General features: G+C 42.6%; 1 protein-coding gene across 1 annotated transcript; it reads left to right on the top strand.

The window, feature by feature from the left end:
* Positions 1 to 3489: 3489 nt before the first annotated feature.
* On the top strand, positions 3490 to 51156 carry LOC140465533 (nuclear factor 7, brain-like). The gene is made up of 6 exons (XM_072561072.1): positions 3490 to 4002; positions 30263 to 30496; positions 35566 to 35588; positions 35677 to 35798; positions 47148 to 47198; positions 50642 to 51156. Exons 1-6 carry the CDS (start codon positions 3490 to 3492, stop codon positions 51154 to 51156), a joined length of 1458 nt encoding a protein of 485 aa, XP_072417173.1.
* Positions 51157 to 62175: the final 11019 nt, after the last annotated feature.

The raw sequence follows: 62175 nt of genomic DNA, 5'->3' as shown, positions 1-62175 counted from the left end.
GTTTCCTTTTCCATCCCAATTTTCAGCTTCTGTCATCCTTCTACTATACTGCAGAGTTTCCCTCTTTCCAGCACACAGCAGCTCAAAAGGCCAATGTCCGGTTTGTCCTGTCCAGAACCAGGCAATCCTGCAGCTCCAGATCCTCTGAAGCAGCAACTGAAGTGCTGGGGAGAAGCAGCCCCCAAGATTGAGAGTCACCATTGCTCCCTCAGCCCATGGTTGACCTTTCACCCAAACAATATTGCAGCAGATGGTCAAGCTCCATTCAGCAATGGCAAAACTCCTGATGTGGTGCATGTTGTTTCTTATCTGGTTGTAAGCTCCATTAAATGTAGATCTGGTATAAATTGAGTCTATTTTTTGTCAATTCCTACAAAGGGTTATTTGACTTGAAACATTAATTTCGCTTTTCTCTCTCAGATAATTCTAGACCAGCTGAGTTTCTCCAGTACTTTCTACTTTATTTCATACTCCCAGCTCTGGAAATCATTAGTTTATTAAATACCTGAGGCCACATATACAGCATAGTCACTGGAACACTCTTGTCTATGATATAGAGACATCTAACCATAACAACTGGCTCGCTCCTTCCAGGGACAACCTTTATCCCCGATAGGTGGAGCTTATCGCGTGATGTCAGTTAACTCTTTCAGATAGAACTATCTTGTACAACACGGAGCAACCAGGAAATGTGGGAGACATGCAGAAGATGAAAAGAACAGACAAATGCACAGGGAGAAATGGAGAGAGGGACAAATGACCAGCAATCAAAACGTAAGAATGGAGACACAATTAGAGGAGTTGATAAGAGTAGTTTGTTTGCAGGCAAAGGGACCCCTGGCAAATGGGAGGCCTTTAAAAGTGAAATTGCTAGAGTTCAAGGTCCACATGTACCTGTGACAGGTGAAGGGCAAGATTGGCAGGAATAGGGAACCCTGGATGACAAGAGATATTGAGGCTCTGATCAGAAAAAAGAAGGAGATGTGGCTCAGGTACAGTCAACTGGGAATAAGGGAATCCCTGCAGGTATATAGGGAATACAAGTGTTTACTGAAGGAGGAAATCAGGTGGGTGAAAACAGGTCACAAGGTAGCCTTGGGTGAGAAGATTAGGATGAATCCAAAGAGTAATTTAAATATATATTAAAAGAAAAAGAATATCCAGAAAGAATAGAGTCCCTCAAGATCCAAAGTGGACATGTATGTGTCGAACCACTGGAGATGGGCAAGGTTCTCAATGAATATTTCTGGGAAGTTTGTGATGATATCTTGGGGACAGTCCATATCACAGTAGAGGAGGTGTTGAATGTCGTAGAGTGTACAAAGGTGGATAAATCTCCTGGTTCTGATCAGATACATCTAAGGGCACTGCGAGAGGCTAGACATGAAATCGCTGGGGTCCTGGCTGATATTTTTGCATCATTGTTAGCCACGGATGAAGTCCTGGGAGATTGGAAGGTAGCAAATGCTGTGTCATTATTCAAGAGGGCAGCTAAGAGAAGCCTGGGAACTAGAGACCAGTAAGTTTAACATTTTGAAAAGATTCTGAGGGATAAGATATACATGCATTTGGAAAGAGAGAGTTTGATTAGAAGTAGTTAACATGACTTTGTTAGTGGGAGATCATGCCTCACAAATTTGTTCTTTGTTGAAGTGACCAGGAAGGTTGACGAGGACAGGGCGGTAAAGGTAGTCTATATGGATTTCAGTAAGGCCTTTGATAAGGTTCCATATGGCAAGCTGCTCTGGAAGGTTAGATTGCATAGAATCCAGGGCGAGTTGGCAAATTGGATACAAAATTGGCTTGATAGCAGAAAGCAGAGGGTAATAGTGGAAGGCTGTTTGTCAGACTGGAGGCTAGTGACTAGTGGAGTGTCTCAGGGGTCAGTGCTGGGGCCCATTACTGTTTGTTATCTATATCAATGATTGGGATGAGAATGTACAAGGCATGATTATTAAGTTTGCAGATGACACTAAAATTGGTGATATCGTGGACAGTGAGAAAAGTTATCAGAAATTGCAGCAGGATCTTGATCAGTTTGGGAAGTGGATCGAAAAATGGCAAATGGAGTTTTATATAGATAAGTGTGAGATCTTGCATTTTGGAAAGTCAAATCAAGATAGGAGTTTCATGGTGAAGGTGAGGGCCTTAAGGATCATAGTAGAACAGAGGGATCTTGGAGTTCAGGTGCATCATTCTCTGAAAGTGGAGCGACAAGTAGACAGGGCAGTGAAGAAGGCTTTTGGCACACTGACCTTCATCAGTCAGAGTGTTGGGAAGTATAGAAGTTGGGAAGTTATCTTGCAGTTGTACAGGACATTGGCGAGACCACACTTGGAGTATTGTGTTCAGTTTTGGTCACCCTGTTACAGAAAGGATATTAGTAAACTGGAAAGAGTGCAGAAGAAATTTACAAAGATGTTTCGAGGGCTCAAGGGTCTGAGTTATAGGGAGAAGTTGAACAAGCTCGGACATTTTTCTCTCGAGTGTGGGAGACTGAGGGGAAGTCTTATAGAGGTGTATAAGATCATGAGGGGTATGGATAGGGTGAATGCACTAAGTATTTTTCCCAGAGTTGGGGAATCGGAGATGAGAGGGCATCAGATTAAAGTTAGAGGGGAAGAAATAAAAACAAACCTGAGGGACAACCTTTTTGCACAGAGGACGATATGTCCATGCAATGGAAGTGGAAGTGGCTGAGGCGGGTACATTAACAACATTTAAAAGCACAAATACATGGATAGGAAATGTTGAGAAGGATATGGGCCAAATGCAGGGAAACGAGGTTAGTGTGGGCAGATATTTTGGTGCCATGAACTAGTCTAGACCAGAGGGCCTGTCTCCATGCTGTAGGACTCTATGACTCCATGATTCTAGAGGAAATGTGAGACAGCTAGCAAGCGTAGGGTGAAGGGTAAGAGTCAATCCTTCTGGTTGTCTGTTTGGTCGTTGGATACATGTAAGTCAGAGGATCAGCCGTAAGACACAATGTGTTCAGTGACATCAATTGTGGGAATTCCAAAAATTAGTGAAGTTTTTTTAAACTGCACCCCAGTTTCACTTATTTCATTTTCTGGAAGGGCCACTTGTTTAACTTCTTCAAGTTCCCACCATCTCACAGAACCCTATCAGGGAAAGAATATGCCCCCAAAAAATTCTCGTTTCCCATTTTCATAATGAAAGGCCAGTTTGGAAACACACTTTTCCAGGAAGAGAAGGTGTTTTTTAATTTCAAAGATTTTTTTAAGCCATTCAGCATGAGGACATTTACATACAGTTTGATAGTTAGTGAATTGAAACTTGACTGTGGAGTCCTGGCTAAGTCTAGATGGGCATCAGTACAATTTGGAGTTTGTGTGTGTGTGTGTGTGTGTGTAAGCATGTCCACACAATGAGACCATCTCATGTTTCCTTGTACACAGGGATTGAAGGTTTCTCTGTATTGGAAGCAGGACAATCAAGACTTCACCAAGCTGCCAAACTGGAACCATGTCTGTAGAAGACGACATCAGGAGCCAGTTCTCATGCTCGATATGTCTGGATACATTTAAAGATCCAGTCACCACAGAATGTGAACATGACTTCTGCAGACCCTGTATAACAGAGTATTGGGACAGGGAGGAAACATCTATCTGCCCATTGTGTCGACAGTATTCCTCCGGCATTTTGAGAACTAATCGAACGCTAGCTTGTGTGGTCGAGATACTACAGTCAAAGAAAGGGAACAGTTCAGAAGAAACTGAGTCAAGTGGTGACAATAATTTTGGATTCCTGCTCCTCGTCATTCTCATCTTCGTGATTGTGCTCCTTTGGTCACTGAGCCCAGATGCCTCTTCTCTCGGGTTCTACCCTAAGGATTATGACATGTGTCCTCAGCACAAGGAGAAACTGAAGCTTTTTTGTGAAGATGACCAAGAGTTAATTTGTCTAATTTGCAGAGACTCCAACAAACACAAGAACCATCGAGTTTATCCCATCAATGAAGCCGCTCGATACTATAAGGTAATTTAGAAGTGCAGAATGGTGGGACAATAGGAAAGAGAGTTCTGTATTTGTATAGTGCTGAACTTGGGGTGACCACACCATTTGAAGAGCAGCCCTTGCTCAGTACAGCTCTCAGGTACCAAAGGGGGTTAAACTCTTGAGTCAGACTTGAACCCACAACCTCTTGACTCAGACATGATAGCGCTATTGTTGACATAATAATAAAACAGGAAAATCTGGGATAATAAAAATACTTCAGTGCATAATCCGTACAAACAGATATTATAACCATTTATTAATATAACAGCCTTAACAGCCTTAGCAACACAGACATCATTCATTCAAATCCCACCCATGCTGTAATAATCTGAAATGGCCATTTGTGGTAGGTGCTAGAGTACAACCATTAAAACAGTTGGATTGTTGGGAAAAACCCAAATTATTTCCTGTTGTCTTCACAATGGCAGCATTCTCCATTTACCTGGTCTGATCTACACATGACTCCAGTCTCATAGTAACTGATCAACTCTGCTATTTCTTTCAGGACATTTAGTAAACAATAGTCACAGCCTGTCTGATGCTGCCTCCATCAAAAATACAAAAATGGCAGAATGTGTCACCCAACATAAAGAAAACAATCTTTGGGCTCTTCTTTCAGTCATAGAGTAATGGAGTCATACAGCACAGAAACAGGCCCTTTGGCACGTCCTATCTATTCCAACCCACAAACACCAAACTATACTAATCCTATTTACCTGCACTTGGTGCATAACCTACCATGCCCTAGCATTTTAAAAGTATGCCCAGATGCTTCTTACATGTTATGAGAGTACACACCTCTGCAACCTTCTCAGGTGGCGCACTCTATATTTCTACCACCCTCTGAGTAAAAGCATTTTTCCTCAGTTCTTCTCTGAGCCAATTACTCTTCACCTTAAACTTATGCGCTCAGGTCTTAGACATGGGAAAAAGGTTCTTATGATCTACTCTGTCTATGCCTCTCATAATTTTGTACACTTCAATCTGATCCCCTTTTAGCCTCCTCCGCTCTACGGAAAACAAACCCAGCTTATCCAATCTCTCCTCAAACTAAGACTTTTCATCCCAAGCAGCATTCTGATGAATCTTCTCTTCAGTGCAGGTACATTCTTCCAATAGTGGTATGTCCAAAGCTACACACAATATTCCATCTGTGGCCAAACCAAAGTTTTATTAAGTTGTAACAGGTTGTCCCTGCCTCTATATTCTATGCCCTGGATAGTAAATGCGTGAATTCTGTATGCCTTCTCACCAATCTGTCTACCTGCCTTGACACTTTCAGGGATCAAAACACTTAATTACCAAAGACCCTTTGTTCTTCAACACTCTGTAGGGACATACAATTCATTATATATAACCTTCCCTTATCAGGCCTGCCACGCTGCATTCCCTCATACTTATCAGGATTAAATTCCATTGCTCTGCCCAATTTATCAGCTCATCAATATCAGACTGCAGCCTGAGACCATCCTCCTCACTATCAACAACACCCCCAATTTTGGGATGGGAACTGGAGCTACAGATCAGAGGGTGGGGTAGCTGGTGAGCAAGCAAGTATAGCGTGCAGAGAGTCAGTGAGGAAGGATAGACAGTTGATAGGGCAAAGTTGCAGTCAGTGTGATAGGTTGAAGTCTGTCTATTTTAATGCAACAAATGTCAGGATTAAGGGTGATGTACTATAAGTATAAAGTTAAAAATTACACAACACCAGGTTATAGTCCAACAGGTTTAATTGGAAGCACTAGCTTACAGAGCACTGCTCCTTCATCAGGTGGATGAAGGAATCACCTGATGAAGGAGCAAAACTCCGAAAGCTAGTGCTTCCAATTAAACCTGTTGGACTATAACCTGGTGTTGTGTGATTTTTAACTTTGTATGCCCCAGTCCAACACTGGCATCTCCAAATCATACGTAAAGTATGGATACGTATTTGGAACCAAGATGTTGTGGCCGTTACAGAGACTTGGATATCACAGGGGCAGGAATGGTTGTTGGATATTCCCGGGTTTTGATATTTCAAAAGGAATAAGGAGAGAGGTAAACGAGGCGGGGGAGTGGCATTGCTAATCAGAGATAGTATAACAGCTGCAGAAAGAGAGGTCATTGAGGACAGTTTGTCTACTGAGCCATTCTGGTGGAAGTCAGAAACAGGAACGAAGCAGTCACTTTATTGGGAACTTTCCATAGAACCCCTAATAGCAACAGAGACACAGAGGAACAGATTGGGAGACAGATTTTGGAAAGGTGCAGAAATAAAAGGGTTGTTGTCATGGATGACTTCAACTTCCCAGTATTGATTGGAACCTCCTTCGTGTAAATATTTTGGATGGAACAGATTTTGTCAGGTGTGTCCAGGAAGGATTCCTGACTCCATATGTAGATAGGGGAGGCCATATTAGATTTGGTGTTTGGCAAAGAAACAGATCAGGTATCAGATCTCAGTGGGATAACATTTCAGTGATAGTGATCACAGCTCCCTGACCTTTTCTATGGTTATGGGGAGAGATAGGAGCAGACTGTATGGGAATATATTTAATTGAAGGAGGTGGGATTACAATGCTGCTAAGCAGGAATTGTATGGTGTAAATTGGGAACAGATGTTTTCAGGGAAATGCACAACAGAAATGTGGAGGTTGTTTAGGTAGCACTTACTCCGAATGTTGGATAGGTTTGTTCCACTAAGGGAAGGAAGAGATGGTTGGGTGAAGACAAGTGATGTGGAAAATCTAGTCAAGAGTAGGAAGGAAACTTACTTGAAGTTGAGGAAGCAACAATTAGATGGGGCTCTAGAGGATTCCAATGTAGCCAAGGAAATGAAGAATGGACTTAGCCGAGCTAGAAGTGGGTAGGTTTAAAGGAAATCCCAAGGTGTTCTATGCTTATGTGAGGAACAAGAGAATGGCCAGAATGAGGGTAGGGCTGAACTGGCATAGTGGAGATAACTTGTGCCTGGAGTTGGATGAGGTAGGGGCGGTCCTGAGTGAATACTTTCCTTCAGTATTCACTAGTGAGAGGGACTTTGTTGTTTGTGAGGACAGCGTGAAACACACTGAAATGCTCCAACAGGCTAATGTTAAGAAGGAGGATGTGCTGGAAGTTTTGAAAAACATGAGGATAGATCAGTCTACTGAGCCAGAATGGATATACCCTGGGTTACTATGGGGAGCAAGAGAAGAGATTGTTGCATTTTTGGCAAAGATCATTGCATCCTCACTGTCCACTGGAGTAGTGCCAGATGATTGGAGGGTTGCAAATGTTATTCCCTTGTTCAAGAAAGGGTATGGGTATAACCCTGGGAATTACAGACCAATCAGTATTATGTCAGTGGTGGGAAAATTACTGGAGAGGATTCTGAGACACAGAATTTATGATTTGTTTGGAAAAGTATAGTTTGATTAGAAATATTCAGCATGGCTTTGTGAGGGGCAGGTTATGCCTCACAAGCCTTACTGAATTCTTTGAGGATGTGACAAAACATATCGATGAAGGTAGAGCAGTGGTTGTGGTGTATATGGATTTGAGCAAGGTGTTTGATAAGGTTCCGTATGGTAAGCTCATTAAGAATGTAAAGAGTTATGGGAGACCGGGAAATTTGGATGTCTGGATGCAGATTTGGCTGGCCCATAGAAGACAGAGGGTGGCAGTAGATGGAAAGTATTCAGCTTGGAACTCAATGACCAGTAGTGTTCCACAGGAATCTGTTCTGGAAACTGTGTTCTTTTTGATTTTCATAAATGACTTGGATGAAGGAGTAGAAAGGTGGGTTAGTAAGTTTGCTGATGACACAAAGGTTGGTGAAGTTGTGAAAAGTGTGAAGGACTGTTGTGGTTTACAATAGGACTTTGACAGGATGCAGAGCTCATTCCTGATGAAGGGCTTATGCCCAAAACATCGACCCTCCTGCTCCTCGGATGTTGCCTGACTGACTGTGTTTTTCCAGCACCACACTCTTTGACTCTGATCTCCAGCATCTGCAGTCCTCACTTTCTCCAGGATGCAGAGCTGGACTGAGAAGTGACAGATAGAGTTCAACCTGGAAAATTGTGAAGTGGTTGATTTTGGAAGGTTGAATTTGAATTCAGATTACAGGGTTAAAGGCAGGATGCTTGACAGTGTGGAGGAACAGAGGGATCTTGGGGTCCACATCCTTCGAGCCCTCAAAGTTGCCACACAAGCTGATAGGGTGTTAAGAAGGCATACGGAGTGTTGGCTTACACTAGCAGGGGGATTAAGTTTAAGAGCTGTGAGGTTATGCTGCAGCTCTATAAAACCCTGTTTAGATCACACTTGGAATATTGTGTTCAGTTCTGGTCACCTCATTATAGCAAGGATGTGGAAGCTTTAGAGCGGATGCAGAGGAGGTTTACCAGGTTACTGCCTGAACTGGACAGCATGTCTCGTGAAGAAAGGTTGAGGGAGCTAGGGCTTTTCTTATTGGAGCGAAGAAAGATGAGAGGTGACTTGATCGAAGTGCACAAGATAAGAAGAGGCATTGATAGAATGGATAGCCAGAGGCCTTTTCCCGCGGCAGAATTGGCTATCACGAGGGGGCATAATTTTAAGATGATTGGAGAAAGACTTAGGGAAGATGTCAGAGGTAGGTCCTTTACACAGAAAGTGGGGAGTGCGTGAAATGGACTATCAGCAGTAATAGTACAGTCAGATACATGAGGAACATTTAAACAACTTTTGGATATGCACTTGGATGATAGTAAAATGAAGGTTCTGTAGGTTAGTTTGACCTTAGAGTAGGATAAAAGGTCGGCATAGCATTGAGGGCCAAAGGGCCTGTATTGCGCTGTATTGTTCTATTTTCTATGTTCTATGCAAACTTACAAATTATATCTTCTATATTCACATTCAAGTTGCTAACCTACATAACAAACAGCGAGGGCCCTAGCACTGATGCCTGTGGTTCACCACTGATCACAAGCTTCCAAACACAAAAGCAGTCCTCTGCCGTAATACCTTGCCACCTATTTGTAAGCCATCATAGTCTCCAAGTATCTATTCAATGATTGCAGTTTCTTCCTTCATTGCCCAATTATTCCAATAATTACTGCACGGAACCATTGGTTTTGGATTGGAATGAAGTGATTCTGAAGGTTGAAGCCATTTTTGCCAACAATGTTTGCTCCAGCATGGGGAACACTCTATATGTACTTGAGGATGCTGATTACCAGTGAGTTTGTTGACTTACCATCTTAACTCAAATTATAAAATTTAATTCATCAGATATAAAGAAAAGATTTTAGATGGTAGATAACAGAGACATGGATCTCACAAGGGCATGAATAGTTGTTGGATGTTCCAGGGTTTAGATCTTTTAAAAAATAACAGAAAGGGGGTAAAAGAGGAGGAGGAGTAGCACTGTTAATTTGAGAGTGCATCACAGCTGCAGAAAGGGAGGTCATCGAGGAAGGCTTGTCTATTGAGTCAGTATGTGTGGATGTCAGTAACAAGAAAGGAGCAGTCACTTTATTGGCTGTTTTCTATAGACCCCTCCAAGAGCAGCAGATTGGAAGAACAGATTGGACGGCAGATCTTGAAAAGGTGCAGATGTAACAGAGTTGTTGCTATGGTGACTTCAATTTTCCTAATATTGATCGGAAGCTCCTCAGTCCAAATGGTCTGGATGGAGCCGATATTGTCAGGTGTATCCACGAAGGATTCCTGATTCAATATGTAGAAAGGCCAACTAGACGGGAGGCCATATTGGATTTGGTGCTAGGCAACGAGCCAGGCCAAGTGTCAGATCTCTCAGTGGGAGAGCATTTCGGTGATAGTGACCACAACTGCCTCACCTTTACCATAACCATGGAGAGGGATAGTAACAGACAGCATGGGAAGGTATTTAATGGGATGAAGGGGAATTATACTGTTATTAGACAGGATCTGTGGAGTATAATTTGGGAACAATTGTTCTACAGGAAATGCACTACGGGGAATGTGGAGGCTGTTTAAGGAGTACTTGTTGCCAATGTTGGATAACCTTGCCTCACTGAGACAGGCAAGGAAAGGTAAGGTGAGGAAGCTTTGGATAACAAGAGAAGAGGAGCTTCTTGTTAAGAGGAAGAAGGAAGCTTACTTAAGGTTGAGGAAGAAAGGATCTAGTTCAGCTTAAGAGAAATACATGGTGGCTATGAAAGAACTCAAAAATGGACCGAGGCGAGCTAGGATGGGGCACGAGAAAGTCTTCATGGGAAGAATTAGGGAAAACCTAAGGGTGTTCTACACTTATTTGAGGAATAAGAGGATGATCAGAGAGAGTGTAGGGCTGATCAGGGATTGTGGACGGAATTTGTGTCTGGAGTTTGAAGAGGTAGGAGAGACCCTAAATGAATTTTTTGCTTCAATATTCACTAGACAGATGGACTTTGATGATAGTGAGAACACCATAGACCAGGTTCATAGGCTTGCACAGATTGATATTAAGAAGGTGAATGTGCTGGAAATTTTAGGAAACATCAGGATAAATAAGTCCCCATGTCCAGACCAGATATATCCAAGGTTATTACAGGAAGCAAGAAATGAGATTGATGCGCACTGTGATTGCCCGTAGTGTTGGGTGAAGGGGTAAATGTAGGAGAATGGGTCTGGGTGGGTTACGCTTCGGCGGGTCGGTGTGGACTTGTTGGGCCGCAGGGCCTGTTTCCACACTGTAAGTAATCTAATCTAATCTATTCTAATATGAGGAATAAGAGAATGATCAGAGAGAAGGTAGGGCCGATCAGGGATAATGTAGGGAACTTGTACATGGAGTCTGAGCAGATAAAGGAAGCCCTAAATGAGTTTTCTGCATCAGTTTTCATGCAGGAAAGGGACCTTGTTGTGAATGAGAACATTGAGGAGTGGGGAAGCAGGCTTGAACAGATCGAGATTGAGGAAGTTGAGTGCAGGACATTTGGGAAAACATTAAGATTGAAAAGTCCCCAGAGCCAGACCAGATTTATCTTAGGTTGTTCTGGGAAGCGAGAAAAGAGGTTTCTTAGCTATTGGCGAAGATCTATGCTTCCTCACTCTCCACGGGAGTTATATTGGAGGATTGGAGGGAGTCGAATGTTGTTCCTCTTTTCAAGAAGGGGAATGGGAAATCCCTGGCAATTACAGACCAGTCAGTCTTACGTCTATGGTCAGCAAAGCTTTGGAAAGAATTCTGAGGAATAGGATTTATGACTATTTGGAAAAACAAAGGTAATTAAAAGCAGTCAGCATGGCTTTGTGAGGAGCAGGTCATGCCTCACAAATCTTATTGAGTCCTTTGAAGAGATGACGAGATAGGTTGATGAAGGTTGAGCAATGGATGTGGTGTACATGGACTTCAGCAAGCATTTGATTAGGTTCCACATGGTACGCTCATTCATAAAGTCAGGAGGTATGGGATACAGGGAGATTTGTCTGCCTGGATTCAGAATTGATTGGCTGACAGAAGGCAGAGAGTGGTTGTAGATAGACTATATTCTGCATGGAGTTCGGTGGTGGCTGGCGTCCCACAGGGCTCTGTTCTTGGGCCACTGCCCTTTGTAGTTTTTATAAATGACTTGGATGAAGAGGTTGAGGGGTGGATTAGTAAGTTTGCCAATGACACAAAGATTGGAGGTGGCATTCATTGTATTGAGGGCTATTGTAGGCTGCAGCACAACATTGACAGGATGCAGAGCTGGGCTGAGAAATGGCAGAGGGAGTTCAACCTGGATAAATGTGAAGTGATGCATTTGAAAGGTTGAACTTGAATGCTGAATATAGACTTAAAGACAGGTTTCTTGACATTGTGGAGGAACAGTGGGATCTGGTGTTCAAGTGCATAGATCCCACAGTGGCACAGTGGTTAGCACTGCTGCCTCGCAGCGCTGGAGACCCGGGTTCAATTCCCGCCTCAGGCGACTGACTGTGTGGAGTTTGCACGTTCTCCCCGTGTCTGCGTGGGTTTCCTCCGGGTGCTCCGGTTTCCTCCCACAGTCCAAAGATGTGCAGGCCAGGTGAATTGGCCATGCTAAATTGCCCATAGTGTTAGGTAAGGGGTAGATGTAGATGTAGATGTAGGGGTATGGGTGGGTTACGCTTCGGCGGGGCGGTGTGGACTTGTTGGGCCGGAGGGCCTGTTTCCACACTGTAAGTAATCTAATCTAATCTAATCCCTCGAAGTTGCCACCCAAGTGGATAGGGTTGTTAAGAAAGAATATGATGTTTTGGCTTTTATTAACAGAGGGATCGAGTTTAAGAGCCATGAGGTTTTGCTGCAGCGCTACAAAACCCTGGTGAGACCACATTTGGAATATTGTGTCCAGTTCTGGTCGACCTGATATAGGAGGCTTTGGAGAGGATGCAAAGGAGGTTTACCAGGCTGCTGCCTGGACTGGAGGGCTTGTCTTGGAGGAGAGGTTGACTGAGCTCGGACCTCTCTCTCTGGAGAGAAGGAGGAAGAGAGGTGACCTCATCGAGGTGTACAAGGTAATGAGAGGCACGGAGAGAGTTGTGAGTGCATGGAATGCGTTGTCTGCGGTAGTGGTGGAAGCAGAGTCACTAGGGGCTGCTGGGCATGCAGATGGACAGCAGTGAATTGAGGGGAGTGTAGGTTAGGTTATTTTATTTTAGATTAGGATTAATCCTCGGCACAATATCATGGGCCGAAGGGCCTGAATTCTGCTGTACCTTTCTCTGTTCTATGTTCTAATTCCTATACCTGTGGAGGTTACCATGAAAGACTCTCCTTCTCAACCTTTCCCCTCGCTTGTGGTGTGGTGACTTCAGGTTTAACCATCACCAATTAGTCATCACTAGCTAGTGAGAGAACAGCCCTATGGTGATTTTATCTCTTAACTATAAATCTGACACCCACTGACCTCCAGACCTCCCCTTATCTGACTTGAACCCTGTCAACTTAATCTTCACTGACTCAAATCCCCTGGCCTGCCCCTGCCTGATCCATTACATCCCCATCAACCTATGAGCCCCTTTGTCCTGATTCTCCCTCCCTGATCTTACCAGTGGTTCCCTTCCCCTGCCTCACCACTTACCTGCCACACCATTCCTTTATCCACTTGCCTTCCCATCCCCTTATCCAGTTACCCACTCATTCACCTGTCACTGGACCCTGTCAGATATTAGTCAGTCATGATCATCCACCTGCCACTCTACCCTATCAAGTTTTCAAAGAACCTTTTAAATCTTTAAACTTGTTGACTTGCCAAAATATGCCACAGATGTTGTAAAACTGGGATAGGGCTTGGATTCCTCTGATAATCCTACAGTATGAGAATACAGCTTACAGTTGGAGCAATACTGCAAACACCTGAAGCCTCTGGCATTGGGACTTGGGGCCAGAAATGCAGAGCTTGGACACAGGGTAAGAGACTAGGTCTGAGAGCAGAAATCCAACAGTGGTAGCAGCTCTCAGAAGATTCAGACTGACCAAAAGTGGAAAATTGCTGGATTGTTGCTGGGCCAAATGATGTTCACAATTAACATTAATATTTAGAACTTTAAAATCAAATTCACTATTTCTAAATGTTCAAAGTAAACATGCTGTGAGGACAATCAATACTGAGGAGGAGTGCTACAAATTATAAAAATATATTAATCAACTTGCAGAATTGGTATATAGTTAGCAGATTAATTTGAACGTAGATTATTGTGAATTACATAGTTTAGCACAGGTTAACAAAATCTTTCTAAAACCAAAAAACCAAAAGCTAAGGCAAAGAATAACTAAAAGTAAACTAAAGGCAAACTAAAACATAGGAGAAAGAAGATCTCAAACAGAAACAGAAATTGCTGGAGAAACTCAGCAGGTCTGTGGAGAGAAAGCAGTGTTCTGAAGAAGAGTCACTGGACTTGAAAGGTTAACTCTGTTTCTCTCTCCACAGATACTGCCAGACTTGTTGAGTTTCTCCAGCACATAGAACAGTACAGCACATTACAGACCCTTCAACCCTCGATGTTGTGCTGACCATTTATCCTACTCTAAGATCTAAATAACATACACACCCTACATTTTACTATCATGCATGTGCCTATTCAGGAGCTATTTAATGTCATTAATGTATCTGACTCTACTACCACTGCTGGCAGTGCATTCCATGTACCTGCCACTCTCTGTGTCAAGAATCTACCACTGATTTCCATTTTTTTTCAAAGACTGAGGTTTATTTAGAAGGGGTAGAATTGAGAACCAGAGAAATTTTGTTGTGTCTGTTCACCGAGCTGGGAGTTTGTGTTGCAAACGTTTCGTCCCCTGTCTAGGTGACATCCTCAGTGCTTGGGAGCCTCCTGTGAAGCGCTTCTGTGATGTTTCCTCCGGCATTTATAGTGGTTTGAATCTTCTGCTTCCGGCAGAAACATCACAGAAGCGCTTCACAGGAGGTTCCCAAGCACTGAGGATGTCACCAGGTTATAGTCCAACAGGTTTATTTGGAAGCACTAGTTTTTGGAGCGCTGCTCCTTCATCAGGAGGTTTTGGAGAATAAGATTGTAAGACACAGGATTTATAGCAGAAATTTACAGTGTGATGTAACTGAAATTATATATTGAAAAAGACCTGGATTGTTTGTTAAGTCTGTCATCTTTTAGAATGACCATGTTGGTTTCAGTTCTTTCATATGTAAATAGCAAAACTTTTTTAAAAAGTTACATTCTCAAGTGAACTTTAACAACTGGGGTGGCACAGTGGCTCAGTGGTTAATACTGCTGCTTCACAGCGCTAGAGACCCGGGTTCAATTCCTGCCTCAGGCAACTGTCTGTGTGGAGTTTGCACATTCTCCAAGTGCTCCGGTTTCCTCCCACAGTCCAAAGATGTGCAGGTTAGGTGAATTGGCCATGCTAAATTGCCCATAGTGTTAGGTGGATTAGTCAGGGGTAAATATAGTGGGGCGGGTTTCTCTTCGGAGGGTCAGTGTGGACTTGTTGGGCCAAGGGGCCTGTTTCCATGCTGTAGGTAATCTAATTGGTGTCATAGAACATAGAACATAGAACATAGAACAATACAGCGCAGTACAGGCCCTTCGGCCCTCGATGTTGCGCCGATCAAAGCCCACCTAACCTACACTAACCCACTATCCTCCATATACCTATCCAATGCCCGCTTAAATACCCATAAAGAGGGAGAGTCCACCACTGCTACTGGCAGGGCATTCCATGAACTTACGACTCGCTGAGTGAAGAACCTACCCCTAACATCAGTCCTATATCTACCCCCCCTTAATTTAAAGCTATGCCCCCTTGTAATAGCTGACTCCATACGTGGAAAAAGGTTCTCACTGTCAACCCTATCTAACCCCCTAATCATCTTGTACACCTCTATCAAATCACCCCTAAACCTTCTTTTCTCCAAAGAAAACAACCCCAAGTGCCTCAGCCTTTCCTCATAGGATCTTCCTACCATACCAGGCAACATCCTGGTAAACTTCCTCTGCACCCGTTCCAGTGCCTCCACATCCTTCCTATAGTATGGCGACCAAAACTGCCCACAATATTCCAGATGCGGCCGCACCAGAGTCTTATACAACTGCAGCATGACCTCAGGACTCCGGAACTCAATTCCTCTACCAATAAAAGCCAGTACGCCATATGCCTTCTTCACTGCACTATTTACCTGGGTGGCAACTTTCAGAGATCTGTGTACATGGACACCAAGATCCCTCTGCTCTTCCACACTACCAAGTAGTCTACCATTAGCCCAGTAATCCATCTTTTTATTACTCTTACCAAAGTGAATCACTTCACACTTAGCTACATTGAACTCCATTTGCCACCTTTCTGCCCAGCTCTGCAGCTTCTCTATATCCCGCTGTAACCTGCCATATCCTTCCTCACTGTCTACAACTCCTCCGACTTTCGTATCATCTGCAAACTTGCTCACCCAACCTTCTAACCCTTCCTCCAGGTCATTTATAAAAATGACAAACAGCAATGGTCCCAAAACAGATCCTTGCCGAACATCGCTAGTGACGGCACTCCAAGATTAACCTTTGCCATCAACTACTACCCTCTGTCTTCTTCCAGAGAGCCAATTCCTAATCCAAACCTCCAACTCACCCTCAATGCCATATCTCTGTATTTTCTGCAGTAGCCTACCATGGGGGACCTTATCAAACGCCTTACTAAAATCCATATATACCACATCTACCGCTTTCCCCTCATCTACCTCCTTCATCACGTTCTCAGAGAATTCAATAAGGTTTGTGAGGCACGACCTGCCCTTCACAAAACCATGCTGACTATCCTTGATCACATCATTCTTATCCAGATGTGCATAAATCCTATCCCTTACAATTCTCTCTAAGACTTTGCCCACAACAGAAGTGAGACTCACTGGCCTATAGTTACTAGGATTATCCCTACTCCCCTTCTTGAACAAGGGAACCACGTTTGCTAGCCTCCAGTCCTCTGGCACTACTCCTGTCGACAAAGAGGACACAAAAATCAAGGCCAATGGCTCAGCAATCTCCTCCCTTGCTTCCCAGAGAATCCTAGGATAAATGCCATCAGGCCCAGGGGACTTATCTATTTTCACCCTTGCCAGAATTTCCAACACCTCTTCTCTACATATCTCAAAGCCATCCATTCTACTTATTCGTGCCTCAGTATTCATATCGACAACAATGTCCTGTTCCTGAGTGAATACTGACGAAAAGTATTCATTCAGCGCCTCCCCAATCTCTTCAGCCTCCACACGCAACTTCCCATTACTATCCTTGATTGGACCTATTCCTTCCCTAGTCATTCTTTTATTCCTAACATACCTATAGAAAGCCTTAGGGTTTTCCCTAATCCTACCAACTAAGGACCTTTCATGTCCCCTCCTTGCTGCTCTTAGCTCTCTCTTCAGGTCCTTCCGGGCTACCTTATAACTCTCAATCGCCCCTATTGAACCTTCACGCCTCATCTTTACAAAGGCCGCCCTCTTCCATTTAACAAGGGATTCCAACTCCTTATTAAACCACGGCTCCCTCACACGACCCTTTCCTCCCTGCCTGATAGGTACGTACTTATCAAGGACACTCAATAGTTGCTCCTTGAACAAGTTCCACATATCAATTACGCTCTTGCCTTGGAATCTACTTTTCCAATCCACACATCCTAAGTCATGCCTCAACGCATCATAATTTCCCTGCCCCCAGCTATAACTCTTGCCCTGTAGTACACACTTATCCCTCTCCATCACTAGACTAAAAATCACCGAATTGTGGTCACTGTCCCCAAAGTGCTCACCTACCTCTAGTTCTAATACCTGGCCTGGTTCGTTACCCAGAACCAAATCCAGTATGGCCTCACCTCTTGTTGGCTTATCTACATATTGTGTCAGGAAACTCTCCTGCACACATTGCACAAACACTGACCCATCTCACGAACTTGAGCTATAGCTTTCCCAATCAATATCAGGAAAGTTAAAGTCTCCCATAACAATCACCCTATTACTGTCACTCTTCTCCTGAATCATCTTCGCAATCCTTTCTTCAACGATTCTAGGACTATTAGGAGGCCTGTAAAAGACTCCTAACAGGGTGACCTCACCTCTCCTATTCCTAACCTCAACCCAAACTACCTCAGATGGCAAATCTTCATCCATCTTCCTTTCCACCGCTGTAATACTATCTTTGACAAGCAAAGCCACACCCCCCCCTCTTTTACCCCCACCTCTGACCCTACTAAAACATTTAAACCCTGGAACCTGCAACAGCCAATCCTGTCCCTGATCATGTCTCCGTAATAGCCACAACATCGAAGTCCCAGGTACCAACCCACGCTGCGAGTTCACCTACCTTATTTCGTATACTTCTGGCATTAAAGTATACACACTTCAAGCCACTCTTCTGTTTACAGGCACCCTCCTTTAAGATTGATGCCATATTCCTAACCTCCCTACACTCCAGGTCCTGCACCCTAAAGCTACATGTTGGCTCAGATAATTTATTGAAGGTGTTCGCTTCTCTCTGTGAGGCTGTCTGTGCCACAATGGTCAGACTGATTCTAATCTAAAAAATGGATTTACAGAATCTTACATGGATTCATGCAGTAAACCTTTTCCATAAATTCTGTGTCTTACAATGTTATTTTCCACAATCACCAGATGAAGGAGAAGCGCTTCAAAAGCTAGTGCTTCCAAATAAACCTGTTGGACTATAGCCTGTTGTGTTGTGATTTTTAACCAATTGGTTTATTAGGGAAGGAAATCTTATGCCTGACCTATTTGTGAATCCAGACCAACAGCAATGTGTCATTGACTTTTAACAGTCCTCAGGGCGATTTTGGCATAGCCAGTAATGCCCACATCCCATGAATGAATTAAAAAGCAGAAAAAGCTTAGGTGAAGCATAAAATAAGGATAGAAATGGTCTGCTGATTGGCCTGTTTCATTTTGTATGATTGTAGACTACTTTGATGAGACTCCACTGGAATACTATGTATATCTCCACTCTCCTTAGCTGAGGAAGACTTTGCCTTCCTACAGTGAGTTCAACAATGGTTCATCAGGTTTATAGCTGTTAGGAGAAGGCTATCCATGAGGAGAATGGACATATAAACTCTGGAATTTAGAAGAGCAGTGATCTCACCTCATCGAAATAGATGACATTCATAGAAAATTTGACAGGATAGATATTGAGAAGCTGTTTCCCATACCTTAAGAGTCCAAACTTAGGGGCACAGTCTCCAGATAAGGAGTGGCCATTTAGAACTGAAAGGGGGAGAGTTTGGTTCATGAAGAGGATTGTATATCTTTCAGGAGTACGTTACCAGGGTAGAAAGAGAATTTGATACGGGGTATTACACCAGGGCAAGAAGATAATTTAATGTGGGGTATGGCACCAGGGCAAGAAGAGGATTTGATGTAATGGTTCAGCCCTGAACAGGCATGCTTCCTGACTCTATTTTGCCATTCTGTAATATGATCATCGATTTGTAACAAAACCCCATTGCATGGTAGCTCCGTCAGGCCTTCAGTTAACTTCATCAGTCCCTGATGTAAGGCTTATGCCTAAAACATTGATTCTTCTGCTCCTCTGACCTGCTGCCTGACCTGCTGTGCTTTTCCAGCAACACACTTTTGACTCTGATCTCCAGCATCTGTAGTCCTCACTTTCTTCAATTACCAAAGACATCCTTCCCATTCCTGTAGAAGGCAGGAGTTGGCAGGCAGAAGGTGCATAACATGTGAGGAAAGGTAGAGGATACCATGTACAAAACATGCTCTCTGTTAGTCTTATCCTGACAGGTAGGTGTTGAGTATCCATCCAGCCTTGGACCAGTTGAGGTACTTCAACAGCTCTCTCCATCACTGTTACCTTGTTAAGCTGCATCTGGGCTTGAGATGGGATCCAGCTTGTTCATGTCTCCTGTGCCCCAGAGTGAGCAGCCCCAACCTCCCCTCCCCCATCCCTGTCCCAAGCCATCTCCAGTTAGACTCACCTGCCTGAGTGGTGCCAGCAAGGTGCTTCCACTTTGCTTGAATGCCAGATTTGCCCATTCAATTGCTCAGGTCGGGCTTGACTTTGAACCCAGAAGTGGCCATCAATCCTGATGGTTCAGACTGGGACTACAGAGTTACCAGGTGGATATCTTCCCTCACAACTTCAGATAAGTCATTGTCTGAACCACACACAATTGTGTTGTGACTTCACAGAGATAAAGTCAGGACTGAGTCTCAAGTCAATAGACAGAAGCACAATATCCAGTTTAAAATCTCACAATGCTCTGATTTGTTTGTGATGTCTGAGCTTGATATTTTAATTATCAATGACTCCCATTTCTCTAGATTCTGAGTTTTCGCCATTTAGAACATACTCTGACTATCTTCGTTAAGTCAAAAGGAGATGTTTGAACCCTTTCCATTGTGCACAGTTTCTCCCATTCATCTAACTTATCAATCTTTCTTCAAAATTTTCATTCAATTCAGACTAAGATCATTGTAGTACACCAACAGTCTCATGCTGTCAATTAGAGAACTTGCCTATTTTCCCTACTCTCTGTCTCCTACTGCAGAGCTAATTTCTGAACCATGTCGACCAAAATGTCCATCAAAGCTAACCTCACTTCCCTGCACTTGGCCCATATTTTTCTAAACATTTCTTATCTATGTATTTGTTCAAATGCCTTTTAGATGTTGTTAATGTTGTACCCGCCTCTACTATTTCTGCTGGCAGCTAATTCCATATGCATTCCACCCTCTGTGTAAAACAGATGCCCCTCAGGTTCTCTTTTATTTTTTCCCCTCTTATCTTAAACTGCTGCCCTCTGATCCATGATTCCCCGACCCTAGGAAAAAGACTGAGTACATTCATCCTATCCATACCTCTCATGATCGTATATCCTTCTATAAGATCCTCCCTTGGTCTCCTGTGCTCTAAAGAAAAAAGACCTAGCTTGTTCAACCTCTCCCTATAACTCAGACCCTTGAGCCCTGGCAACATTCTTGTATTTTTTTTTCTGCATTATTACCTGTTGATTTCCTATAGCCAGATGACCAAAACTGAACACGATACTCCAATTGCAGCCTCACCAATGTTCTGTACAACTGCAACAAAACTTCCCAACTTCTATACTCAGTGCCCTAACTGATGAAGGCCAGTTACGTGCCGCAGTATTCCTAGCCTCAGGCCTGCTCTTATAGCCATTGTGTTTATGTGGTGAGTCCAATTGAAGTTCTGGTCAATAGTATCCATCAGGTTGTTGATAGTGGGGGATTCAGTGATGGTAACACTATTGAATGTTAAGGGGCAGTGGTCAGATAGTCTCTTACTGGTAATGGTCATAACCTGGCATTTATGTGACATGAATGTAATTTGCCACTTGTTAGCCCATGTTGGATATTGTCCAGATTTTGTTGCATTTGAATATAAAATGCTTCAGTATCTGAGGAGTTGTGACTGGTGCTGAACATTGTATAATCATTAGCAAATGTCTCCACTTCTGACCTTATGATGGAGGGAAGGTCATTGATAAAGCAGCTGAACATTGTTGAGCCTAGAACATTACCTGAGGAGCTCCTGCAGAGAGATGTCTTGGAGCTGAAGTGACTGATTTCCAACATCCACAACTATTTTCCAATCTGCCAGGTTTAATTCTAACCTGAGGAGAGTTTGCCCCCATTAATTCCAGTTTTGCTAGGGCTCCTTGATGCCATACTCGGTCGAATGCAGCCTTGATGTCAAAAGCTGTCACTTTTATTCATCTGTGGAAATCAACTCTTTTTTTTCCATGTTCGAACCAAGGCTGTAATGAGGTCAGGAGCTGATAGGGTCAAAAATCAATGTTGAACACACCCAAATGTATGCTGGTGGGCCACCAACTCTGCTGAGTCTGTTGTGCTGGTGGAATAGGACATACCAGGGATGATGTTGGTGCTGTCAGGGGCATTGTCTTTAAGTATGATTATGCCAAGCTATTGACTGAGTAGTCTGTGAGACAGATCTCCTAATTCTGGTATTATCCCCCAAATGTTGTTAAGAGTACTTTGCAGGGTTGACAGAGCTGTTTCTGTCGTGTCATTTCTGTTAGGAGAACGTGAGGACTGCAGATGCTGGAGATCAGAGTTGTGAGTGTGGTACCACACTCTTGTGTCTTTTCTGTTGTCTAGGTCAATGCTGGGTGACCCATTCAGTTTCATTTTTTTGAGGCATCGTCATGATTGATACAACTGAATGATCATTTCAGAGGGCAATTGAGAGTCAACCACATAGCTTTCGAGCCGGAGTCACATGTCGGTGAGGATGGTGATTTCCATCCCCAAGGCACATTAGTGAACCAGATGGGTTTTTCGACAATCACCAATGGTTTCCTAGTCAGCAGAAGATTCTTAATTCCACATTTTCTTTATTGAATTCAAATTCCACCATCAACCATAGTGGGATTTGAACCCAGGTCCCCAAAACATTTTTTTTTAGATTACTTCAGCCCAGAATTGAAAACAGAGATGTCGAGGAAGGGAAGGGAAGAGTCAGAGATGGGGCAGGTGAAGGTGTGAATGAGGTGGAATTTGGAAACAAAATCGATAAACTTTTCCAATTCAGGACAAGAAAGGGAAGCAGTGCTAGGAGTAGAGAGGTTTCCTCTGATTCCTTAAGTTCCCCGTTTTGATACTGCAGTCACCTTCCCTACCTTCCCTTCCCCTCTGGAGTTCAGCTGTTTGGTCTATATTTGGTCAAGAATTGTATCAACACCAGGAGTTGAGTAGCACTGTCGTTCCCGAGTTGACCATCAATGAACAGGTTATTATTGACTAAGTGCTGCTTGATAGCACTGTTGACGACACCTGCATCCCTTTGCTGACAAGTGGGAGTAGACTAATGGAACTGGAATTGGCCTTGCTGGATTTGTCCTGCTTATTTTGTGGACAGGATATAATTGGATAAGACTGAATTACTATGTCGATACCAGTGCTATCTTTGTACTGGAACAGGTGGTGAAAGGGCACAGCATTTAGAGCACACTTCTTTTGTACTGTTGTCAGAATGTTGTCAGATCCTATTGCTTCTTTTTTCTTTCAAATGGGCTTTATTATTTGGGGTGGTCAGTCTTCTCTCTCTACCTCTCAATCTCTCAACAGTTGATGTCAGACTCTGTCCTGGGATTACTTATGCTGTCCCATTTGTGATTGAGTTTGCAGCAGCCATATATGGGAGGTTGGGGGGGAGGGGGCTCTTCGCAATAGATGTGATGCTGTTGCTCACCGTGCCTCATAGTACACCCCTCCCCCCAGTCATCGGTCTTGCCCTCAAGTTTGATGTGCTGTGCTTCACTCTCACTGCCCACCTTGCTGAGCTCACACTTCACCTCCTCATCCAAATGCATCTTCTGCAGAACCTTGGAGAAGAGGTGATTGATAGTACTGCTCTGGCTGATTTATTCTGGCTGGAACAGAGAGTAGGCTCCTCTCTCCTTCATCTCCCTGAGTATGGGCTGCCTGCTAACGGTTGTATTTCCTGAAGCACTGCAGTTTTTTTGCTGGCCTGCATTCTTCTCCACTCGTTTATCTCACACACAGGTATTCGTGCTGCTGTCTCTTTGTCTTTCTATCTTCCTTGTCTTCACTTTCTTTTGAGAGTTTCTTTTGCTACGTCAGTTTCTTTCCTTTCTTTCTCTGTTATATTCTTTCTAATGGGCTTGTGCCTTTGCTTCACCAGTTTGGTGACCTCCAGCTGGCACTTTCATGCCTCCCTAATTAACGGCCTGTCCCCCATAATTCGCTGGTTCTGCTGCAAGGATTTGCAATGCGCCTTGGCAGCCCACAGCGATCATTGGGCCTTGGGGCAGCTGCGAAGGAGGAGCCTATTGCAGTATTCAGTGCCTTTAGCTATTTCTAGATATTGAACATAGAACAGAGAACATAGAAAAGCAAAGCACAGAACAAGCCCTTTGGCCCACAATGTTGTACCGAGGATTGATCCTAATGTAAACTAAAATAACCTAACCTACACACTCCTCAATTCACTGCTGTCCATGTACATGTCCAGCAGTCGCTTAAATGTCCCTAATGACTTTGCTTCCAACACCACCACTAGCAAAGCATTCCAGGCATTCAAAATACTCTATGTAAAGAACCTACTTCTGACATCTCCGCTATACCTTCCTCCTAATTTCTTAAAATTATGACCCCTCGTGCCAGCCAGTCCTGCCCTGGGGAAAAGTCTCTGGCTATTGACTCTGTCCATGCCTCTCATACACCTCAATTGAATAGAGTGAATCAGATTGGCATCTCTGATCATCAACTCAACATTTCTAGTTGTCGTATGCTAATTGGCTGTGCTCCCCTATCATTAAGGATAGGATGTTTTTGGAGTTTCCTCTTCCAGTGATTGCTTTAGTGACTACCACCATTCATGGCTGCAATGCGGCAGAACTGTTTAGATCTGATCTGTTGATTGTGGCATTGCTTAGCTCTGCCTGTCATTTGCTGCTCATGCTGTTTTGGTATCAGGTTGACAGCTCATTTTTAACTATACCTGGTATGTCTTCCTGCATTCTTCATTGAACTAGGGTTGATCTCCCAGCTTGATGTAATGGCAGAGAAGGAGATACACCAGGTCATAGAGTTACAGGTTGCAGTTGCTACTGCTGATGGTCCACAGCCCCTCATAGATGCCCACTCTTGAGTTATGTCTGTTCAAAATCTATCCATGCACATTGGAAGTGCCACACAACACAACAGAGGGTGTCCTCGATGTGAAGATCCAAAAGAATTGTATCCAAAAGAATTGTGCAATTGTCAGTTCCACTGATATTGTCATGGATGGAGATATTTGTGACAGGCAAATTGGTGAGGTCAAGCGATTACTAAAGCTGGATACTTTAAAAATGTCAATGTTACCAGGCAGAGGCAACATGGTTTTGTGAAAGGGAATTCATGGATAACCAATTTTTTTGAGTTCTTCAAGGAGGTAACATATACTATGAATAAAAGAAAACCAATGGATGCAATGTACTTGGATTTCCAAAAGATATTTGATAAATTGGCATATTAAAGTTTATTGCAGCAAATAAGAGACTAAAGAATTAATAATGGAAAATAAGGAAATGGCAGATGAATTTTTCATCTACACTAGAAAGGATAAAAGTAACAGGATAAAAGTGGATTTCTGGAACAGTTTGGGAATGGAGTTGTATCCACAGGAGTTAAGAGGTTAAGAGGTGGCTTGAATGAAATATAAAAGATTCTGAGAAGTTTTGACAGGGTGAATTTGGAAAAGATATTTCGTCTTATGGGGCATTCTAGAACTAGGGCCCACTGTCTAAAAATAATGAGTTGCTCATTGAAAATAGAGTTGATGGGAATTGTTTTTTCTCTCGACAGTCATAACTTGTTGGAACTCTCTTCCTTGAAAGGCAGTGGAAAGAGTCACTGATTATTTTATGGCAGAAGTAGATCAGTTTTTGATGTCTAATGTCTAATAATCTAAAGATTATTTGAAAATAGGTGTGAATGTGAAGTAATCAGTTGAGCAATGACCATATTGACTAGTGAAGCAGGTCTGAGGGAATGAGCAGCCTAGTCCTGTTCCTAATTCATAAATTTGTATGTAAGTACATCTTTCCCACTTGTTGGTTCCTTCACCGCATGTCGCAGTCCCAAACTAGAAGCGATGTCCTTTAGGACTCGACAAATTCAGTCAACAGTGGAGATACAGAGCCACTCTTGGAGAGGAGCATTGAAATCCTCATCCAGAGTACAATCTATGCCCTTGTCAGGTTCAATGTATCATCCAAGCCGTGGTCAACATGGAGGATTGTGGATTCACCAGTGATGATGGTCGGCCATAATTAGCATGTGGTTTCCTTGCCCATCCATATGTGACCTGATACAATAAGATTCCTTGGGGCTTTGGGGTCAATGTCGAGGATTCTAAGGTCAACTTCATCTCAACTATATTCTACCTTGTCAAAAGTCACATGACACAGGTGTATTTGAAACTGCAAACTTTTGGAGCCTCCACTTCTTCCTCAAGCAGCCAGGTGAAAGAGAATACATCACACTATAACCCGGTGTCCTGTGATTTTTGACTTTGTCCACCTCAGCCCAACACCAGCACCTCCACATATTCTACCTTGCTAGCATGTCTGGTTGATTAGAAGAAAGTGAGGACTGCAGATGCTGGACACCAGAGTTGAAAAATGTGGTGCTGGAAAAACACAGCAGGCCAGGCAGCATCCAAGAGCAGGAGAATTGACGTTTCGGGCATAAGTCCTCCTTCAGGAATGAGGCTGGTGTGCCAAGCGGGCTGAGATAAAGTTGGTTGATTAGAAGGACAGGGATGGTGATGGTGGTGCCTGGGACATTTTCTGTAAGGCACTATTATGTAAGAATGACAATGTTGGTCAGCTGTTGAAAAGCCCTCCAAGCTGCGGGGATGTTCGTAAATAAGATTTTGCAAGGTCAACAGGACAATATATCATTAGTTCCACATTTCTGGCCAGTTCATTCAGTTTCATTCCTTTTAATCAAACCTTGTAGCAGCTGGATATAAATGAGTGGCTTGTTAGGTTATTTCAGAGTCAACGATATTGCTATGGATTCAGTGTCATGTGGAAATCAGACTAGATGGGATGGCATATTTTAGTGACCAGTTGGGTTTTTGTAACAATGTTCAGTGATAATACCACTACATTACACCCACCCATGTCTGCCATTCCATTTGATTCATTGACAATATCACTTTCATCAGAGACAAGAATATGGGACTATATCACTCATGACCACTCAGTTTTCCAAATATACATATAACAGGGCTATGATGTAATTTCTACACAACTCGAACCATTAAGACTTGCAATTCCCTGTATGCAATCTTGATGTGAATTCCTTGGTTAGTAATTTATATTTTGCAGATCAATGAAAGCGATACTAAGAGGTATTTTATTCTCAGCATGAACTGACTACAATGTTGGAATCGCTGAAAAGAAAGCTCATCCATCACCAAGTAATAAAGTCCAACTATGAGGAGAATCTGACACAGTTGATGGTGCGTGAGTATTGAACATGGCTGTGACCAGCTTATGAAATGACTAGAATGTAATTAATGGCTGATCTATTCATGCCAAACTCTCACAAAGTGTCAATGATGAATCAGATACCATGGCTCAAAGACCAGTGTGTTATATTTTCCTGCATGCTTTGCTGAGTTACTCTATCAATCAAACTCATATTCTGCAGCTTCATAGTCTTCTTTTCATGGGTCATATTTAATTAATATTTACAAATCGCAGCATGGAGTGGGCACAGCGGTCTGGGGGATGGATTGATGAGTAATTGCTTTGTGCTGCCAATTTCATTCATCAGTTTTATGAAGAAATTAGTGATCATTCCAACTCCTGATTGTTAAGTAGTGACTTAGACTACAAAATGTAGATTACAAGCAAAAAGTAGCATCAAGTCTGACGGAATCTATGGAGGGAGATACAGAATCAATACTTCAGGACCTTTCATTATAATTGAAAAAACTCTGCTATTGACTACTGCTCTCCTTGTCTCAGTCAGTCTCCACTGCCTCTGGCTTCTGTCAGTTTCTGTTGCCCCTGACTTCTGTCAGTTTCCACTAGCCCTAGCTTTTGTCAGTCTCCACTGCTCCTGGCTCCTGTGGGCCTCAGTTCCCAATTCCTGGATTTTATCATCTGCATGCACCCCCCACCCCGACCTCTCAGCCTGCTTCCTAGGCTCACTTTCCAGCTTCCCCAACCTCCCATTTTGTTCCAGGCTGCTAGCTTACAGCCTCAGGACTCTATCATCTCCAGGGTGAGTGAGTCCTGCAGTCAGTCTCCAGATCTTTCAAATGAACCTGTTGGACTATAATCTGGTGTTGTCTGATTTTTAATGTTATCCACCCTAGTCCAACACCAGTACCTCTACATCAAGTCTCCAGATCATATTTCCTGTTGCTGGTGAAGCAGAAAATCTGAAGACTGCTATATATTCAGGTGTGAACTTGTTCTGGGTTAAGTTGACCTGTTGGTTCTGGTTAGCCCCCATACAAACCAAATAACTCTGGTAAGAGAAAGGGGAGACATTGGTGCATTTTTCTGCTGATTCCAAATGTTTTTTCTTTTGGGGGTAGCGACCTAACAGGCTTTAAGCAAGTATAAAGACAGGGAAATGAGGAACAGGCAGTAGGGGAGGGACAAGAATTGGAGCAAAGGTCAGCAATAGGAAGGAAAGCAGAAAAGATTAAATGACTGAAGGATTAATGTTGTAAGGCAAAAGAGGACAGGAAAGAATAAAGCGAAGAGTTAAAAGATGGGTCCAGTGGAGATATAAATGATAGCAGCAGAATAATTACTTTTTTCAGATTAGATTCTCTACAGTGTGGAAACAGGCCCTTCAACCCAACAAGTCCACGCTGACCCTCTGAAAAGTACCCAGACCCATCTCCCCTGACTAATGCACCTAACACTATGGGCAATTTAGCATGGCCAATTCACCTGGCCTGCACATCCTTTGGATTGTGGAAAGAAAGAGCACAACAGCACAGACACCAGGAGAATATGCGAACGCCACACAGACAGTTGCCCAAGGTGGGAATTGGACCTGAGTCCCTGGCACTGTGAGGCAGCAATGCTAACCACTGAGCCACTTTTCTGAAGGAAAGAAGCATCTGTTATGGTCTAAAACTGCTGAGGGTCCAGAAGGCTGTAAAATGTTTAACTGAAAAATGAGATGCTGCACCTCAAGCTTTCATTGAATTGTGTTGAGATGAAGGAGACCTAGAACAGAGGTTAGAGTAGGAATGGGCCAGGAATTATAATGGCAAGCAACTGAAAATTAGAGGCTATGGATTTTGAGACAAAGGACATGACTGAGAGGGCTATGCAAGAAAATTGGGTTAACGGAGCAAACCTTCAGCCTTGAACACCCCACTCCCCCAGCACACACATTTGGAAATAATCTGGATATAATCACCTTTGGAAAATGAATGTTGTGCATTAGAATGAATTTAAACATTTACATTTTTTGGATGGACTTATTTTATATGGGAAATGGAATATGATTAATCTGATTGTAAATTCTCAATGTTCTATACTTTTCATAGGATATGCATAAGCAAAATGCACATTGTTACAATTTGGGCAGGCTAGATTAAATTATTTACTGGTTTGAAGCTTTGCAACAATCATGTTGATGTACAAATATGTGAAAACTGTTGCTTTAACAGAAAAGCGGCACAGTGGCTCAGTGGTTAGCACTGCTGCCTCACAGCACCAGGGTCCCAGGTTTGATTCCAGCCTCAGGTAACTGTGTGGAGATTGCACATTCTCCCTGTGTGTGTGTGGGTTTCCTCCGGGTGCTCCGGTTTCCTCCCACAGTCCAAAGATGTGCAGGTCAGGGGGAATTGGCCATAGGTCAATTAGTCAGAGGGGAATGGGGCTGGGTGGGTTACTCTTCGGAGGGTTAGTGTAGACTGGTTGGACTGAAGGGCCTGTTTTCACACTGTAGGGAATCTAATCTAAAGAGGAATATGTGAAAGGCAGCAATGCAATATATGAAAACTTACATGTGTCAGTAAAAGCAAGGTACTGTGGATGTTGGGCATCTGAAATAAAACCAAAAAGTAAATCCAAAGTAGATCATATTGGACTTGAGTCATTAACTCTATGTCTCTCTCCATTGATGTTGCCAGACCTACTGAGATTCTCTAGCACTTCCTGTTTCTATAATGGATGTCAGTATAAGTGGATTCAGGACATGTATTTAATTTGATTATATTTTAACCTTTAATTCTCACTGCTGAAGTGTGTATGTTTAATTATGTTGTCTCAAAAATAGTTACTTCAGCTTTTTGTAGGCCACCACCTTCCCCGCTTCCCTCCCACGTGCACCCCCCCCGCACCCCTCCCCCGACAACACCCACTAAATTTTGCCACTGTAATTGTTTGCTCACTGGTTGCCCTGATGATCAAATAATGACTTGTTATTTAGCAATGAATGAATATTGCATGAATCCGGAACTGTAGGATTGCTGATGCCCATGTAACTATATCACAAAATGAATATCAAGTACTTAGCTGCAAATGGCAAAATTTGATTATGATCCTTACTTAACATTGAAAGAAGCTTGCATTATATAGCTCCTTTCATGCCTTATGATCACCCCAAAATGCCTCAGACTTTAAGTTACTGAATGAACAATAATTAATTGATCTTGTAATGTCTCAATTCTGTCATGGAAGCCAATACAGTTATCACTTTGTACACAGCAAAAACACACTATAAGCAAAGTGATCATGATAAGATAATCTTTTCATTCACGTGAATTGACAGATACCTATTGGCTGGGACACAAAAGAGGTAATAGAGTCAGGAATTTACATTCTCGTTTGTTAATTTCTGCTGTAAGCATCCTAGGATGAGAAGGCATTATAATAATGTTCTTTTCAAAACAATATTTTGAACACTTTTCTTTATTAGTAATAACATTATTAGAGATGGACAAAAACTTTCATGTGTACTTGACGTGAAGAATCATTCCATGAGGCTAGGAACAGTTGACTTGCCTTCTGTTTGGCTGTCAGACAGCAGTGTGGTACATGGGTCACCCAATAGCAGGACTGTGATTGAAGGCACTTGTTCATGCATTGACACCAAACTGATCAAAATTGGGTGAGTGCCATCCTGAATCCAATTGGGCAATTTACCCCCAGAAGATCCACTGTCATTTTTCTCCTTGCTTTCTCTTTCTCCCTCTCTGTCCTTCCCTTGCTCCCTCAACCACCCACCCTCCTCGGTTTAACCCTGTGTGCTGTGGTTACTTTCTGTAGGATGAAGTGTCTCTGACAGAGCAGAGTATTGGGAGGGTCTTTGTACATCTTCATGAGTACCTGAGAATGGAAGAAGAGAATATTATGCAGGAACTCCACAACGATGCGTGGCAGCGATTCACTGTGCTGGAAGAAATCATCATGCAATTGACTTTCGAGTCCACCTCATTATCAGACACTATTCAAGCAGTCAGTGAAGATCTGATTCAGGAAGATGCCATACTATTCTTAATGGTTAAGTATTTTATACCAAGTAAGCTATTCATTGTCCCAACATCACCTCCACCATTGAATACTACTGCTGATCACTGTGAATTTGCTTGGTTCTTGTGAGATCACAGATGCATGCTGGTGATGCTTCCCTCTCTTGGCCCTCTCACGGTATTAGGAAAATGCCATTTGGAAGTTAGAGTTATCTACATAGGGGAGAGTGGAACAAAGGAAAAATATTATTACTCATGTCTCACACCTGCCAACACTTGACTCCAGGAATCCTGCAGTAGAAAAGGGAAGAAGTTGCACCTATTTGTTGGCAGCCTATGCCCTATTTGTCCCCACACTTGGCTATAGATTACATGATAGCCTGGTGTGCCATTCACCAGGAGAAACACCACTCATAGGGGCAATCACATATATTTCTGAAAAACCGTTTAGGACTTCATTGCGGTTGCACTTTATAAAATTCTTGAATTTACAGCTTCATCTGAGCAAAGTGAAGGACATGTTCTGAGCTGAGGCACCAGTTCATTGTGAGCTCTTGAGCAGTGCTGACATTTGGCAATATCCTTTCTAACTTTTATATTAGTGCATGAATTCAACAGTCTGCTAAATTCAAACAAAGAGGCAAAAGTGAGGACTGCAGATGCTGGAAACCAGAGTTGAGATCAGAGTGGTGCTGGAAAAGCACAGCAGGTCAGGCAGCATCTGAGGAGCAGGAAAATCAATGTTTCGGGCAAAAGGAATAGAGGCAGGAAGCCTTCAGGGTGGAAAGATACATGGGGGAGTGGGACTGGGGAGAAGGTAGCAAAGAGTACAATAGGTGAATGGGGTTGGGGATGGAGGTGATAGGTCAGAGGGGAGGGTGGAGTGGATAGGTGGGAAGGGAGATTGGCAGGTAGGACTGGTCATGAGGACAGTGTTGAGCTGGAAGGTTGGAACTGAGGTAAGGTGGGGGGAGGGGAAATGAGGAAACTGGTGAAGTCCACATTGATGCCCTGGGGTTGAAGTGTTCCGAGGCGGAAGATGAGGCGTTCTTCCTCCAGACATCGGGTGGTGAGGGAGCACCGGTGGAGGAGGCCCAGGACCTGCATGTCCTTGGCAGAGTGGGAGGGGGAGTTGAAGTGTTGGGCCATGGGGCGATGGGGTTGATTGATGCGGGTGTCCCAGAGATGTTCCCTGAAGGGGTTGCACAGTGGCTCAGTGGTTAGCACTGTTGCTTCACAGTGACAGGCACCCGGGCTTGGTTCCAGCTTTGGGCGACTTTGCACATTCTCCCTGTGTCTGTGTGGGTTTCCTCCAAGTGCTCCGGTTTTGTCCCACAATCCAAAGATGTGGAGGTTAGGTGAATTAGCCATGTTAAATTTCCTGTACTGTTCAGGGATGTGTAGGTTAGTGCATTAGTCAGGGGTAAATGTAGAGTAATAGGGGAGGGGAATGAGTCTGGGTGGGTTACTCTTGTTGGGCCAAATGGCCTGTTTCCATCTTATAGAGATTCTATGAATAATGTTTCATATTGAAATTCATAAGTCCATTAGAGTTCATAAGATATAGGAACAGAATTATGCCATTTGGCCCATCAAGACTGCTCTGCCATTCAGTCATGGCTGATATGCTCCTCACGACATTTTCCTGCCTTGTCACCACATCCCTTCAACCCATTACCAATTAAAAATCTGTCTAACTCCTCCTCAAATTTACTCACTGTCCCAGCATCTTTGGGGTAGCAAATTCTACAGATTCACAACTCTTTGGGAGAAATAGTTTCTCCTCAACTCTGTTTAAAATTTGCTCCCCCTTATCCTAAAATTATGACCTCTCATCCTAGAAGGCCCCACAAGAGGAAACATCCACTTCACATCAATTTTATCTACAACTTTTATCATCTTGAATACCTCAATTTGATCTGCCCTTGAAGATCTCAACCCCCTGGGAGGGGTCTTTCGGTTCCACGATCGGTCAAATAAACAACAGAAGTACGGTCCGCTACAACAAGATTTCACACTTTAATGAGTAATGGCTGGGCACAGGTTTGTCCAGCAACATAGAGGTTAAAGGCTTCTGTGTTTCTTGAAGAAATGGCACAACTTCACTTGGAACAAAGGCATTTTTTATATGTTTCTTAAGAAATAGTACAGCCTTAATTGCAGAGTAAATCCAATAAAGTATAATAAAATGACATAATGGACAGCAGGGTAACCCAATGATATTTCCTAGGAATCAAAGTTGTTTACCACACATTATCTCTTCCCACTTGCATTTCAAGGTTAGTTAGGGTGGTTAGTAATATCCTATCTAGCTTAGTTAATTCCATACTATGAAGGGTCCATTGTTCTGCTTTATCTTTGATTAAGTTAGCTCAGCATGGTAGGAGTGCAGCCTTTAGTAGGGTGAGAAGCCATTTTAAACATAGTGTTAATTTGCAGCCTGAAGCCATTTTATTATGTTACTTTATGTTACTTGCATTGAGAAGCCATTTTGTAGTTAGTACAATCATGCATAAAATGGTTGCTCTTGACAACAGCCTAAATCCAGATTTTAGATCCTCAACCTCATTCTTCTAAAGTCCAGAAAGTATAGGCCTAAACTATTCAATCTCTTTTCATACAACAAACCCCTCATCTCTGGGATCAATCTAGTGAACCTCCTCTGAACTGCCTCAAGTTAAATTACTATTTTGTTCTCACTAGCCAACACAAATATACTTAATCCAAAGCACATTTGGCATTTCTACCAGTCTTGGTGAAGTTTCTTGTGGGTGCCGGTCTACTGGACAGGACTGAATAGACAATATCTCTACTAGTGCATGACTACAGTAGGGCCTCATTGTCTAGGGTGCAGAAAAATATCGAAACCATAGAATGTGGAGACCGATACTTTGCATCTAAATCATCTGCATCCATCTTGGAGGTACTGAATGAGGACAATGTAGACAGAGCTTTATCCTATATCTAACTCTGTGGTGGAGCTGCTTGGGTGTGTTTGATGGGAAAGTGTAGAGAAAGCTTGACACTATACTGCTGCACTTCAGATGGTGTAGGCACACAAGCAGTGCTGTTAGGGACGATGTTCCAGGATTTTGACTCAGCAACACTGAAGGAATGGAGATAAATTTCCAAGTCAGGATGAATGGATTAGAGGGGAAATGGCATGAGCACATCACCACCTCCCTCTCATGCCCTTGTCCTTCTAGATGGTAATAGTCATGGGTTTGGAAGGTCCTGTCTGAACAACCCTGATGAATTTCAGAAATGCAACTTATAGATAGTACACACTGTTACCAATAAGTTGCAGTGTAGACAAACAAGAGGCTGGAAGAACACAGCAAGCCAGGCAGCATCAGGAGGTGGAGAAGTCAACATTTCAGGTATAACCCTTCTTCAGGACTGGGGAAGGGTGTAAGGGGGAGCTGCAAGTTCCCTTAGGATTGAGGAGTTTAGATTTGATCTCTTCATTGTGAGATTGTTTAGCCGTGTCTATTGCTTGATGCTTCTGCTGTTTGACACCCAAATAGTCCTGTTTGGCACCTTCAAAAAGGTGACTTCATTTTTAGGTTTGCTTGATGCTGCTCCTGGCATGACCACCTGCACTCTGCATTGAATCAGGACTGATCCCCTGGCTAGATGGTAATAGTGGGAGAAACACAATTTCATGAGAATGGTGATTGATTGTATTTGAGTACAATTCTGCTGCTGTTCATGGCCCACAGGACTTCATGAATGCACAGTCTTGAGTTTGAGATATTTAGTACAGAGATAGTACTCCACAACACAATGCAAAGTTGGCTCAATGTGAAATCAGGAAGCTGTCTTCACAAGTACTGTGTGTTGGTCACTCTTAGTGAAATTGTCATAGATAGATACATCTCCAGCCAGTAGATTGCTAAAGATGAGGTGAAGTACGATTATCCCTCTTGATGGTTTCTTCACCACCTGTTGCAGGCCCAACCTAGCAGCTATGTCCTTTAGGACCCGACCAGCTTGATGAGTAGTACTGCTGCTGAGCCACTCTTGATGGTGGACATTGAAATTCCCCACCGGGAGCACATTCCCTGTCTTTGCCACCCTCAGTGCTTCCTTAAAATGGCATTCAACATGGAGGAGTGTGGACTCTTCAACTGAGGTGGTTTGGTATGTATTCTGCAGGAGGTTTTGTCGTCCATATTTGGCTTGACTCTATGAGACTTCATGATGTACAGAGTCCTTGGAGACAATTCCGAGAACAATTTCCTGGTGATATGAATACCATAGTGTCACCACCAATGCTGGGTCTGTCTGGCCAGTGGGATAGGACATACGAAAGAATGACGATTGTAGTGTTGAGGATACCATCTGTAAGAGCACAGCAGGTCAGAAGTGCTGATTCCTGATGAAGGACGCTTGCCCAAAGCATCGATCCTCCTGCTCCTTGGATGCTGCCTGACCTGCTGTGCTTTTCCAGCACCACACTCTCGACTCTGATCTCCAGCATCTGCAGTGCTCACTTTCTCCCACTACCTGTAAGATACAATTCCATGGGTATATCTGACTGTTACTTGACCATATATAGCTCTCTCAGTTTTAGCATTAGCCTCCAGATGTTATAAGGAAGTTTTAGCACACCCAACATGGCTGTGTTTGCCCTTGTGGTTATTGGTACCAAGGCCAATGCCAGGCAGTCCATCCAGTTTCATTCTTTAAGTCTTTTTAGTGATTTTGATATAACTGAATGGCCATCTCAGAATTAGCCACATTGCTCTGAGTTTGGAGTCACATGCAGGTTAAACTGGGTAAGGATAGCAATTTTCCTTCTCTAAAGAGCAACTTAGGTGGTGAAGCAGATTGGTTTTATGAAAATTAAAAATAGTCATCACTAGATTTTTAAAAAAAATTAACCAACCACCCTGATCGGATGTGAATACAGATCCTCTGAGTATTACCATCACTAGCTTAGCAATACCACAAAGCCACCCACCACCTTCCTTGATCCTGTGCAGTAAGTGAACCAAAATTACTGTTCCTTTCAGTGAGCCTGTTAGACGCCTATTGTCTATTTACACGTCCTCTTGAGATGATCAATTTATTCATATCTGTGTTTTTATCTTTCAGAAACTGAAAACTACACAAGAGAGGTAACTCCATTTTGACACTGACTTTCTATTTGTTTGGACTTGTCTGAGTTGTCTACCTAATATTTTAACATTGAATTCCCATTTCTAGAATTAAAATGGCAATCTCCGATCCTAGGGATGTGTCAGTAAAGATAGATGGTGCCAAATATAAATTTCTGATGCTGTACAATTCCTGGAAAAAAATGGTCCACGAGATTGGTTTTAATACAGGTGAGGAAATTATTTGCAAAAAAAAATTTAGTTTTTGCAAAACATGGTTTTGAGAATCTTCCTTTCTTTACCTTCAGACTCCTAGTGCTTTATTTGCCGTTAGACCACCACAATGTTCAGTTTTACAGGGGGTCTCCAAGTTATAAGTGTCCAATGTGATCTCATATAGGTGTGTAATTTTAAAGATCTTCTATACAAATGGTAGATTGTTGAGTAAAGTTAAATCTCATGGCATCCAAGGAGACCTAGCTAATTGGATATAAAATTGGCTTGACAGTAGAAGTCAAACGCGTAAAAGTAGAGGATTGTTCTTCAGACTGGAGGCCTGTGTCCAATGGTGTTCTAAAGGGATTGGTGCTGAGTCCACCGTTATTCATCGTTTATATAAATGAGTTGGATGAGAATTTAGGAGGTATGGTTAGTAAGTTTCCAGGTGACACCAACATTGATGGTACAGTGGACAGTGAAGAAGGTTATCTGGGAATGCAGAGAAATCTTGATCAACTGGGCCAATGGACTAGGAATGGCAGATGGAGTTTAATTTAGATAAATGCAAGGTGTAGCATTTTGGTAAGGCAAACCAGGAGCTGGGCTTACACAGTCAATAGTAGGGCCTGGGAAGTGCTATAGAACAAGGGAATCTAGGACTTATTGCTCCTTGAAAATGGAGTCACAAATAGACAGGATGCTGAAGATGTTCAGCCTGCTTATTTTATGATGATGCTGCTACTTGAATAAGATTATGTTGTTCTTGGTCTTTATTTTCCAGGTCATAAAGATACAGGTTCTGAAAATTTAGGTTTTAAGGGTTTTAGGGCCAGTTTGATTATAGCTAACAGATACTGCCTCAGGCAAAAGGCTTTTAAGTTTCAAGAAAAACTTGTATAATGAGATTAAAAATTACATAATACCAGGTTTATTTGGTAATTACATAATACCAGGTCCAACAGGTTTATTTGGAAGCACTAGCTTTCAGAGCGCTGCTCCTTCATCAGGTGGTTGAACAATGAAAGGGGGAGTGGCCAGTTCTCCCTCAGCTCAGCTTTTCTCTGGTTTGATCTTTAGCAGTCTGACTGTTCACTGAAAACTGTCAGTCAGCTTGAGACTGCTGATCCAAGAAATAGCTACATGGAAGAAGGTGTTCCATACTGAGTCCCTCTGCTATCACTCTCTCTCCCATAAGGCCCTATATTTGAGTTTACCTTTTGTGACAAGGGGATTGTTTATGGGGATTGTTACAAGTATTTAGGACAGTATAATTAAGTTGGGATAGTCTGTTGGGTTTTTGGACAAGTTATTCTATAATCTGTTCTCTTTTGTTTGTGTTTCGTTCAATGATCTTGCAAATGAATTTTGTTTTGCTTAAATAGTTTTGGGCCAGCTGCATCCATCCTGAAATATCCACCTGTTTAAAACAGCTAGCAAGGTTAGGGTCTGGGCTACTTTCTTGAAATGTTTTGAGGGGGTCTGGCCTCCTCATCCATAACAGATTGGAGGTTCTTTGTGAGATTTGTTCTGTAGTTCGATTTGGGATTAGGGTTGTTGGACTCTAAGGCAGTGAGTGGTAGGTGTTAGTATCTTTTGTTCCGGGTGTTGAATTTGATTGGTTTAAACGGACCTTGGGATAGCAATGGCTCTTTCAGTCACCAAGAGCTTTCTGGGGATGGAAGAAGTGACTTTCGGGGTTTTACAAAAGATGATTAAAGCTAAGCTGCTAGAATTAACAGACAATGTGGAGTTGGAGCTGCCTCCTTCCATGAGGAAAGGACAGAGAATTACAGCAATGGCTCAGAATTTCAATTTGCTGGAAACGCCATCAAAATCCCTAGAGGTGGCAAAAATTCAATTGAAAATGAAGCAGCTGGAGAGGGAGGGAAAAAACAAGGAATGGTTATTGGATGCTCCAGGGGTTAGATGCTTCAAAAGGAATTAGGGGGCAAGTAAAAGAGGTGGAGGAGTGGTATTGCTAATCAGGGATAGTATCACAGATGCAGAAAGGGAGGTCGTTGAGGACGGTTTATCTACAGAGTCAGTATGGGTGGAAGTTAGAAACTGGAAAGGAGCAGTCACTTTCTTGCGGGTTTTCTACAGACCCCCCAGTAGCAACAGAAACATGGGGGAGTACATTGGGAGGCGGATTTTAGAAAGGTTCAGAAATAACAGTGTTGTTATCATTGGTCCTGACTTCAACTAATACTGATTGGAACCTCTTTAGTTCAAGTAGTTGGATGGAGCAGTTTCTGTCAGGTTGTCTAGGAAGAGTTCCTGACTCAATATGTAGATAGGCCCAACTAGAAGGAAAGCCATATTAGATTTGGTGCTTGGCAATGAACAAAAGGTCAGGTGTCAGATCTCTCGGTGGGAGAGAATTTCAGTAATAGTGATCACAACTCCCTGACCTTTACTACTCATGGAGAGGGATAGGAGCAGATGGTATGGGAAAGTATTTAATTGGGGGAGGGGGAATTACAATGGTGGGAGGGGGAGGTGGGAACTGGGCACATAAATTGGGAACAGAAATGTGGAGGTTGTTCAGGAAGCACTGGCTTCAAATGCTGGACAGGTTTGTTCCACTGAGGAAGGGATGGTAGGTTGAAAGAACCTTGGGTGACAATGGATGTGGAACATCTAGTCAAGGAAGAAGGAAGCTTACTTAAGGTTGAGGAAGCAAGGATCAGACAGGGCTCTAAAAGGTTACAAGGCAGCAAAGAAGTAACTGTAGAGTTTAGGGGAGCATGAAAAAGCTTTAGTAGGGTAGGATTAAGGAAATCCCTAAGCCATCCTACACTTATGTGAGGAACAACAGGATGGCCAGAGTGATGGTAGGGCTGATCAGGGATAGTGAAGGGAACTAGCGCCTGGAGTCGAAGAAGGTAGGGGAGGACCTTAACGAACACTTTGCTTCAGTATTCACTAGTGAGAGGAACCTTGACGTTTCTGAGGACAGCATGAAACAGACTATTATGCTCGAACAAGTTGATGTTAAGAATGAGGATGTGCTGAAAATTTTGAAATTCATGAGGATAGATAAATCCCAGGGCCCAGACGGCAAATACTCTAGGTTACGACAGGAAGAGATTGCTGTGCCTTTGCACCTTCCCTGTCCACTGGAGTAGTGCCAGGTAATTGGAGAGAGAAAAGAGGAAAGGAGACAGAGGAAAGGATGAAAGACAGGGTGTTTGAACTTCAGAAATTGGCACTTAGACAGGAAAATCAGCTTAAAATGGTGGAGATGAAGGCTGAAGGTAAGCTTAGTGCAGAAGATCAAAACCGTGGTAGTCAAAGGCCTTGTGAGAAACTATTTAAGTATATTCAAGCATTGCCTAAATTTGATGAGAAGGATGTGGAAGCCTTTTTCATCTCAAAAGGTGGCTAAACACATGCAGTGGCCAATGACCATGTCCATTTTGTTGATCCAAACAGAATGTGTAGGTTGAGCTAGTAAGGTATTTGTATCACTATCAGAGCTGGTATCTGGAGCGTATGAGGAGGTGAAGAAAGCGATCTTAAGTGTATATGAGCTTGTGCCAGAAGCCTACAGACAACGTTTCAGGAATCTAAGCAGGAACCCTGGTCAAACCTCCATTGAGTTTGAAAGGATCAAACAAAGTAATTTTGATAAATGGAAGAGCAAACCTATGACTCTCTTAGAGAGATGATTATTTTGGAGGAATTCAAAAATTTACTTCCTGAAGCAATGAAAATTCATGTGGTAGAGCAGAGAGTTAAAACAGGAAGCTGAAATGGCTGATGAATATGAGTTGGTCCATGAATCAAAGTTTGGCTTCCAAAATCAATTTCAATCCATGAGGGATAGAAATTGGGGTAAAGAGAAGTCCTCACATGGAAAGGGAAAGGTAGATCTTGGTGAAGATCATAAGGATAACTTACCACAGGGTAAAAAGGAAACCCTTGAGGGGGAAGGGAGAAGTTAAAAAAACTCTCGTGTTTTCAGTACAATAAAGTAGGCCACATGAAAGCACAATGTTGGTGGGTTAGGGAAAGCACTAGGAAGCCAGATGTAGGAAAATAGGATAAGCCAGTGAATGTTGTTGGAGTGGAAAGCTCAGAGGAGGCTAGAAAGCTGCAGCAGAATGTACTACCTGGTCGGAGGTTGGTTAAGGAGGAAATGCCAGATCTTCTTAAACCTGCAAAGGTAAAGTTTACTCACATAGGCCAGAAACAGCAGGTAAAGAAGTTACAATATTAAGAGATACAGGATCCTCTCAATCTGTGCTGTTGAAAGATGAGGAAATATGTACCTCTGAAGGACTATTGCCGGAAAAGGTACTAGTAACTTGAATTCATGGTGAGACAAGGAGTGCACAATTATGTAAAGTGAGGTTAGAGTGTCCACTGAAGAGTTGTGAAGTCATGATAGGAGTACTGGACAAACTCACAGCTCCAAGAATACTCTTTGTCCTTGCTAATGACATAACTGGTTCACCGGTACAAGTGCTGCCGACTGTGGTTGAAAAGCCAGTGGAAACTTGGCAACTGATCAATTGTAGGACACATATCCTGGGATTTTTCAGACTGTGTGGTAACGAGGTCACAAAGTCACCAGTTGAACCAGGAGAGATCAAAGAGTATAGGTAAGAAAATTGAAGTGGAATTAGCAGAGACCCTGTTTGATCAAATGGTTGACATGAATGAGGAGCAGAGAGATGACACAGCAGACATCTTTAGCTCAGATAAATTAACTGAGTTACAGTAGAAAGATGAAAATTTAAAGTGATTGTATCAAAAGGCAAACACAGAAAAAAATTCCAAATGTATCACTGAATGCTATTATCTTAAAAATGACGTCTTAATGAAGAAACAGAGACCATTACATATTCAAGCAGATGAGAAAGGAGGTGTTGCAGGTAGTGCATGAGCTACCACTAGTGGGTCATTTAGGAGTGAGGAAAAACTCAAGCTAAAATACAAAAACATTTTTTTTGGCCTGGACTGCACAAGGATGTAGTTGAATTTTGCCTGACATGTCAGGTATTTCAAAAACCACAGGCAGTAATAAAACCTGCACCTTTAATACCTATTCCTGCATTTGAGGAACCTTTTACAAGAGTCTTAATTGATTGCAAAAGACCCCTACCTAAAACAAAAAATGGGAATCAGTATTTATTAACGATAATGGATGTGTCCACGAGATTTTCAGAGGCAATTTCCATTATGTAATATCACAGCTAAGAGGATTGTTGAGGAATTACTCAAATTATTTGCTAGATACGGACTACCCACATAGCTACAATCAGATCAAGGGTGAAGCTTCACATCAAAGTTATTCAAAGAAGTTATGGTCAACTTAGCTATAAAACAATTCAAATCCACTGTGTACCATCTAAAATCGTATGGAGGACTCGAAAGGTGGCATCAGACATTAAAGATCATGTTGAGCACTTATAGTCAAAACTATCCAGACGATTGGGTAAGCAAATTCAGTTTGGACATTTTGCGATCAGAGATGCACCAAATGAATCAACCAAATTCAGTCCATTTGAATTAGTTTCTGGGCATTAAGTGAGAGGACCAGTAAAATTGATTAAAGAGAAATTAGTAAGTCAGAATTCAGAGACCACATATTTGGATTATGTGCCAAATTTTAGGGAATGATTACATACAGCCGGGGGGTTGGCTCGACAGCATTTCAAAGTATCACAGCATACAATGAAACAGAAGCAGACAAGAAATCAAAAATTCACAATTTTAACCATCATAGAATTCCTACAGCGTGGAAACAGACCCTTTGGCCTAACAAGTCCACACCAACTCTCTGAAGCGTAACCCCCTACTACTCTACATTTACCTCAGACTAATGGACCTAACCTCTATTCCTGAAGAAGGGCTTTTGCCCAAAACGTCGATTTTCCTGCTCTTCGGATGCTGCCTGACCTGCTGTGCTTTTCCAGCATCTGCAGTCCTTGTTTTTACCTAATAGACCTAACCTACACATCCCTGAACACTATGGACAATTTAGGAATGTTTACAACATTTATCAGAGTTGTTCAATTAACTTTGGAAGGCAGGCTTGGTGATAAACCTGGCTAAAAGTAAATTTGCCAAAGCCAAAGTCACCTTCCTAGGCCCTTTTATTGGACATAGACAAATGGCCCCACAGAATGAAATTGGGGGGGGGGGTCTCCCATACCATCAACAAAGAGAGCAGTACTACGATTCTTGGGATTGCATGGATTTTATTGAAAATTTGTTCCAAAGTTTAGCAGTGTGGCTGCTCCACTCACTGAGAAAAGGCTAAAGAAAGGCAAGATGTTTCAGTGGACAGCGGACTGTCAGAAAGCATTTGACAGCCTGAAAACTGTGTTGTACAGTTTTGTACTGTCCCAGTATTAGCCATATCTGATTAAGCAAAGCCATTCAAGGTGGTTATCAATCCGAGTGATGTGGGTGTTAGTGCTGCGCTCTTACAGGAAGACAACAAGAAGATAGAAACACCAATCGAGTATTTAAATTAGATTAGACTAATCTAAGTTAGTAGAATAATGAATAGAAAGACCTATCAGATATTTCTCCAGGAAATTGAACATTCATCAGCAGAAATATTCAACAGTTGAGAAGGGGAATTTGAGCTTGGTGTTGGCGTTGCAATATTTCAATGTTTAGGTTACCAGTAATGTATCTGAGACAATCATATACACTGATCATAAACAACTGACGTTTGTGGAGAAATTTAAGGACAAAAATTCCAGAATGTTTAGATGGAACTTGTTGTTACAGGCATTCAATTTGAAAATTGTGCATATAGCAGCACAAGAAAACGTGATTGCTGACGCATTATCGAGTCCTGAATGAGAAACAGTGGCGTTCAGTGGCAGGAGTAAAACAGGCTGAAAGGGAATGTAGTAGTGCATGTTTGCTTGGTTATTGTATAAGTATATGTGTTTTGTAGTGTAATAACGATTTAAGATTAAGAGGTTTTAAAATGAAGCCATCAGCATAGCTAACAGATTTTGCCTCAGGCAAAAGGCTTTTAAGTTGTAACAAAAACACTTGTACAATGAAAGGTGAGTGGCCGCTTCTCCCAGCTCAGCTTTTCTCTGGTTTGCTTTGGTTTTTAGCAGTCTGACTGTTCACTGAAAGCAGTTGATCAGTTTGAGATTGGTGATCCAAGAAACAAGCTACATAGAAGAAAGTGTTCTATGTGAATCCCTCTGCCATCTCTCTCTCTCTCCTGTAAGACCCTGTGTTTGATTTTTCCTTTTTGCCAAGGGGTGTTTATGGGGATTGTTGCCAGTATTTTGAATAGCATCATTAAGTTGGTATAACTGGTTTAGTTTTTGGATAGTTAAGTTATTCCCTATTCTGTTCTCTTTTGTTTGTGTTTGGGAAGGATACAAAAGCAAACAGAGGATAACAAAGAGTGTAATAAGAAATGAGAGGATCAAATATGAAGGTAGGCTAGCCAGTAATATTAGAAATAATAGTAAAAGTTTCTTTCAGTACATAAGAAACAAACGACAGGCAAAAGTAGACATTGGGCCACTTCAAACTGATGCAGGGAGCCTAGTGATGGGAGATAAGGAAATAGCAGGAGAACTTAACAAGTACTTTGCGTCAGTTTTCACAGTGGAAGACATGAGTAATATCCCAAAAATTAAAGGGTGTCACGGGGCTGAGTTGAGTATGGTTGCCATTACAAAAGAGATAGTGCTAGAAAAGTTAAAAAGTCTTAAAATTGATAAATCTCCTGGCCCCGATGGGATACACCCTAGAGTTCTGAGAGAGGTTGCTGAGGAAATAGCAGAGGCATTGGTTGAGATCTTTCAAGAGTCACTGGAGTCAGGAAAGGTCCCGGACGATTGGAAGATGGCTGTAGTAACCCCCTTGTTCAAGAAAGGATCAAGGCAAAAGATGGAAAATTATAGGCCAATCAGCTTAACCTCGGTTGTTGGTAAAATTCTAGAATCCATCATTAAGGATGAGGTTTCTAAATTCTTGGAAGAGCAGAGTCTGATTAGAACAAGTCAACATGGATTTAGTAAAGGGAGGTCATGCCTGACAAACCTGTTGGAATTTTTTGAAGAGGTAACAAGTAGGTTAGACCAGGGGAACCCAGTGGATGTGGTCTATCTGGACTTTCAAAAGGCCTTTGATAAGGTGCCACACGGGAGACTGCTGAGCAAGGTGAGGGCCCATGGTGTTCGAGGTGAGCTGCTGGGATGGATTGAGGATTGGCTATCTAACAGAAGGCAGAGTGTTGGGATAAAAGGTTCTTTTTCAGAATGGCAGCCGGTGACGAGCGGTGTCCCGCAGGGTTCGGTGCTGGGGCCACAGCTGTTCGCATTATATATTAATGATTTGGATGAGGGAACCGGGGGCATTCTAGCGAAGTTTGCCAATGATACAAAGTTAGGTAGACAGGCAGGTAGTACTGAGGAAGTGGGGAGGCTACAGAAGGATCTAGACAGGTTGGGAGAGTGGTCCAGGAAATGGCTGATGGAATTTAACATGAGCAAGTGCGAGGTCTTGCACTTTGGCAAAAAGAATATAGGAATGGACTACTTTCTAAATGGTGAGAAACTTAATAAAGCCAAAGCACAAAGGGATCTGGGAGTGCTAGTCGAGGATTCTCTAAAGGTAAACATGCAGGTTGAGTCTGTGATTAAGAAAGCGAATGCAATGTTGTCTCTTATCTCAAGAGGGTTGGAATATAAAAGCAGAGATGTACTACTAAGACTTTATAAAGCTCTGGTTAGGCCCCATTTGGAGTACTGTGTCCAGTTTTGGTCCCCACACCTCAGGAAGGACATACTGGCACTGGAACGTGTCCAGCGGAGATTCACACGGATGATCCCTGGAATGACAGGTCTAGCATATGAGGAACGGCTGAGGATACTGGGATTGTATTCGTTGGAGTTTAGAAGATTAAGGGGAGATCTAATAGAGACGTACAAAATAATACATGGCTTTGAAAAGGTGGATGCTAGAAAATTGTTTCTGTTAGGCGAGGAGACTAGGACCCGTGGACACAGCCTTAGAATTAGAGGGGGTCATTTCAGAACGGAAATGCGGAGACATTTCTTCAGCCAGAGAGTGGTGGGCCTGTGGAATTCATTGCCACGGAGTGCAGTGGAAGCCGGGACGCTAAATGTCTTCAAGGCCGAGATTGATAGGTTCTTGTTGTTTAGAGGAATTAAGGGCTACGGGGAGAACGCTGGCAAGTGGAGCTGAAATGCGCATCAGCCATGATTGAATGGCGGAGTGGACTTGATGGGCCGAATGGCCTTACTTCCACTCCTATGTCTTATGGTCTTATGGTCTTATGGTCTTATTCAATGATTTTGCAAATAAATTCTGTGTTGTTTAAAACTAAGTGGCTGGGCCAGCTGTATTCCCTCCTGGAATATCCATATACACCTGTTTAAAACAACACGCAAAGTTAGCTTCTGGGCTTCTTTCTTGAAGTGTTTTGAGTGCGTCTGGCCTGGTTTGTAACAGCTTTCTGCAGTCAGACCATTAAGTTGGGATGTCTTGTTGCAGGTCTAGATAACATGAGTGTGAATACATTTGGAATACTACATGCAGTTCTGGTTGCCCTGCTATAGAAAGGATATTATTAAAGTAGAAAGAGTGCAGAAAAGATTTACTAGGATGCTACATGGCCTGAGTTATAAGGTGAGGTTGAATAGGCTGGGATCTTTTTCCCTGGACCATAGGAGACTGAGGGGGTGACCTTATAGAGGTCTGTAACATCATGAGAGGCATGGATAAGGTGAAGAGCCAACAGCTTTTCTCCATGGTAGGGGAGTCTAAAACTAAAGGGTATCAGTTTAAGGTGAGAGGGGAGAGATACAAAAGGGGCAATTTTTTCACATAGAGTGTGATGAGTGTCTGGAATGGGCCACCATAGGCAGTGGATAAAGCAAGTACAATTTTGTCATTTAAGAAATACTTAGACATTTACATAGATGGGATAGGCATGGAGCGATATGGACTAAATGCAGGCAAATAGGATAATTTAAATTGTGAAAACTGGGCAGCATGGGCAAGTTGGGCTGAAGGGCCTGTTTCCATGCTGTAGACCTCTATGATTCTATGAATCTAAATATTACATGTACTTAGAAACTGATCCTTACATTGTCCTACCTTGTGTTCTGACTTGCATACAAATCAACATGTGAACACACTCCACAGCAGAACCTGTTTGTAATCTGGAGATTGCTTGTTTTTGCAACAGCTCAGATTGTGAATCAGTCTGCATCACATATGCAGTAAGACTGAGCCAACATACAGACATGGACAGATAATTTTTATGTGACATTCATATCATAGAAGTGTCAGGCAATTGCCATCCGCCCTTGACATTCAATAGAATTACCATCTCTAAATCTCTCACCATCACCATCCTAACATTGACCAGAAACAGAACTGGACCAGTCATACAAACAAAGATAGACCACCAACATTTATAGAAGTGCCAGGACAGGTGGACTTTAAATGCTTTTCTTATTAAAGACGTTGGTATCCCAAGAATTAATTTAAGTTATGCAATTCCCAGAAATAATGCAATGGGCCGTGGCTTTGTGTGAGAACATAAAATAGGAGGTAATAAATCAGTCACTTGTTTTACATCTCTTTGGATATTTAGTCTGGTTGGCCTTAATTGAAATAAAAATGCACTTCATTATCGCTCATCTTGGCTGAATGTACATGAGATGAGCAGCAGGAAAATGGCACTGGTTTTATGGAAAGCGGCTTAAGATCTATGTAGGGAAGGGAGACAGAGTACAGTCAGACATTTCAGCTATCATCTTTAAGAGGTTAATACTCAAATGAGCCAAGTACTCAGATGTTACAAAACTTCAGGCTGTCTGCACTCAAACTCCTGGCTGTATCTACTGGCTGTATTATATTTAGTGGCTTAGCTGTAAGTAAAGTCACCAGAGATCTTTAAGTCAAATGGAGTCTGTGTACCTTACTGGTGTTACATTGGGATATCAGAAAGTTGCTTAGCTCAGTTGGCTGGTTTGCAATGCAGTGTAATGTCAACAGTGTGGGTTCAATTTCTGTACTGGCTGAGGTTATGATAAAGGATACTCCTTCTTGACCTCTTCCTTTGCCTGGGGTGTGGTGACTTTCAGGTTAAACCCACCAATAGCTACCTTTCTCTCTAACGAGGGAGTGGTACTATGGCGACTTTTGGTTTGGATATTATTATACCAACTACTGCTCAAACCCATGTCATGCCTCTCTCTCATAGTCACCTCACCAGTTGTTCTTCAGCCAACCATTCACATTTGCCATCACTCTCATTCCTTGGTCTCTTCTTGGGTGCAGAACCTGAAGGAGGAACAGAAGTTTTAGCCAACACTTAACTGATTATTGCAGGTGAGGAGATTCTGGACATCAGTGGAGTCTCAGTGTACCTGGCTGTCAGAGGTGAGGAGGTGGGTGCCTCCTTGGTGACAGAAAGAAATATCAGACAGCCGCATGGCCTAAAACACTCATTCATGTTCACCCAGTTGCACACTGTCTTTGAAAAAGAATCATGTGCATATTGATCATGTTCTGTCTTTAGTCTTTGTGAGCTCCATACGAAGTGTTGCAGGAAAATGATGACGGCTCCTCAGGGGAGATCACTTATACTAAGGGAGTAGTGTCACAGAACTCATGTAAGTTATGCACTGGCTTAGATACTCTCTCTTTGGTAAGCAGAATGGATTGTAACATGGTGATTCATTTATCACAAGTAAACACAGAGTGCAGATAGTAGAGGCAGGGATAGTAGTGGGAAATCAGTGTCAGAAGCAACACAATGTTCCTCGCCCTGCTCAGTTGAATCTTGAGGAGCCATTGATGAAGAGAATACTATTGGAACAGCAGAAGTGATGGCAAAATGTACTGGCTGGACTGCAGTCACACTGTATTGCTATCAGGCAGAGATTTATGGAGATTGTGTCCTCATACATGAGTGATGGAATGGCCAGCTACAAGGAATACCAAAAACTATAGCCATGATGTGCATATTGTGGATGCTATCAACTGAAAGTAAATGATGATACCCCCAGCCTGGGGCATCATCACCCATTAAGCTGCAGCAGAGTGCTCTCCAACTCACTGATGGCAGGGGAGGACAATTGGCTGATGGAAGTACCAAGAACAAAACTAGCTTTGGAAGTGGATACTTAGGTCAACATCACTCCCTTCCTGCTGCTGCCCCTGTTCCCTCACCTGACAAGCAACTTTCTGCTCCAATGGCTGGCTGAAACTGACTGCACAGGGCAAATGGAGCAATCTTTATTAAAGCCACCCTCAATCTAGAGACCAGCTGAACACTCCAAATGAGAATGCGTGCAACTTGCTCTTCCTCTGCTGAAACAATTGGGGTGGCACTATGTAGAAAAGCCAGGAAGAGGAAGAATGAAGATCTATAATTGCAAAGGGAATCACGTTGCTGTGTTGCACAACATTTTGATTGGGAGATTTCTGTGTTATTCTTGAACAGTTATTCTTGAACAATCACAAATGGCCAGTCATACTGGCCATTTGTGATTGCTGCTAAGAAAATTGCTTTTTCACTTGTAATAAATGACTTGATGCTGAGTTCCATTGGGCGATGTGTACTGGAATTGCAAATGGCAGTTTTTTTTTGCAGGACTGCTGATTGTGGTGGAAAGAAAGGAGTGGAATTGAAATGGAGGAGGTACATGTAGCTTTTGGATATGGGCAGTTTGGTGAAAATGAATGTCCTAAAAATGCAGTGTAGTGTGCACCACCACTTGTGCCTTCGCCACATCACATTCACATTCCCCCTCCTCCTCAATGCACTCCGCTGCAGCTTTGGGGTGACGATGCCCCAGGCCAGGGGTATCATCATTTACTTTCAGTTGATAGTGTTGTTTCTGCTCCTGCATAAGGTATTGTCCAGAGTGCAGCAAGCACACTGAATCTGTCTGTTGGGAAGGATAACTCCAGATTTATGCAGGCATAAATCCAATGCCTTGCTCAATGACACAGCACAGTGCTGCATAGTTTTCGTCATATCAGTGTTGGGCTCATTTACTCACTCACTGATTGCTTTTCTAGTTAGTAGCAATAGTCAATTCTCTTCATGTCGTAACTCCTCAATCTCCAAAATAAAATTAGTCAGAACTTGGAAAGAAAGAGCTAAGTTAAGAGCAGGTTGAGAAATATCAGATTTTGTGAGGACAATACATTTTCAGGCCATATTTGATAAGTTGGTGAGACATAACCTATGTTTGTAAAGTGCATTTAATAGTGTTCAGTATCCTTAGACAGTGAATAGGAATATTATGAGTTCAGATTGACAGCGGGTCACAGAAGGTATGTCAGAGTTTGGCCAAGGATCTGTTTTGGGCTGTGACCTGAAGGAAGGGAGGGATAGAGTATTTTGGAGGAAATAATATTACAGCTTAGAGTCTCGCAGCTAAAAGCATGGTCACCAAGAGGCCTGAAATAGAGGGATGTGGGACTCGTGAGATTACAGAGAATGGAGCTAAGGCGAGGCAAGGATTTGAACACAGAGCTTCCTTCAAGATCCAGGTATTACTTGTATTTTTATAGGCTTGTTCTTGACCACTGGACATCCCAAAACTCTTCATAACCAAAGACATATATTGAAACTGTAGTCACTGTTGTAATGGAGGAAAAGCAGCAATCAGTTTTTGTACAGCAAGCTCCCATACACAGACATGCGTTAATAACCAAATAATGTGTTTAGTGACGTTAATTAAGGGATAATTCTTGTCTAGGATACCTAGGATGACTCCCATGTTCTTCTTTGCAAAGGTGCAATGAGATCTTTAGCATCCACTGAGAGAGACAAGGCCTTGGTCAAACATTTCATCCAACATTTGGTATCTCTGAGACCGCAGCACTCCTCAGTAATGTGCAGAGTTTGTTTTTTTTGCTGGATTCTGATGTGGAACTTGAACATGCAAATCCTGTACCTCAGAGACAAGAGAGTTACTGACCGAGGCACAACTGCCATATAAACAGCTTGAATTAGTGCAGCCCAGCGGTTGGTGTTGATGCCTTTTGTTATCAATCATTAAGAAGAAGACAGTAGACTCCTAATTCAGAATCTTAGCATAACATTCAGTGGGTTGAAATCCAGTCATGGCACATAGTGCAATTTGAAATCAGTAAAAACTCGGAATTAACAGTGTCATCATTATCGATTGAACGAAATCTAATTTGGTTCATTTGGGAAGGAAATCTATCATCACTACCTGGTCTGGCCTACATGTGACTCCAGACCTACAACAATGTGGTTAACTTTGAACTGGATGGGCAACAGATGCTGCCTAGCCACTAATGATCACTTTCTATGGATAAAGTTTTAAAGTTGGCTTGGGTAAAAACAACACCATCTCAAATTTTCCTGCTGACACAAAAAGGGGTTGACTAGTGGCAAGACTGATTGTAAAAGAAGGTAGCCAAGTACATCTTGATTTTTGTTACAAATATATCTAACAAAAATCCGACTGTAATCGAAGTAGTTTTTTGGCAGGCAAAATAGTAATGCAGGGTCTAGGAAGTCAGAAAAGGGAGAAAAAGATAACTTTTGTGAAATAGCAACAGGAAAACTAAAATTCAAAACTGTCTGTGAGCAACACCGGAGCATGAATTATTTATTGAATCTGAAATATCTTTAAATTTGATGGTTTTCATTTAATATGAAGACAAAGTGTAATATGTGCGTGTGGATGAGTTTTATTACTGTAATAATCCAGGTTAAAAGGCAGATAAATCCTACAAAAGCTAACTTCCTGAATTGGATAAATTGCATAATGTGAATTTAATAAATGGGACATTTCCCTCTTTTCATTCTATCTGTTCTATTTTCTGCTCTTCTACAGTGCCATTGAGTCTAGATCCTGACACCGCACACTGGAACCTCCTAATCTTCGACAACATGACCAGTGTCGCGTACAGCCACAACCTGAAGAAATCACCCTCTAAACCCTCACGATTCAGCGCCCATCCCTTTGTTCTGGCAAAACAAGGGTTCTCATCAGGAATACATTACTGGGAAATCTTTGTGGGTTGCAAGGCTGAATGGGTCTTGGGTGTGACCAAACAATCTGTAGAACGTAAGGCACCAATCTCATCTCAAGCTGGTTTATGGACCTTAGAGAAAAAAGGCAAACACTATGTGGCTTGCTCTGTGCCTCATGTAGTAATCTTTTCCAGGTTTAAACCCAGAAAAATTGGAGTTTACCTTGACTACGAAGCTGGGCAAGTGTCCTTTTACAATGCCGACAAAATGACCCTGATGTACACTTTTAGAGATAGTTTCACAGAGACACTCTATCCTGTATTTAGCCCAGGTGTTAATTTCACACCACTGAGAATACTCCATCTTAATCCTTGAAAGGGTGTAAATTAAATGCAGTGACAAAAAGCCAGCAAACATTTGAAGGTGCCTGTGTGCCTACTGAAGATAATATAAACTGTGTCCATAAATCCAGATTACAGCAGCATGCAACTCAACTCGAAATATTTCACATTTCTTATATTAATCTGTTTTTAAAAAAAGTACTTTGTTTTTGCATGTCTCTTTCTGTCCTTGCATCCTAGATATTTACTCCATATCTCTCACCTCTGACACAGAGAGCAGGCAGGTGGTATATCCCTCAGCTCTGCCAATGGCTTTCTGTCATAGCTATTGGGAGTTGTGCAAAGAAATGAATGGCTTGATCTTTAGTTTCTCCTCTTTGACCGAAGGGAAGTGTCAAGCCTTGGACTGTTGTGTCCTCCTGGACCCGAGATCAGGAAATCATGGAGTAAAGAATCATATGCACACACCAAGCACTTTGCACTCATTCTGCACCTATAGGTCAGTTCTCCAAAGGGTCATTTCCCTTAATACAGTATCTATTGGGCATCTTGTAGCTCCTGTCTGGAATACAGCTGCATAACATTAAACAAATGATGTAAAACAATGAAAACCAGACAATGAATTTGGTAACTTGTTACACGTGGGTATTATGGTTTGGATAACTGCAGTATTTTAGTGCGGCACACACGTAGAGGTAACATTTTAAAGTTACTTTAATCAATAAAATATCCATGTATGCCTATGCTCAGCATTCTCCCATTTTGACCCTTGCCATTTATTTGGCACTTGGGACCAGGTGCTACTGCAGTGCATGAGCAGTATCATTCAAACAGAACCTCTTATTGAATTAGTATCAATCTGAAGGCACATCAATGCTATCAATTCCCTTCATCCTGAATCATTTGTTTCCACTGGAATCAGTGCGGGCAGGAGGCACACCTCCAAATTAGCTTCCTGGACTGGACTACAACAAACCTATGAGCTGAAACTGTTAACTACCATTATGGTGACATAATTTCCTGCAAAATGAAAGGAAGCTTTTTGAATTTAAATTTCAAATGGATGTTTATTGACATTTACTTTAATTTGGTTAAACATCATAGGCAATAAACATTTCAGACATTTATTGGCCTTCCCCACTGGGAGTTGTTCTAAGCGACAACGAGTTTATTATCTGTTTTACTATTCTCACCTGAGAATTAGAATGAGCACGGTATCCTATATAAAAACAATTGTTCCGTACAAGAGTTTTGTGTCAAACCTTTCTTACTGATTAAAAAAATGAGAATGCTTATTTGCTGACTAAATGGCAGCTACTAATTTCGGGCAAGGATTCTGAAATTGAACACCTGAGACAACGACTGGGATTTGGCTATGAAAAAGCAGGCCATGTTAGAGGCAAGAGCTGCTGGGGGAGGGGGTTGATAGATGTAAAATTGCAGGAGATGTTGTTAGCTCAGGCCCACGTCCACATCACACTGAGATGCAATGTCACAGCGGCACAATGGTAACTTGAGTGGGGGGTTTCCACGTAATTTCAAAACAAGTGATTGAAAGGTTTCATGGATTGCAGTGTACAAGTCAACCTGGTGGGTGAGACCACCCTTTTACCACTTGGCACATTGTTTGACATGTCCTTTCAGCCACGATATGCTGCATTCATATTAATAAACTCACATTTTCACTACTAATGGGTATCTTACTTCCTGGTCCCCTGTAACTGGATGCAGGGATTGAGAAGGTGATATGGTCTGTATTGTGAAGATGTATCGGAGTATAAGTCATACTCAGATCCAGTTTAAAGTGGATTAGTGTGAGGTTATTCATTTTGGCCGGAAAAATAAAAAGAGCAAATTATTATTTAAATGGGAAACTGCTACGAAGTATGTCAATACTGAGAGATTTAGGCATCTTTGTGTATGAATCGCAGAAAGTGGGTCTGCAGGTGCAGCATTTACTGTCTGGCAAGTAGAATCCTGGCATTTATTGCAAAAACTGAAAAATGTGTTGCTGGAAAAGCGCAGCAGGTCAGGCAGCGTCCCAGGAGCAGGAGAATCTACGTTTCTGGCATAAGCCCTTCTTATGCCCGAAACGTTGATTCTCCTGCTCCTGGGATGCTGCCTGACCTGCTGCGCTTTTCCAGCAACACATTTTTCAGCTCTGATCTCCATCATCTGCAGTCCTCAATTTCTCCCCATTTATTGCAAAAGGACTGGATTATAAAAGTAACAAAATGTTTTACAATTATAGAAGACATTGGTGAGACCACACCTGGAATACTGTGTGCAGTTTTGGTTTCCTTACTTGAGGAAGGATGTGGTGACACTGGAAGCAGTTCAGAGGAGGTTCACCAGGTTGATTCCAACAATTAAAGGGCTGGAATTAAAGTGTTTGAATAGCTTGGGCTTGTACTTGCTGAAGTTCAGAAGAATGAGGGGGGAATCTGATTGAGATATATAAAATGCTAAAGGGGATTGATAAGGCGGATGTTAAATAGATGCTCCCCCTTGTGGGACAGTTTCAAAGAGGTCAAAGATATAGATTGAGAAGAGGTAGGTTCAAAACTGAGATGATGAGAAACTACTTCTCTGACAGTTGTGAATCTGTGGAACTCACTGCCCCAGAATGTAGAGGAGGAGAAGAATAGATACAAGAAAGGAATAGATATGTTTCTGATGAAAAATGAGAAAATGGGCTGTGTGGAGCAAACAGGAAAGTGGAGTTGAGACCAGGATAAGATCAGTCATGATCATGTTAACTGCTGGAGTGGGCTCGAAGGGCTCCTATACCACCTTTGAGCAGATGATATCTCCCCTGACAAACAACAAAGCTGATGATCGCTCTGTCCTATATTCCTGTTCCGCTATTCAGTTTTACATGGTGTATGCGAAAAAATATCTACAGTCTATGTAGAAAAATGGCTTCAAAGTTTGATTTAAGCATTATCATTCATGGTATTTAAAATGATTGATGAAGTGATCAGCATTGATTTAATGCCCATCAGAATTGTTTGCCAACATGGCTTGGAGTCTCAGCTGAATTTCAAGTGGTGGCAGCTGGCAATGTTTTTTAGCAGTTCTTATAGTGAAAGAGTTTGTGCTTGATGCTGTCTTGTGTTTGTCATTCCTCTGGAAGGGGGCTCAGTAATGGGGATGATGAAGAGGGCTGAGTGGTAGTTGGCATGGGGGACCGTGTATTCCATGAGGAGATTCTCTCAAATGAGGAGAAGAAACCGAGAGGGAGGACGAAATGGGAAAACAGAGTTGGCATCATCCACCTCCTGGCCAACATCATGATGGAAAAGCAGCGGATGGCAAAGGGCATTGAGAACAGAGACTGTCACTCCAGATGAGGGCATGCAGTAATCATAGAATCACTACAATGTGGGAGCAAGCCATTCATCCCATCGAGTCCACACTGACCCTCCAAAGAGCAACTGTAACCCTGCAATTTCCCATGGCTAATCCACCTAGCCTACATATCCCTGGACACCATGGGCAATCTGCACATCTTTGGACTGTGTGAGGAAACCGGAGCACCCAGAGGAAACCCAAACAGACACGGGGACAACATGCAAACTCCACATGTGGATTCAAAACGGATCCCTGCTGTTGTGAGGCAGCAGTGCTAACCACTGAGCCACTGTGCCACCCCCGATGGAAAACAGATTGAGCTACCTGCAGAGATGTTGCCAGACAAGTGCTGTCAAGGACAGCCAATTTGTACACCATGATGACACAGGAAGTGAGCTCTGGTTACATTGGTAGATATCTGATGTCAGCTGGTCTGATGGTCACTCTGTGGCCTTCACAAACTTTGTCCAGACTTATTCCAAGGCCTCCGTGTTGACAGGGATTTAATCTCCTAATCAGCTATACTTCACTAAATCAAAGCAGTACCTTTCTGAGAAGAGCCAAATAGAAATCAATTTTCTAATCAATGCAGAGAGTCAGGCTAAAAGAGCGAATGGGGGTCTCATAATGTCAGAAGTGGGATGTTCACTGATATTTTCACAATGTTCAGCACCATTCACAATTCCTCGAATACTGGAACAGCCCACATCCAAATACAAGACCACCTGGAAAATAAGCAGGCTTGGGCTGATAAATGGCAAGTAATGCTATGTGCTATAAAAGTGTCAGGTTGTGATCATCTCCTACAAGAGACAAGATAACCATCTTCTCTTGCTGTTCAATGAATAGCATTACCATTGCTGAATCCCCATTATCACCATCTTGGGAATTCCCCTTGACCATAAACAAAACTGGACTAGCCATTTAAAAATTGTGACTACAAGTGCAGATTAGAAATTGGACATTCTGCAGTGAGTAACTTACCTCCTGATTCCCCAAAGTCTGCTCACCATCGACAAGGCACAAGTCAGGAGTGTGATGGAATATTCCCCATTTTTCCCTGGATGCTGCAGCTCCAACAACATGCAAGAAGTTTGTCAGCATCTGGGACAAAACATCCACTTTATTGGCACCACATCCACTAACAATTTAATTGTGCAATTTCACCACTTTTTAAAAAAATTATACATTCATGTGATGAAGGCATCACTGGCTAGGCCAACATTTATTGTCCATCCCTAATTGCCCAACACATTGTTGTGGGTCTGGAGTCATATGTAGACCAGACCAGATCAGACCAGGTAAAGGATGGCAGTTTCCTTCCCTAAAGGATATTAGTGAATCAGATGGGGTTTTTTTTGACAATCACATTAAACTCTTAGTTTCAGATTTTTATTCAATTCAAATTCCACCTTCTGCAATGCCAGAATTTGAACCCAGATGCCCAGAATATTGCTTGGGTTTCTAGATTCACAGTCCAGTGAAAGTAATCACCTCCCCTGTTGTAGAAATTTGGACTGGTATTTACCAGATGCCTTGCTGCAAGTCACAAAGACTCCTCTGGCTGTACCTTCCAAGTCTGAGATCTGTCATTGGGGAGGACAAGAGAATGTGGGAACACTACAAATTCCCCTTTAAACCACTGACTTGGAAATATATCATCATATTCTCAAAGTTAAAAATCACAACACCAGGTTATAGTCCAAAACGTTTACTTGGAAGCAATAGCTTTAGGAGCACTACTCATTCATCAAGTAGTTACCACTGTCTGTGAATCAAAATCCTGGAACTCTCTTCCTAACAGTACTATGGGTATGTATCTATCCCCAGATGAACCCAAGTCACTCATGAGGTTGCCTACATCCCTTGAATGGAGGTGGAAAAGATTATGGAGACATGGACAGGGTGGATCCCAGCTATTCCCCTTAGTCGAAGGGTCAATAATAGGGGTATAATTTTAAGATGATAGGCAAATGCTTTGGAAGGAATTAGAGGGGGGGGGGGGGGGGGGGAACCAACTGGAAGGGCTGCAGAGGCGGGAAGTCTCATAACGTTTAAATAGGTGTGAATGAGCGCTTGAAATGTCAGAACATTCAAGGCTATGGGCCAAGCGCTGGAAAGTTGGATTAGCGTAGACGGACTGGCGCAGACTCAATGCAGCAAAGGACTGCTTCTTTGGTAATGACTCTAAGATTCTATGAATCGAGAATGAAAAAGGAATCATCACTGAATCCGAATTCTTGTTTATGCCATGGGCACAACCGTGTCCTCATTGGCCAGAGTGTCTGCAGTTGCTGCTCCCAGCTTGATGATGAGTGATTTCAGACAGCAGGTTTCCTCCAGGCCACAGCTTGATTCAGGGATCAGCTATCCGGTGGCTCTCTAACTGATACACACGGCACCTCCTCCTGTGGCAAATGACAGCACAGCTATCACCTCAAGTCCTATGTCCAGTCACGCAGTGATCGATGATGGCTGCTGGCCGTTATTTAATGATCCAGTGCAACATTATCCTATGAGCAGAGGTCAAAGGGGGATGGCATTTGGCACCCATTCCAGTTCCAATTTCATGTGATTGCTGGGTCGGGTTAAAACAAAACAAAGATAGCAACCAATTCCGAAAACCTACCAGAGACTTACTTCCATCCTTCGCCTCCACTGTGATGGAGGCTAGTAACTGAAACAAAAGAGCGTCCTGTCACTTGTGGGTTTTAAAATCAAATGCACTAACTCAGTAGGACAAGATCCAGCATCATTTCTTTTCAGATCGCTGCAGTTGTCGGGACAGGTGGAATCGAGGAATCATTGAATCACTCCAATTTAGTCAGACTGACCAGTTCCAGAACCATGCGGACTCCCCATTATATTATTTACCCAGAAACCTGTGCGTGCGTCGGGAGAAGGAGCACGAGACGGCGGTGGTTGGTGAGGCGGGAAACAAATTGATCCGAAGACAACAAAGATAAGCATTTTTTAAAAACACAGTTTTAACCTTAACAACTTTACTTTTAACCGTTCGATTCTTTAGAAACGTGAAGACTTCCCAGATAATAGTAACTTTCGCTATTTGTCGAATTCTTTCGTCCGCTCTTTTCTGTCAGTGTCGCCCTGTCCTTCTTGTCTCGATTGTCTGTCTGCCTCTGTCAGTATCTCAGAGTCAGAGTCTGACACCCTATTTCCCTGCACTTGGCCCATAACCTTCTAATACTTTCCTATTCATGTATTTCTCCAAATTCCAATTAAATATGGTTAACGGACCTGCCTCAACCACTTCCACTGGCAGCTGATTCCAGATGTGTATCACCCTCTATGTAAAAACAAGTTGCTCATCAGGTTTCCTTTTATTCTTTCCCCACTAACCTTAAACTGATGCCCTCTCGATTTCCCCAACCCTGAGAAAAATACTGAGTGCATTCACCCTATCCATGCCTCTCACGATCTTTTATACACCTCGAGAAGATCTCCCCTCAGTCTTTTACGAGCTAAAGAAAAAAGTCTTAGCTTGTTCAACCACTCTCTATAACTCAGATCATTGAGTCCAGGCAACATCCTTGAAAATTTCTTCCTCAGTCCTTGCAGTTTAATAATTTTTTTTCTTATAACAAGGTGACCAAAACTGAACACAATACTCCAAGTGAAGCCTCACCAACGTCCTCTATAACTGCAATATAACTTCCCAACTTCTATACTCAATGCCCTGACTGATGAAGGACAGTGTGCCAAAAGCCTCCTTTACTGCCCTGTCTACCTGTGACTCCACTTTCAGAGAACTGTGAACCTGAACTCCAAGATTCCTTTGTTTTACAACAGTCCTTAAGGCTGTACCGTTCATCATGAAACTCCAACCTTGATTTGACTTTCCAAAAATGCAAGACCTCACGCTTATCTATATTAAACTCAATTTGCCATTTCTCGGCCCACTTCCCCAGCTGCAATTTCTGACAGCCTTCCTCACTGTCCATGATTCTGCCTATTTTAGTGTCATCTGCAAACATACTATACGTAGAACAGTACGACTGTTGTACTGTTCTATGTATAGTACTATGTATAATACTGTTCTCTATATATGAGCCTTTGGCCCACAATGCTGTGCCGAGCATTCATCTTAATCGAAGATCAACCTAACCTTCACACCCCTCAATTTACTGCTGTCCAGGTGCTGGTCCAGCAGTCACTTAAATGTTCCTAATTTCCCTGACTGGGCTACCACTACTGGCAGTGCAATCCATGCACCCACCACTCTCTGCGTAAAAAAAACCTCCCTCTGACATTTCCCCTATACCATCCTCCAATCACCTTAAAATTATGGCCCCTTGTGACAGCCATTTCTGCCCTTGGGTAAAGTCTCTGGCTATCTAATCTATCTATGCCTCTCATTACCTTGTACACTCTATCACGTCACCTCTCTTTCATCTTTTCTCCAGTGTGAAAAGCCCAAGCTCACTCAACCTCTCTTCATAAGGCAAGCCCTCCATCCTGGTAAATCTCCTCTGCACCTTCTCTAAAGCATCCACATCCTTCCTATAATGAGGTGACCAGAACGGGACACAATATTCCAAGTGTGGTCTAACAAGGGTTTTATACAGCTGCAGCAAAATCTAACGGCTCTTAAACTCAGTACCCCTGTTAATGAAAACCAAAATACCATACACTTTCTTAACAACTCGATCAACTTGTGTGGCAACTTTGAGGGATCTATGTACATGGATCCCAAGATCCTGCTGTTCCTCCACACTGTCAAGATCCTATCATTAACCCTGTACTCAGCATTCAAATTTGACCTTCCAAAATGAGTCACTTCATATTTATCCAGGTTGAACTCCATCTGCCACTTCTCAGCCCAGTTCTGCATTCTGTCAATGTCTCTGACTATCTGCAACAGCCTTTGTGTCATCAGCAAACTTGTTAACCCACCCTTCTACTTCATCCAAATCTTTTATAAAACCAACAAAAAGCAGAGGCCCAAGAATAGATTCCTGCAGGACACCACTGGTCACTGACCTTCAGGCAGAATACATTCCGTCAGGTATCACTCGCTGTCTTCTTTCGGAAGCCAATTCTGTATCCACACTGCCAAAATTCCCATACCTTCTAACTTTCTGAATGAGCTCACCATGAGGACCTTTATTAAAGGTGTTACTGGAATCCATATACACCACATCCACTATTCGACCTTTGTCAACTTGTCTTGTCACATCCTCAAAGAACCCAATAAGGCTTTTGAGGTATGAACTGCCCCTCACGATGCCATGCTGACTATCTTTAATCAAACAATATTTTTCCAAATAGTCATAAATCCTATCTCTCAGAGTCCTTTCCAGTACCTTGCTTACTACCGATGCAAGACTGACTGGTCTATAGTTCCCAGGGATTTCCCTATTACGTTTCGTGAATAGACGATCAATGTCCGCCTCCCTCCAATCATCTGTTACTACTCCTGTGGAGAGTGAGGAGGTAAGTTCACTGCCAGAGGCACAGCAATCTCATTTCTCACTTCCCTTGAATGTATCTGGTCCAGCTCTGGGGACTTATCTATGTTGATGCTTCCCAGTATTTCCAGCACAACCACTTCCTTAATATCTGTCTGTTCAAGCCTATTAACCTCATCCATGGTGTTCTCACTATCAACAAGGTCCATGTCTCTCATGAATGCTGAAGCAAAAAACTCACTTACCTCTTCAGAATCCAGATACAAGTTCCCTCCACTATCCCTGATCAGCCCTACCCTCTCTCTGATCATTCTCTTAATCCTCACGTACTTGTAGAATGCCTTTGGGTTTTCCCAAATCCTTCCCACTTTTTGTGTTCCCCTAGCTCTCCTCAGTCCATTTTTGAGTTCCTTCCAAGCTAAACCACTAAAGCTGTGCCAGATCCTGGCATCCTCAACCTTAAGTTAGCTTCCTTCTTCCTTTTGACAAGAAGCCTCTTGTCATCAGGCTCCTTCACCTTACCATTCCTTACCTGTCTCATTGGGACAAAGTTATCTAACGCTAGAAATATGTGCTCCTTTAACAGCCTCCACATTTCTGTTGTGTATTTCCTGTATAGAACAATTGTTCCCAATGTATACTCCACAGCTCCTATCTAAAAGCAGTATAATTTCTCCTCCCTAATTAAATACCTTCCCATACTGGCTGGTCCTATCCCACTCCATGGCTATGGTAAAGGTGAGGCAGTTGTGGTCACTGTCACTGAAATGCTTTCCCACCAAGAGACCTGACACCTGGCCTGGCTTGTTGCCTCACACCAAATCCAATATGGCCTCCCCCAAGTCGGCCTATCTACATATTGAATCAGGAATCCCTCCTGGACACACCTGATAAAATCGGCTCCATCCAGACCATCTGCAGTAAAGAGGTTCCAATCAATACTGGGGAAATTGAAGTCACCCATAGCAAAAAGTCTGACACATCTGCAACTTTCCAAGATTTGCTGTCCAATCTATTTTTCCATCTCTCTGCTGCTGTTGGGAGGTGTCTATCAAAAACATCCAGTAAAGTGACTGCTCCTTTCCTGTTACTGACTTCCATCCCTACTGACTCAGTAGACAAGTCCTCCTCAACAACCTTCTTTTCTGCAGCTGCAATGCACTGTCTCATTAACAGTGCTACTCCCCCTTCTCTTTTATCTCCATCCCTGTTCTTTTCAAAAGATCTAAACCCTGGGACATCCAGCCCCTGAGAAATCCATGTCTGTGTTATGATCACAACATTGTAGTTCCAAGTACTGATCCATGCTCTAAGTTCATCACTCTTCATCATACCTTCTATATATTTCATCCAAATCTTTGATATAGATAACAAACAGTGGGCCCTGCATCAATACCTTAGACATTTCACTAGTCACATGCCTCCAGTCCGACAAGCATCCTTCCACTTTTGCCCTCTGCTACCGACCATCAAGCCAATTTTGTATCCAGTTTTCCAGCTCCCCTGGATTCCATGTGATCTAACCTTCCAGAGCAGCCTACCATGTGCAATGTTATCAAAAGCCTTACTGAAATCCATATAAACTATGAGTACTCCTAGCCCTTGTCACTTCATGGTCAATTTCATCAAAGAACTCTGATGAATTTGTGAGGCATGATCTCCACTCACAAAGCCATGATGACTACTCCTAACCAAATTCTCTCTTTCCAAGTGCATACATATTTTATCCCTCAAAATCCTCTCAAGTAACTTACCTACCACAGATGTTAGGCTTACTGGTCTATAGTTCCCAGGCTTTTGTTTGCAGCACTTCTTGAATGATGGCACAATATTTGCTACCCTCTGGTCTTCCAGGATCTCATCTATGGCTAATGATGATGCAAAAATATCAGCCAGTGTTCCCGCAATTTCTTTTCTAGACTCTTGCAGTGTTCTTGGTTATATCTGATCAGGACCAGGAGATTTATCCACCTTCATACTTTCTAATATATTCAACACCTCCTTTACTGTGATATAGACTGTCCCCAAGATATGACCACTAACTTCCCCAGGTTTCCAAGTCTTCATGTCTTTCTCCATGGTAAGTACAGAGGAGAAATATTCATTGAGGACCTCCACCTGCAGTTCTTCACATACACGTCCACTTGGTCCTTGAGGGGCCCTATTTTCTGTCTTGTTAATCTATTTCCTTTATTATACTTAAATTACCTCTTTGGATTCACCTTGATCTTCTCAACAAGGCTATTGTGTGCTCCCTCTTCACCCTGCTG

The sequence above is a fragment of the Chiloscyllium punctatum genome, chromosome 42 (genome assembly GCF_047496795.1).
Source record: "Chiloscyllium punctatum isolate Juve2018m chromosome 42, sChiPun1.3, whole genome shotgun sequence".
Lineage (NCBI taxonomy): Eukaryota > Metazoa > Chordata > Chondrichthyes > Orectolobiformes > Hemiscylliidae > Chiloscyllium > Chiloscyllium punctatum.
The sequence above is the reverse complement of the archived record's forward strand: the minus strand, read 5'-3'. Positions and strand labels throughout refer to the sequence as shown.

Bases quoted from the DNA above. Each gene is read 5' to 3' on its own strand.
- LOC140465533 (XM_072561072.1), top strand. From the start codon at position 3,490: ATGTCTGTAGAAGACGACATCAGGAGCCAGTTCTCATGCTCGATATGT. The intron at 4,003-30,262 runs GTAATTTAGAAG...TACTTTCTGTAG, and splicing joins AAGCCGCTCGATACTATAAG to GATGAAGTGTCTCTGACAGA. The intron at 35,799-47,147 runs GTGAGGAAATTA...TGATTATTGCAG, and splicing joins CGAGATTGGTTTTAATACAG to GTGAGGAGATTCTGGACATC.